General features: G+C 41.1%; 1 protein-coding gene and 1 long non-coding RNA gene across 3 annotated transcripts; one reads left to right on the top strand and one right to left on the bottom strand.

The window, feature by feature from the left end:
- Positions 1–41,399: 41,399 nt before the first annotated feature.
- LOC117704944 (uncharacterized) lies at positions 41,400–59,295 on the top strand. Of its 2 annotated transcripts, XR_004606400.2 has the most exons (4): positions 41,400–41,530; positions 48,775–48,873; positions 52,487–52,568; positions 58,496–59,295. It is a non-coding gene; the product is annotated as an uncharacterized LOC117704944 (long non-coding RNA). The 2 variants fall into 2 exon arrangements; XR_004606401.2 differs by lacking the exon at positions 48,775–48,873.
- On the bottom strand, positions 42,683–49,319 carry Fam216b (family with sequence similarity 216 member B). The gene is made up of 4 exons (XM_034497058.2): positions 49,055–49,319; positions 46,831–46,946; positions 45,069–45,189; positions 42,683–42,993 (listed from the first exon to the last, which is right to left on the bottom strand). Exons 2-4 carry the CDS (start codon positions 46,927–46,929, stop codon positions 42,842–42,844), a joined length of 372 nt encoding a protein of 123 aa, XP_034352949.1. The 5' UTR covers positions 46,930–46,946; positions 49,055–49,319; the 3' UTR covers positions 42,683–42,841.
- Positions 59,296–72,089: the final 12,794 nt, after the last annotated feature.

Raw genomic sequence — 72,089 nt, 5'->3', positions numbered from 1 at the left:
TTTTCTCCTGTCCCACCTCACCTTACCTGATCCTGGTTCCCCTTTCCCTCCCCTCACCCACCCAAATTCCTCCCTCTCACTGCCTCCTGTGATTATTTTCTTCCTCCTACTAAGTGGAAAAAAGGCATCCTCAATTGGCCTTTCTGCTTGCTAAAGTTCTTAGATTCTGTGGGTTATATCCTAGGTATTCTGCACTTTTTGGCTAATATTCACTTTTTATTGAGTATACACCATGTATGTCCTTTTGGTCTGGGTTATGTTACTCAGGATGATATTTTCTAGCTCCATCCATTTGCCTGCAACATTTGTGAAGTCATTGTTTTTAATAGCTGAATGGTATTTCATTGTGTAAATGTACTATTACAGGTATTTAGCAAATTTTGCTTTGCACTTTTTGTTATTCTATTTTTTAAATGTGATCTCACCTTTGATCTATGAATTATTTACAAGTGCTATTTTAATTTTCCAAATGGCCTAAACAAAACTATCACTGGGACTGGAAAGATGCCTCAGTGGTTACAAGTACTGGTGTTCTTCCAGAGGATCCAGGTTCAATTCCTAGCACAGTTACAGATGGCTTATAACCACCTGTAACTCTAGTCCCTGGGGATCCATGGGTATCAGGTATGCATGTTGTGCACAGACATACATGCATAAAAGACATCTATACTCTAAAATAAATAAGTTATTAATTAAGTAAATAAATAAATGTTTTACAATAATGACCACTGATACCTACTTTAATCAAATCAGGCAATTCAGTTGATGATGGAATTCTTCAAAAATTTATTGAGACACTTCTGTAGAATCAGTTTTTATAATAGTCTGTATGTGCTTGAGTGCTGTATTTATTCCATGCTGTGTTTTACACATACACACTACTATGCAGGGATCATTTGTTTTGTTCTTCAAATATTCTATATACACATTGGTTGGCTGTTAGCTTAGTCTCCAACAAACCACAAGAGATAGATTAAAACCTGTACTATTTGTCAGATATATAAATTTGTTCCTTCATTCAATATCTCCTGTTCTGTGGTCTTTTCAAAAAAAGTGTTTTATGCGCATTTTACTGTGTATTTTATGATTTACATAAGTGTTTAAAGTTTTCATATCTTACTGGAAAACTGATTGTTTATCAATATGCAGAAACCTCCATGAATACAACTTTCTCCTAAAGCCTATTTTTTGCCTGATATTAATTCAGAGGCATCACATGTCTTCTGTTTGGGGCATGCTTGGTGAATGTTTTTCTGTCCATTTGCCTTTAAGTCTTCTGTGTAATTTAAAAACTATGCTGTCCATAAATTCTGTTTCAGATGTGATTTAAAAAAAAAAACTATATTGTTCTCTTTTCTTCATCCTCCAATCTGATTCGCTTATACTCATCACACTGCTGACACACATTTGATTATATACTTTTACAAACATTCATCTGTATTGATTGTATTGCTGATACATTTCATTCCCTTCACCTTTTTTAGTGATATTTGTTTCAACAAACACCTTCCATGTCATGGAACCTCAACTTCTTAATGTGTACATAGACAGTTGGACTTTAGTTTACTGTCTTTTCAAGGTGGCATGCTATAGAAGAGTAAAGGCAGCTTATTGGTATTGACGAATGCCTTTCTGATCCCACTAATATGTTCCTCTGAGATACTAGGTCGCCTCATAAAGTAACACCCACTCATTGTTCCCCTTCTGCCATCAAGTGCTTTCTCTCTATCTATCTATCTCTCTATCTCTCTATCTCTCTCCCTCTCTCTCTCTTATCCTTCCTTTGTTTTTGAGACAAAATCTTTCTGACTATCCCAGGCTGTCCTTGAACCTGCTACGCAGTTTAGCTTTCCACAAACTCTCATTCCCTCTGCCTCAGGCTCCTGTGTACTCATCCAGTGCTTTCTGGGTAATAAAGTCTATGAAGAAATAAAGTCCTCTGGGGGCTGGACCTGCAGATAAACACACTAAGAAGCCTATCCAGCATCCTGAAAACCACAGAGTTGTCTGGAACAAATGATCTGACAGAGTTCTCTCTGGAGCATCTTCCTCTACTATCTCGGCCATAGACTCCTGGCACTGTGGGATTCTGTACTGGTGTTTTCCCACGGCCCTGTAACATAGCTCATTTTCTTTGTTTCTGCTTCGGTTAATGTCTGCTTTTCTGCCCCATGGCTGGTGTTCACAGCCTTCCATACTGCCTCCCTCACCACTCTGACATATACAGGCATCTATCTCTCTTGGTCCCCTGCCAATCATCTGGTTCCCAAGCCGTCCAAGCAGACTCAGGTGGCCTTCCCAGATAGCCCTGTGGGGACGATTATCTGAAAGCAACTGAGTCATCCCCTCTGGGGTGTAGAACCTTGTGATTTGCACTTCAATAGGTTTTCTAGTTCATTCTCATGTGGCCAGTGTTTTGCCAGTATCCCTAAGCATTCCTATCCTTTATGTTCTTGCCTGCAATGGCTGCCCTCTGCTGGGTGACTCACTGGCCTGACCCAAATATAACATTGCTCTGTCCCATTAATGTGCTTGTTTCTATTGTTTGGGCACTTTAGAAAATCCTAGGCAAGAGTGCCTGCCTGCCCTTTGTAATCACAAATGGAATTTGCCTTTTATTTCACAAATAACCCATTTCCCCAGGCCTCATCTCTTTGTAGGTACAAATAAAGGCACTTAATGTTTATTGCCTACGTTTTACTGACTCATGCCCACACCTACATAATACAAGACCTCAATTCCCTGCAAAAACCTCCTCCCTGAGTTTCTGAGGGGGTCTCAGACAGGGCTTTGATTTGCTCTCTATTGCTCCTAACTGGTGGGAGTTTATTGGGAATCTTGGAGGCTGTGCTTTTCCATGTGAAGACCGTCAGTGGTTTTCCTGAAGATGCAGATGTCCATCTTCCCACCAGATAGGGACTGTCTTTTCATCTCTCTGTCTCACACACATGAACTCCTAGGGAGCTAGGGTTATGTTGCCAGGCATCCTAACCTGTGTGTGGCCATCGACCATTGCCCATGTGACACAGGAGTGGGGATGTGGAGTGAGGATTGCCCTGATGTTGTGATTTCCTTTTCTCCATCTCAGCAAAGCTCCCTTCTCTGGCTTCTCAAAGTTCCTGGCGAAACCATTTCATTCAGTTTCTGCAGGCAGCATCTCTCTCCAACACTGCAGAGAAGTGCTGGGTTTCCAACTCAGTCATATCCCTGAATACCCACAGATAAACCATTGGCTCTAACCAAGCCACTGTGAAAAGTCTTAGTCTTGTGGACTGTGTCTGTCACAGCTCATCACACATGATCAACTAAGACTGAAGTTCATTTTTACCTTAGGTTGATCTCTCTCTCTCTCTCTCTCTCTCTCTCTCTCTCTCTCTCTCTCTCTCTCTCTCGTTGAGTAGATTAAGAGTCACTAATGAAAATCCCTTAGATAAGCTTTAGACAAACTTTAGAAATTGGGAGATGCTGTCAGAGTGAAAGAATATGCTATAGTTTGAGTCTTAAGTAACTTCTAAGGCTGTGGTTCTCAACCCGTGAGTCCCAATCCCCACAGGGATCATGTATCAGACATTATCCTGCATTATCAGGTATTTACATGATGTTTCATAACAGTAGCAAAATTACAGTTATGAAGTAGCAAATAATTTTATGGTTAGAGCTCCCCACAACGTGAGGAGCTATATTAAAGGGTCATAGCATTAGGAAGGCTGAGAACCACTGTGAAGGGTCATGAGGTAAAGGCTTGGTCACCGTTATGGAGCTGTGGGGAAATGGGGGTGGCCTATTTTTTCCTTCTATTGTTGTGATTAAACACTGACCAAACCTACCTTGAAGATGAAAGGGTTTACAGGTCCATTATCAAGAGAAGGTAGGATAAGAACCTGGAGGCAGGTACTGAGACAAGAGCCAGGCAATACTACTGAGGCAGTAAGCAGGGGTGCTGTTTACAGGCTTGCTTCTAAGCTTTTATACTCTTTTATTTATAAATCCCAAGCCCACCTGTCTAGAGATAGAACTGTCCACAGTGGGCAGGGTCCTCCCATAACCCTCCTGTATTGAATAGTAAGTATATAAGAAGATACCCAGATAAACATACCTACAGGCCAATCTGATGGATATTGACAATCAAGATTAGCTAGCACAGTGGAGACTAGAAGGGGTGGGGCCCAGTGGGAAGTTTGTAGGGAGAAACCCTTATAGGGAACTATGGAGCCCCAGCCCTTTCTCTTTCTCTAGCTCCAAGGTCATAAGTGAGTGGGTTTGATCCACCATGCACTCTCACCAAGATCTCACAGGCCTAAAAGCAAAGAATCTGCTTTCATGAGGCATCGTTTGAAGCCACAAGCCTGAATCAGCCTCTTTATAAGTTGACTGCCTCAGATATTTGTTATGGTTACAGAAAGCTTACTCCCACCAACCCGAATGATCCTGGTGCTTATTAAAAACGAAACAAAAGAAACGCAGAGACATGCTCTTCATTGGAAACAGCATCTGACATCTGAGTTACAGAATACAAAAGGACGGGAGGAAGGAAACAGGAAAGTGAACTCTATGCATGGTTGTACATTATAAGTGGAACCCATTCTCTCCTTCCTTCCTCTTCATTTACCATGAAAGGCCAGCTGTCATGGGGAGCTGTTCCTATACCCATTATCATTCTTTTATCAGAAAGGAATATAAAACCTTAACAAAGGAACAGATGATCTGAGGCTGCTGGTTTCCCCCAACTCCAGATCTGCTTTTGAGAGGAAGTTGCATCCTTGCAGAATTATTATTATCAATCAGCCTTTATTGCTTCGGCTTTCTTTATTGCATTCTAACACACAATGTAATGAAAACATATAATAAAGAGAATAAAACATGCAATGCATCACTGTGCAGATATCGCAATCATAGCAAATCCAATGTAAATGCCCTACAGGGAATACTGGAGTCTTCCAATACATTGCTAACAGTTTGCATGATACTACATTCCGTTATTTATCTACTAAAGCTGTCATGCTTTGCTAAATATCATTGCAGCATCAACCCCAAGTAACACTCCTCCTTCCCAACCTCCAAAGGGGAAGCATATTTCTTTGCTGTCACTGGTTTTAATGTTTGCAAAGAGGAGCTTGGGCTCCTGAATAATTAATGCATAACGATTACTAAGCTATGGGTAGTTTACTATTCCAGCCCCTCTGGTCTTCGCAATGTTGCCTGCTTTAATATGCACTTGGAATTGGAACCAAGAGGTAGTAAAAGCCATTAAGACAGTATGGAGCTCAGTCAATAATGATTTAGAGTGTGAATGTATCCTGGGTTTTTCCATCTTGGCTCTCAAGCCCCATCTGCTGCTCATGCTCTGACTTGGTCGGCCTTCTGCAAGTGCTTCTACAAGGGCTGCTCTGTTTACACTTACTTGAAAGAGTCACCACTCAAAAATTCAAGTCAAGTGTACACTTCCTCTGCAGCATTTCCAGCGGTGGGGAGAACATGGGTGATGGCTAAGGGCTCTTAAGATGTTTCTGTCAGTTACACACACATTGAGCAAATTTCATGATTTCCCACAGTATAGGGATTCAGCAAATGTTAATACTACTAATTTAGAGAGAAATCCATCCTAGGGACACTAGAAGGGACTCCCAATCTGGGCAAGAGGACTTCAAAGGACAGAGTAGCAATGTCCTCCCAGAAGACAACAGAGAGATGTTATGAAGACTGTCTCAGTTATGGGCAGAGATTTCTGTTCAAAGTCTCCCCCAAGATAAACTCAGATGATAATGATTCTCTTGTGTCAGAGGCTGTGGCATCCTGAAAGGCAGAGATGAATCGTTTTGTGGCCTTGCCTGTGAGCTGCAACGATCTAATGTCCCACAAACATCCACAGAGAGGCACAGCAGTGTGTGGCAGACTCCTTTTGAGCAGGCATCCAAACGAGCACTAGTTATTTCTTAAGGTCAGACACCCAAATTTAGTCATTTTGGTACTTGATTTGGGTATGATACCATAATGTGCATGATTCAGGCATGAAAGCATAATTCCAAAAAGAATGTATTGTGTTATTCTGACTAAAAGGCCACTTAGGGCTTGCTCCTCAATAATTTTAGCATCTCTCATTCCCACCTCCCCCCCCCATTTCTGAAGTTCCCTAGATATCCTCATTAAGTGAAACCAAAATTAGTATTTTAGAAATAAATATATAAATCTCTTGAGTCTGATTCCCTAGAAAGATCTGTTTGCTTATAGTAGGAGATACTGCTCCTTTTGTGAGGGGGTTCAGAGGAAGGTCTTTGGCTAAGTGGATCCTGGCGACCTACACATTAGCATAAGTCTAAAAGGTCAACCTTGCTAGTTCCTCCTCACCCTGCAGATCAAGCCTTATGTGTGGTAATTGGCGCTTTGCCCTTTCTAGCACTTAAGCTTTTGCTGGGCCTGGCACTGGGTTAAATAGACAAGACCCTGTGTAGCTGGGAGGACAAATGGAAGTGAGGCTAGCTCCTGCACACAGCTCCATGGTTGCGATCGGCTTGCTAATGAGTCATTTGTGAGAAAAGGATGAGGTGAGATAGAAATACCAGCAGGATGACCCCAAGCCCCTCATGGGAAGGTGCCTGCTAGAACCACACCATAACAGCAATGTCTCTGAGTATTGTGGGGACCTGGAAGTTACTAACTGCAAGTGGGTGTCACTTGTCTAATCAGATTGCTGTTGTAGGTAAGGCAGTGTACTATAGAATATCTGGCTAATCCTTCTCTGACAAGTTGATAGCTGGTTTCCATGATGGTAGGGGTGGAGATAGAGCCCCTAAAGCCCAAAGGATGCAAGTTCATTCTTAGAAGCACTTTCAATACCTTTGTCCTATTTTTCCCATTGTCAGGGCCCCACCGTCCTTTTCATTCATTTAGATTCTTTACATGAGTGACAGATCATTTGAAAGGGCGGGAGGTGACTGGCTTTGTCAGGTGTGTGAGGTGGAATTTCACTCCTGATTACCATTAGTCACAGAGTGACATGAGATTGCTCTTACCAGAGTGCTGGGTGTTACAACGTGAAGCTTAAAGGCCTCTCAATGGTCCTCCAATCCAGTCTGCAGTCCTTCTCTTTCACTCAGCTCTAAAATCAATTTCTGAACTCAGAGGCATAGGAGGAACACAAATTCTAATTTTTTTCTTTAACTTTGTATGAGCTTGACCTTCCACTTAGCTTGTCAAGCATGAGTAAATAATTTCACTCTATTATCTCTCCCATCTGCTTTAATATTGCTAGGGCCCTGGGTAACTTATGCCTTGCTTGTATTGGACAAGATACTTTATGAGATGCATGAAGAAAATCTAAGCTGAGCAGCTAAAATGGGAGGAGGATTGAGTACAGTTATAGTTAAAAAATAATTAGCTTGCACAATTTGTCATATGTGCCACAAATTCAAGTATGTTGGGCCTTGAATGGATAACTTAACCTTTCTCTACCTTTATGTGTTTCATATGTAATGGGAATAGTAATTGCATCTATTTCCTGAAGCTGAGAGCACTGGACGATGTAACACACGTACAATATTTTTTGCACTGCAGGGACTGTCACATGGTCATGTGTTCATGTTAAGGGGGGATGTGACAGTCAGTACTGTATTCACTGTCAATGGAGAAAAGCTAATGAGGTTTCCAAACACTCATGGCCAGAAACTAGGCCATATTCAGAATATCCCTCACTGTTTGAAAAGGGAAATGTGTAGGCTTTAAAACCAGGGCACCTGACTTTGAATCGTGATCGACAAGCTTATATTCCAGCCAGTTACCTACTTTGTTAGTTTCCTGTGGTTTCCATAGCAAATTATCATGAACATCATAGCTTAAAATAACAAAAATTTATTCTTCTACAGTCCTGGAGGCTGGAAGTCCAGAGTCAGTATCCTGAGACTGAAATCAGTGTCTTCTGTTCCCATGTCTAGTGGCTGACAGTGTTCTTTGGCTTGTAGAAGCATCCGTCCCTCCTGTTCCTCTCTGTGCTTCCTCTTCTGTCTTTGTCTATCTGTAAGTTTCTCCATGTCACTGTATATGTGTAGATTCCAGCCTACATCTTGTGAAAACGAGTCATGAGGTTTTTTCTTCACCTTAAATACTACAGGCCTCCTCTTTGCTGGATAGTCTTTTAAGAACTGAGATTATTGGGATAAAAGGTCTCTTGTCTTGAGAAAATTATATTCCATTTGCTGCAGACAGATGAATAAGGTGGTAGACAGCACAATAGAATGTCAGCAGTGGACCTGGAGAGATGAATTGGAGGTTATGCATTTGCCCTGAGGATCTGAATTTCTATCCCTAGAACCAATGTAAATGCCAGTGGGTATGCTGGCCTACCTGTAATTCCAGCCTCAGAAGGCAGAGACCAGGTTTTCCCCAATCAAGCTGGCTGGTGAAGGACAGCCGTATTGGTTAGTTCTGGCTTTGACTGAGAGACTCTGCTTCACTGAATAAGGTAGAAGAGCTCTCAGAGTTCAGTCCCAACATCAACCTCAGGCCACCATATGCCTGTGTACACATGTGCACATGTAATCACATGCACTCTGTACAAACATGCATATGCAGAGAGCACCCCTCTACAGTGTGCCCACACAAACATGCACACACATGCAAGCATACACATATACACAGCCCACCCCCCACAAGAAAATGGAAAAGAGAATATTAACAAAGGTGCTATGGCATGGAATAGGGATGAGGGAAGCTTCATCTGGCATGCAAAGGCTAATGGGGCTTTTTATGGTGTTTTCTATGGGTGAAGGCACAGGGGTAAACTTACCTTTTCTGGATAGGTGATGCCCTTAGTTGTTTTAAGTCCTGAGTTAAGCATATTCTTTCTACTCCCCTTGGCCTTTGTAGAATAGAATACAGTAGAATGTAGAATAGAGTGCATGGCTATACTGTGGGAGGAGATGATGGCATTCTCTTTGACTTTTCTCTCATTGTTGATGGTCACAAAGGGGTCCACCAGGAGAACACTTTTTAGTTTATCACAAAGAAACCAGGAAGACCTCCGAATCCATTTCCCCCTACTTCCCAATTTAAACATGCCAGAATCATTAATAATAAAGACAAATAAGTTATGGAAACCTCTGTGGTAGCCAGTGAGCTCTATGGAGCTGGTCCCACAAATGAATGACATGTTGATGGGAAAGAAGATGTCAATCTACATGTTGTTGATTCATTATCACGCTAGCCAGGGCCTCTGCCTCCTGACTTCCTGTCAGATTCCTTGTTCAGTGAGCAGTGGAGATGGAAATAGGAATGTGCCATTCATACCTACTGGGAACAAATGTTGTTTTTGCTTTCAAATGCATTGTCTCAGCACTCTACGTAATTATTGTATGACAGCTAACAACTGTAGTTCCAGTTTCACGGGAGCTGATAAATTATGGGTATCCTACTTGGAAAGACAAAGCATATTAATCAAAAGATAACAATTTCCAGTAACACACTCCAAAGTAGCAGATAAATGGCTTAGGCAAAGAGTTTCAAAGTCGTTTAGAAGAAGTCTTGTTTGGGGAAAATTCCTGTAGGAAATGGGCCCAGAATTGAGCTTCAGTGTAGACAGTTGTCAGAAAAGTAGGAAGGCTTCACAGAGATGTGAGGGGTAGCACCAGGGAGAGACAGGCAAGAATGTGCTCACGTGCTGTGGGACAGAATTTAAGGCTTTGTTGTTGTTATTTTATGTTTCATTTTGAGACGGGACCTTCCTATGCTGTGACCAGGCTAACCTTGAACTTTTGATCCCTTTTCTTCTGCCTCATGATTCATTATTGTGTGCCGACACGTTTACGTGGATATTTATTCAACCTGGAGGAAGTAGTGTGACTATAACAAAGACTAGCCTTTTGCTAGTATCGCTGACTCCATTCTTGAGTCTGAGATGCCGGATGAATAACTGAAAACAATCTAAAGCTTCCCATCTCTGCTTCAATAAGATGTCTGACTCCTTTGCAACCTTAAACTTTGGTTGAGACATGCCATCATTTAGTCCTAAATTTACCCCATCTCTCTTCATTTCTTCCCACTCCAAGGCTGAAGGCACTAACGTAAGTGTACCTGGGAACTGGGGCTGACCCTCAAGCAGAGGCCATTATCTTACGATGGGAACTAAAATCCTTCTTCCATCCAATCAATAATGGTTTTCTTGGTGTCAGAAGGGCACAGCAGGGTTGTGTCTGAGAGCATGACTAACCAGGCAGTGGTTTAACTAACATCGCTTGACCACACATGTGCCATGCTGTCCACTTTCCCTCTTCCTCTGTATGGTCCATATAATCCTAATGCTGCCGTCGGTATTGAAAGGATGTAGACAGAAATCCTCATGATCTTTCCCAATGTGAATAATTCTCTTTTCTAGTTCAATACCGTCTACCTCTGTACCACTGAGATGTCAGGTGACCCAATCTCGTGTGTTGGGATGCTCAAAGTCCTCTGTCCTAGGACCCCATTAACACAGCAAGAGGCACATAATTATAAAATCTAATTTTCAGTAGGGGAGCTTGATCTAGATCCATCCATTCATTCACCAGCTACTTCCTAAGAATATATTATATTCTTTCCTTAACTTTGAGGTTCTGTGTTCTGTATTCTATATTTGTGTTCTATAGTGTTGGCAATGAGAAACTAAAAATTTTAGGGACTGAGGTGAAACATAGAACACCTTTCCCAGTGTAGTCATACAGTCATACTGAATAATTCTCCTTCCTAGTTCAATACCACTTATCTCTGTACTGTTGATATCAGGTGACAAAACTTGTAAATACTTTGTTTAATAAAATTTGTCAATTTATTGCTGTATAGCATCTGGGTCCATGGTGATCTTCCACCCTTTACTGTTATATAGTTAGAAAAGTCACCTTCTAGAGTTTTTATACATTGTTTTGTTTCAATGTATCAGTCTTCAGTCTTCTGAGATTTAATTTTATATCTATAAAGAAAATATAACTAAGTATTTCTTAGTATGTGGCAAACTACTCACATTTTATATTTGGGTGATATTTAAAATCTAAAATTTACTTATCATTCACTGTAGAACTAAGCATGTGGGCTTCATTTCATATTAATATTCTACTGTATCACTATGATACTGAATCTGATGATACTTTTCATAGTATACTTGATATCAGCAACTTTTGGGGGCTACATTTACAGTTTTCCCCCAAGTAAATATTCATATACTCAATTTAAATTTCATTTGAAGTATTACTTGGGATTTTGATTGGATTTGCATTGAGATTCATCTGGGAGAACAGATAACATCATTAATAGTGAATTGTCACATCGTTGAACATCGTGATGAAGGCAAACAAAAGAGAAGCTGAAGAAAAAAAATCGAGCAATGTATAAAGTACCAAAAGTTCAATATCTAGAGCTGTATAACGAAATATGGAAAACAAGGGAAAAGCCAGAAACCCCAACAGGAAAATGGACAAAAGGAATTGGCTCTTTACCCAAGACGCTAGAAAATATATGAAAAGATGTTCAAATTTACGAGTAATCAGAGAACTAGAGTTTGGAAGAGATAGTTATTATTTTTCACATGAAACAAAAGTTGTGAAAGCTGTGGGCTGTGAAGAGGAGAAATGCCAGAGAGTTGCTGGTGGGCGGGTGATGGATGTCGCTGCCCTGAAGGGCAATACACTGCGGCCCACTCAGCTTGTAGATTCAGCCCGGACACACGTGACTTCCAGCCCAGCATTTCCCTTGAAGAACATGCCCAGGAGACCCCATCGTGCAGGCTAATATGGTGATAGATTTCTATCACAGAGTTTTGATGAAAACGTGGGGGAAACCTGTTTGTTTGTCACTACGGGGTGATAGATACACACTGTAGATTGCGGTTTGGACATTAGGAACGCGAGACTGGGTGCTAACACAGCAGCTGGTTTCGAAAAGGGAAGTTTAAGAAATGTAACAAAGCAGAAGTAGAATAAAGTCTACAGCATGAGGTCATTTCTGGATCTTAGGATGCTGTCATATAAATCACCTATTATGCCGTCCTAGAACACAGAGAGGCTAATGGAGAGTTTAAAATGAATTGATGCACAGAGAGGGAGAGAATGAAGGCAGGGGGGAGACAAATGAACCTGAAAGAGAATTAATAAACAAGTGGGGGACTTAGAAAACTCTTCTTTTAAATATTATTTTGTTTTATTTGTGATTGTGTGTGTATCTGTGTGAGTGTGTGTATGCAGTGTTGTGTAGGCGCTGGCAGAATCCAGATCAGGACGTCAGGTCCTTCATAGCTGGAATTATAGGCATTTGTCAGCTGCCTGACATGGGTACTGGGATTAGAACTCTTGTCCTAGTGATTGGGCAGCAAGTGCTCTTAATTATTGAGCCCTTTCTCCAGCCCCTGGAAAACAGTGTTTAAGACTATCAAAGCAAACGTCTCAGAATGCATCTCATCACCATGCAGCTTTTGGGCATGATTTGCTTAACATGGCTCGTTAAACCCCCAGGTGGGTTAAAGGATTGTAAATGTCTCCTTCTTAGCAATTGCAGAGATTATAGAGCCGCTGTTTTGTAGGTCTCATAGTTTCCTCAAGCAACAAGAGTGAAGTCTTTTAGCTCCCACACCATTTGCTTCAGGAGAGCTGCCTTCGCTCTTCAGTTGCTATGGTGACAACATTTTGACTGACAGGTGTCCAACAATTTCTTTCTGTTGCACAGGAGCCGGGATGAGTGTCTCTCTTGAGAAGGATGATGCACTTCTGGAAAAACCTTTCTGAAATAGGAGATTCTTTTCCAGGTAGGAGCTTACATTTAAATGGTAATGGAGGCAGGGGTTTTGTTAGATGGTCATCATGAGAAAGTCAAGATTTTGATCCCTCATTTATGTGCTTCTCTAAACAGCCCAGACGGCTTTATCCATCATTCGTCATAGTGCTCTGGGCAGGTATAACGGCCACGGAGGAAGAGATGAACCCAGCTGGGTGCACTATGAAGGAACTTTATGCTCTCTCCTGTGGCCCTTTCACATCAACCCAGTGTGCTTCTTAAGCCAAAATAGAGTTTCCAGTAACTTCTAGATTATGAAAAGTTCTTCCTCCAACACTTCAAGTCACAAGAACGGGTCTCAGTTCATCAATTTAAAGGTGTGAAGAGTTTAATAATAAAAACTCTGAACTTACTTAAAGTTTGAGATTCCCAGTGCCCTAACAAGCAATGCTCTGGACAGGGACTCTGAAGACGGGAGGGTACGGGTAACATCAACTTCTATATTTTCTGCCGGCTTTATGGTCTTATTACACCTCCTTTATATCATCCTACTTAGCTGGCTCCGCACTTTCCAGGCTTGGAGCTGGAAGCAAGAAAAATAAATAAGAAAGAGAAAGTTCTTCCTTTGTAGACAAAGGCGTAGAGCAGAAAGCAAACGGACCTGGATGTTTTAGGTGGTTTTGGGGCAAAGGGCAGGTCCCTGTCCCCTAATTTTAAGTTGATCCCCTTAGATGAAGAAAGGTGAACTTACAGACTCAAAGTTTCAAGAATTTGCCTTGAACACGTCAGACCAGCCTGGTCAAGCGAGGAAGAAAACATTTTAGGGAGAGGGGGGCCAATGAGCCAGGACCTGCTGGTAAGAGGAAAAGTCCACCGGCCTCTGTCTCAGGTCAGGAGGGCAAAGATGAAGCTAGACGTTTGCCGTCTCTATTATCTGTCTGCAACCCCTTCCCTACCTGTCTGTCTATCGAGGATCTATCTAGCTCCTGCACTCCCACTACAATCTTCCAATTAGAGGGCATAGTAGAACATGAGTGCAGGCAGCATGAAAGGAATGTGATGGGGTGTGTGTGTGTGTGTGTATACTTGTGTGAATGTTTCTGGACATGTACATGCACATGCCTGCAGAGGCCAGAGGAAAGTGTCAGAGTCTCTGGAGCTAGAGTTACAAGTGGTTGTGAGCTGCTGGATGGGGGTGCTGGGAACCGAGTTCTGGTCCTCTGGCGTGCTCTTAACTGCTGAGCCACCTCCCGAGACCCCCAGCAATCCCCCTCTAAGCTACGTCTAATCTTCTGTTGAACTGGTATGTTGGGTGAACTTCCTTTATTGTGATTTTTGTTTTTTTTTAGATGTGGGATTTATTTTCCTAGCTTCAGTTTTCTAATGAATCCTCAGTTTCCTTGAATATGATAAGTTAACTAGGAAAAATGCCTGATAACTGTTTTATTATCTACTATTAATATGTTTTTATTAATTAATTAATTTATTCACATTACATCCCAACACAATTCTTCACAGACCTTGAGGAGCAATTTCTAGTGTCTACTTTTGTTCTCTGGCATCTCTCGTGACTTTCATTCACACTGGTGTGGCTTAGTGTGCCAGGTTCTTTCTATTGACTGCTACTCTTCACTTACAAGAAGAATGGAGAAATGACTTAGAACCTAGTACAGTGTTACTTTTCTCAAGACAAGACCAAAGCATGCTTCTGGCACAGACTAGCTTTAGGTATCCTGAGCCCTTCCAATCAACAGAAGGGAGTAAAACAACTCCACCCTGGTGCCTAGCGCCCATGAGATCCAGCTTGCTCATAGTCACCCTTATTCCTGCATTACATTTCTTTTGTGTGTGTATAGATCTCCCTCCTCTGGCAATCCACTTCAGTGTTTGTCTTTCTATCTCATAGGGCTGTAGGAAACTCTGCTCCTACCCTCAGCTTCCCAGGTACATTTTTAAATGGCAGTCAACACCTCCTGGAGCAAAAGAAAGCAGATTTCCCCATCAAAGCTTTCAGGTTCCCCCATAATTTGCTATTTACTTCCCCATCGCCAGTTATTTGAGTAAGTCAAACATGTATTTGTTCTTATGATTCCAATCTTTATGTCTTAGTGGTGTATGAAGATCCTTGGACTTGGTACCTTTCTGAGGAGATGATGACCTGGTGGCGGTGATGATCATGGTGATGACAATAGCTAAGACCATTATTTAACATTTATCGAATGCCATCCTTTAGGTTACATACCTATGCGCAGTACCTAGGCTACCCTCAAGAAACAACTGTTTTACTGTTACCATAGTTACTTAGAAAGATGAGTAACTGGTCTTTGCTTCATGTAGTTATTAGGTTGTAGTGTTTTAAACCTGTAAGAGATTATCTTTTAATTATTTCCAGATAGAAGTTGTATATATCTGCTATAGTTTAATGTATACTTGTTAAATACTCACCATGAGTAGCATGTCAAAGGTGCTAGAAAACACATCATATTAAAAAATTGAAGACTCGAAGTTCAAAGTGCAAAGATAACCTTGAAATTAGCATTTATCACTTCAAGGCTTTCAGTTTTGATTTGCTACTATTTGGCTATAAATAATTGAAAAAAATAGGTAACATTTCTATGGTTCTCAGTTTATTAATCTTATACTAAAGGAATTGATTTAGATCATTCTTATGACTCTCTGTGACATGAAAAAAAACAAAACAAAATAAAAAACCAGAAAACACCAAGAGATACTGCAGATAGGACATGGTGACACATGCCTTTAATCCCAGAACCCAAGAGTTAAAGGAAGGCAGAATTCTCTCAGTTTGAGGCAGCCTGGTCTATAAAGCAAGTTCTATAACAGTTAGAGCTGCATAGAGAGACACATTCTGAGAGAGAGTGAGTGAGAGAAAGAGAGAGAGAGAGAGAGAGAGAGAGAGAGAGAGAGAGAGAGAGAGAGAGAGAGACTTTCAGTCATATGCTTACTATAGAACTATTTACAATAGCCAAACTTGGAAATAATTGAAGAGGCTATCAATAGACAAATAGATAATGAGAATATACCCCCACTGTCTGCCTCTCTCTCCCCCCTCTCTTGTGTGAGTGTGTGTGTGTTAAGAAGAATGAAATTTTTACCTTGGTGGGAACAGAATATATCTGGGGGTATCATATTAAGCAGAATAAACCACTCATAAAGAAAAAACTCTGTCTTCATTCTCTACTCATATATAGGAGCCTAAAAGCTGCTTTCATAGAAGAACAGGAGAACAGTGGTCACTGAAGGGTGAAGAGTAGGGTTAGACTGTGAGTTGAAAGCAGGTACCAAAGGAGATTTACACAGGAGAAACAAGTTCTAATAGTTCATAGCACAATGGGGTAATTATAAACATATATATATAGTGTATATATATAGTGTATATATATGTATATATACATATACACAATATATACACATATATACTATAATTATATATGGAGAGAGCACAGAGGTATATATCACACAAAAAAACTGAAAGTGAAGAATTGGAAGGTTTACAACCAAGGAACTGTGGTGTGTTTAAGAATGTGGATGTGCTGATGACCCTGATCTGATCATTACATATGTGTACACACACAAAATTGTCTCACAACTTACCACATATATGTGTAATTATTTTGATATTACTATCAAAAGCAAAAGAACTAAAAATTAAAAAAAAAACAGTAGTTTTTTTGAGATGGAAATATTTGCATTCTTAAAATATACAAATTAAACTATTTTTAGAAATGCAACTTAAGAGATTTATTTATAAACTCTTTGATCAAGAAGACCTGTCTTCCATATTTTAAGATTAAGATTTTATAGGTATTTATATGGTTTACCTTAAACCAGATGTGTATTTTCTTACACAGATACACATCCAATGCAGATGTTGGAGAAAGCAGGTGTGGCAGGCACTGCTGGCCGATTTCCTTCAATCCCTCCTTTCTTCTTTCCAGCTAATTAATGCATGCACTGAGCTCAGAATGGCAATATTCCCAGCTAGAGATGCTAGATTCACCAGCACGTACCAGAGGCATGATCACATGACAGAGTGCTGGCCAATGAAATACGAAGCGACAAGTTCTAGAAATGGCCCCACCTTTTTTTTTTTTTTTTCTACATCACCCTTCTTCCTTGACTGTCTTCTTTCTTCCAACCTGGAGTGTCAATAAAGGCTTATAAGACCTTACAAGCAAGATATAAACATCTTATAACCCAGTGACAAAGGGTGTCGAGAAGAAAGATCGTGGTGGCATTGTTGATAACCTCAATAGCTTGAGTTCTCTGCGAACAAGTGGACACATTCAAAGTCATCATCAGTAGGAGGGTTTTGCTGCCAAATATGTACATAATAGTTTTGGTGAGAATTAGTTGTAATTCACCGTAGTAGGAAGTGATATAGGCTTTATTCTTGACCTGTTCTCAATTATATTTAATCTGCTCTGAGTATGCACAAACCTACTTGTTAGGAAATCCATCCTAAATCAATTATGTGGGTTCATCTTAAGGATTCTAGATTTATCTCACACACACACACACACACACACTTCTTGGTATGGTCGTACATACCTTTTTTTTTTTTGATGCTCAAAAAAAGTTTGTTTTTATTCAATTTTATTTTTTTTTTACTTGTTCACTTTACATCCCACTCACTGCCCCCCTTCAGGTTACCCCCTTGTCGCGCCTCACTCGTCCAGCAAGGAAGACATGAACAACCGGATCCTTCTCAACAGCCTTTATTGCAGAAGCGCTCTTTTAGTTTTCAGGAGGAGACCCCGAATGCCCAGGGCGAGCTGCTTATATACCCTCAGCCCTGGGCGGGGGGGGGGGGGGGGGGGGGGGGGGGGGGGGGGGGGGGGGGGGTGTGGAGGTGCACGATTGGTCAGAATTGCAGTGCCTCATTAGCGAATACCCCGCCCGGGAGGGGGTGATTGGTCAGGATCCTGGTACCTCATTAGGATACCTCGTTCGGGAGAGGTTGGCGCCAAACTGAGTTGACGCATGCGCAGTGCACTATTTACTGGTAGCCGATACCAGAGGCCGAGGCTGGCACCATCTTGACCAGCTGAGTTGGGTCGTCGGCCTACACCCCCTTCTATAATCTCTCCCCACCTTCTCCTCTGAACGGGTGTTGGCACTTCAAGTCTCTTCTGGCTAGGGTGTACACCTTTAATCCTTGAACTCAGAAGGCAAAGGCAGGTAGATCTCAGAGTTCTGAGTTCAAGGCCAGCCTGGTCTACAGAGTGAGTTCCAGAACAGCCAGAGCCACACAGAGAAACTCTATCTCGAGAAACAAAACAAAACCCAAACCCCAGGAAGTTGGTAGATTCCGGATCCACAGTGGCTGTACTTGCCCAATCTGTAGGGCCGTGAAAAGGGTCTTGGTTTTGGTCAAAGTGCTGGCTGGAAAGCCCGGAGACCCACCAGGTGTTTATTGCCTGTAAGGGATGGGCATCTATTCTGCCGTGCTCCCAGAATCCAGGCTCCTAACACTTGGTGTGGAACTCCATTGACCTGCACTGTTCAGTCACATTCAAGGTAATGCAGCCCCACCCAAAGAGCACAGGTATACAGGCCTCAGGCCCTAGAGAGATTTACATACTAATGAGATGCCTGAAGGCCAGAGGGTGGAGCCAATTAAGCATTCTTCCCCAGCCCCTCTCCCCTTTCTCCCTCCCTATTTTACTCAGGTCTGCCCTGAGTTTCACTGGTTGGGGGGGGTGCACATCCAGATCCAACCACCATCTGCCATGACATTAAAACCTGTAAAATCCCATGGACTTTCTTGTGTCATTGGGGCCATGCCCTGAGGAACCATGGAGATGGCCTTTAATGAGCTGCTATAGCCACAGCCACCATGCCTAACTTCCCCCTGGAGGAACTTTCAGCCTTCCCAGCCACCCTACCCACACCAATTGGTATTTTCTTATTTCCATGTCACCATATGAAGAATCTTTATACACAATGGAAAGGTTGCTTTTTCACGACCCCCCCCCCCACACACACACACTAAAACAGTTGTCTAGGCATTGGTTTGGCTACAGGCAAACGCAGAAACACTGGTACAACCCTCCACCCTCCACCAAGTGCGAAGTTCTAGCATCAGGTATCGGTCTGTCGGTCTGTCAACTAAGCACACCCGGAGTCCCCCAAACCCCATCCCGAGAGCTAGTCTCAGGACTCTTCACTCTCCTCTAGGATCTAGAGTGTCCATTGAGTCTACTTTATGCAGTCTCAGCACTCCCTCTTCTAATGGAGAATCAAACTTAGTTCTCAAGCCAAGGGCAAATGCTCTTACATGAGGAGAAAGCTGAGGCACAAAGGTCAAGGCTGAAGCTACCACCTGCCAAGCAACTGGGACAGACTGGATGGGGTGAGGACGATCTGATTCCCCTCCTAACCATTCCCCCATTGTCTCTGCTACTCCTGCGCTTTCAACCCAGAAACCACTCAGCTTCCTAGTGAGCATAGGTTAACCCATCACATTTCTTATCGGTACAGTGAGGGTGGGTAGGGGGTGGTAACTCTTAGTCCCCCACCCTCCCTATTCCCCTCCCCTTACCCTTTCCCTCTTTTCCCTCTCCCTCTCTCTCTCCTCCCCCCTTCTCTCTCTTTCCCTCTTCCTCTCCCTGTCTCCCTCCCTGTTTCCCTCCCTCCTTCTCTCTCTCCTCTGGCCTTAAACTCAGTATTTAGCTCAGGTTGATGTTTTGAAATCAGGATCCTCCCAGAGTGCCACAAATACTGGCATTTGCCAGCCTCATGACCTTTTTTTTTTTTATTCTTGATAGTTCATTCTGTTACACCCAATCAAGCCCAATGAAGAAAAACTGTAGCTTTTTAAAAGAAAGTAAACTACCTTAAGCTTCTTTCACCTTACTTTTCTCATATTAAATTAAGGGTTGTCATTTCTGCTATGACTTTGCATCTACGATTTGCCTCGTCAAGATTCGGTAACAAAAAAAAAATGAGATAGTAAGTAAGGAAAAAAAATTAAAACCATTAGGGAACAATGTGATATTCTAACAAGAAAATTGTAACAATAGCACATAGCATGGCTGGCAGATGAATTTTAACTTTGGGATCCCTAGATGCTGCTTGGTGAAATATATTTCAATCTAGAAAGAAATAGGGACCCTGCCAACCATTATTAATGCTTACTTGCCTTTTAATTGATGCCCACTCTTGGAAAATGCCATGTGCATCTGGGGAAATATAATGCACACAGCATAACAATAAATCTTTTTTGAGATCCCGGATATTTTACTCTTTTCAGTCACCCCACCGTCTTTCTGGTTTACTGGCTCCCTTTTCTTTGCTAAACATTGATGGTAATGCACACATTTTCTTTTTCCAGTAAATCACCCTTTTATAATTTGGCTTCCTCTCCTTCTCGGATTCCCATCAGAAAGGCTTTACCTCAGGCATATTGCAACCAATTTCCCCGTAATTAATGCCATATCTGCCTCCGAGTCCATTTCAACTCCCAAATGAAAATTGATGAGGCAGCCAGCCACAGATGAAGCTCACATATCACGGCTGAAAGTATCAGGCCGGGTTCCGGGCTTTGACGTTACAGGGCTGGATCATAACGGGGGTGGGGGGGGGGGACTGGAGAGGAGGGAGGTTTGCTGGTCTTTTCAGTGCACATTGCTCATAGTAGATGTCTGTAAATTGCCATTAGCAGACGAAGAAAAAGATTTTATATGACCCCTATCAAATTCTGCCAGAAAGACTAATGTTTAAAGGGGGCTGCGTTACAGGAACTGAGACTCCACAGCACATGAAATAATGTGTCTAGACTTGATCAAATGAGCCACACAGTGCAACAAAAGTCACAGGCAAAGAGTAACTGCCCACTTAGGTCATTTCTCCCTACCCAAGTGGGATGCAAATGGTTCAGCCATATAGTTGCATGCTGTTTAGGGAACAAGGGAATCAAATCCTTCACCCCCAAGCCTCAACTTCAGACTTCAGGGTGGGGGGTTGCAGGGAAGATAAAGGTATGGGGTGACCATGTACCTAAGGACAAGATCAAGAAAGGACTCATTCTGTTTGTTCACCCACCTGGTTTTATTTACCTGTTTTCCAGGCTCTATTTGATGAATGGGAACAAACTGGGAAAAAAAAAAAAAAAAAAAAAAAAAAAAAAAAAAAAAAGGAAGGAAGGAAGGAAGGAAGGAAGGAAGGAAGGAAGGGACCATTTCTTTCCCAGTCAGGCTGCTCTCAGGGCAGAGTGGGAGGGAACAGGTGTGTAGATGATCATTGTGTAAGCATCTAATAGAATGAATGCATCCAGTGCTGTCATCAAAGAGGAAAGGTGAAGCATAGTCAAGCATGCATTTGGGGGTTTATGCATGAGGCATTTGGCAATTATTCAGTGTGTGTGTGTGTGTGTGTCTGTCTGTCTGTATACATGCATTCATGCATGCATACATGTATGTATGTGTGTGTATGCATGTATGTATGTGCATGAAATCGACCTTGAAAAGAGCACTGGAGCTTTTAGATGGAGCTAGTGATCCATGTTCAGAACGAGGGACTGAAGACAGGGCGGAGCTTTTGAGGCATACTATAGCATGGCCAATGCCTTGTGTACTGTCTTTGGAAAGTTAACCAAGGCTATAACAAAGGTGTGAGGGGCATGAACACAAAGGCTAGAGGGAAGCTTCCAGATGCTAATCCCCCAGGTATTTGGTCGTCAGTGTGAATAAGGCAGATGTGAATCTGTGAAGATGTGCATGTATGTGCACATGTATGAATCTACGTATGTATGTTTCTGGGCATTTCATCAGCAATGTGTGCCTTTTGTTTGGGCATTCCTTTGTCACGTTTCTTAACATGTCCCAAAAGTCAAATGTAGACATAAGCTCTTTTTTGTGCTCCTAAGACACCACCTTCGAGCCTCTCAAGAAAAGGACTTAATATCCTAGCCTGAATTCCCTGGCTTTAGCTTGTCTCACTAATACCCACAGCTACCCTCCAAGAAGTGGCAGAGTGTTGAGACATGGAATTCCAGAGCCTGTGTCTGTTTTAGAACAGTGTGCCCTCAGTGGAAACATAAATCACACAGACTTACAGAATTCACAAAGTCGGCCTCACTAAGCCTCTGGCCCCCTGTAGCATTTCCAGGCTGCCTGTGAGCAGTGAGTAGCACGGGGTCAGGAGTGTGATAAGAGGGGTACAGGAGAAGCCTCACGGGATCTATTGTCAAGTACATGCCAGAAAATCAATGCAGATCCAAAAGAAGAGCCTGTGTCAAAAAGGGATGGTGATGATGATGATGGTGGTGGTGGTGGTGATGATGATGATGGTGGTGGTGGTGGTGGTGACAATGATGATGGTGATTCTGATAATGTACACATCAGGCAGATGGTTTAGATACTACTAGTTTTGTTATACTCTCTGATAAGCTGATTTGTTTTCATAATTTATTTTAGGAAATAAAACTATTAGTCTGAAAAGTGAAAAGCCAATTTTATGATTATCGAAAATCTTTACATTGATTGGTTGATTGATTGATGATGATGATGATGATGACATCAGTTCTTTGTATTTGGTGATACTTTACATAAGTTCCTCTGAATTAAAAATCCCTAAAGATGTTTTAGGTGGAATGCTAGATATATTACATGCAGTTTTCAGCATTTTAACCTCAAGGACATCAAATGGTTGGACAGGATTCAAAGAAGGGTAATAAACTCTGATGGGGCTGGCTGAGCTGGCTAGCCACCCGAGAAGATAGCGCTGTCAGCTTCGCTGAGAAAGCACCTTCCTAGGGCTGCTCTGGCTCCCCTGCCATCCCACTCACACACGAGCGCTGAGGGCATTATTCACGGACCACTGGCCCTGAGGCAGCTGTTGCATCTTCAAAGAAGCATAGAGAGAGCTTGTTCAGAGGTCAGAGCCATGAGGAGTGAACCCCACTGCTCCTGCCTTCTATTGTAGCCCTCGAAGGCGATCTAATTATATAAAGAGGGGAGGCTCACATGTAGGCAGGTCAGTCTTTATCATGTGCTATAATTCATGTTTATTAATAGAAAAACAAAACCTCATTTAGTTACAAAGTTGTCATATCAGAAGTCGGCAATGAAAACGAGTTTCAGATAATCACTTAATCTTGCTTTCACAAAACTGTGAAACTGTTGTTTATTGGTCTTTCAGAGTCTGGATCTATGAAAGGCATTAAAGGCTTTGGGGGAATAACCTGAGTGTGGCTGCTGAGCCTGGGGGCCAGTCAGGTCAGTTGGAGGAAAGCTGGGGCCTAGGAAATGGTAATGCTGGGACCTGGGAGATAGCCCACCTTCACTGGCTTTTACATCTCATCCCAGAAGAACCGAGAAGTGGAAAGCAGTAGAAACCCTTTGCCAAGCTTACCCCAGTTACTGGCTTATAGATGGTGACCCAGAGCACTGGACGGCTACAAAATCCTCCAGTTTAGTTGTTTTCTCTCTGTTTTTATATGGGAATTGCTCTTTGTGTACGTCTTCTTCTACTTGAACCCAGCTGTACGGGTCTGTTTTGCTTTGGACTTTCAGGAACATGCTAGATCAGGCTTGGTAACAGATTCCCTTACTGACCCATAGGAGGATGAGAGACTGCCTTGTGTGAGACTCTATGCTCACCATGTCACCAACAAGGATGGCTCCCCTTCAGCTATCAAAAGCTAACAACCCTTCCTTCAGCCTGTTGGGTCTCTGCTGTATGTCCCACTCACCATACCAATCCAATCTCTTCAGTGTATTTATTAAGTTGTGGTCACGTTGGGGGTGTGAATGAAGAAGCTTGCATGCCAATACTTCTTGTTACTTTTCCATCCCACCCCACGCAAAACTTTAGACTTGGTGCTTTCTAATGAGCACAGGGATAAAGGGTGGGGATTAAGTTCAGGCCTCAGATGCCCTGGGTTAGAACTCTCTGGTAACTCTACCCACAATCTCCCCCATGGCTAAGAACCATAGCAGACACAACTAGAAAGACATCACACGAATCACATGGACATAATGAGATATCTGCTCAGTGCCTTCAAATTAACCAGAGCAGTGCCAAGCTAAGCAGTTAAAGGTGGGAAGACAGAAATATAAAGCCTGGCTGATAAGACAGATAAACAACTTAGAAGAGCAGAGACAGTAGTCAGCACCTTGCTAAGGTAGAAGTCGGTGAGCACTCTCAGCACCCACGAAGGTGTCAGGACACCAGGATGAGTAGAGACAGCAGAGTTGGGGTAGAGAGTCATGGACAAGGAACTAGAAGGAGACCGAGCCATTAGGGCTGAATAGCCACAGAACCAGAGACAGCAGAGCAGAGCTAACAGGTGAGAGGACTACAACACAGCGAGGAAAAGAATGCTATGTGTGGTAATTGACTTCTATTCTAGTACAAAGTCCAGCAGCCATAAAAATAACAGACAGGTTATGAATAACAGAAACATGTCACCCTGAGAGCTACAGGGTAGCATGTATAAGAAGAAGACAACAGCAGACTTGAGGGCTGGTGAAGTCCTGACTTCTAGTTCATGGATGACTGTTTTCATGTCCTTCTGTGGTAGAAGGAAATGAATACATTCCCCCAGGCCTATATCATGAGAATATCGATCCCATTTATGTGAGCAGAGCCCTTGTAATTTAGTGCCCTCTTTCACTTTCCCACTCCCTAAAATCATTTGGGGATGTGATTTTCACCATATACTTTTTTGGGGGGGGGGGCAATTCTAGCATCACCTTACAAATCTCAGTGGCTCCCAAGGATGACATCACTGGCTCCTGGCCAAGCTGTAACCAGTGCTTAGAATGATGAAGCTGAGCCATCCAGAACGTTTTCAGTTATGAATGTATTATATGGAAGACTACAGAGATGGGCAATAAATTCTGGGGTATTTTAATAAAATCTAGTGGAAATTTAAGTTTTATCAGTGAAAGCATAAACATGCCACTATTTGCAAGTATAACCAGTTTCCAATCATCCCAGGTTACTGAAGGATAGCCAGAAATTACTGGTCATGTTTGCAAAGGCCTAGGTGTGCAAGTGAGCTCATTTCAGAGACTTGACTCTGTTGCTGGAGGAAACTGTGTGTTGGGGTGGATAAGAGTACTGGGAATATTGCAGAGCTTGGGGAGCCACAGAGGCATGTAGGTCATGATGAGATTTATTTGTATTAAATTAAATGTAATGTAATGTAGTTATGACAGGCTACCATAGGAAATAGCATTGGGACAAGACTTGATAACAAGTTGAGAACTAGGGTAAGGGAATGAGGTATTAATCTCAGCCACAAAACATAAGGGAGGGTGACAAAATAAACCATTAGAGCTAAGCAGTGGTAGCGCACGCCTTTAATCCTAGAACTCGGGAGACAGAAGCAGGTGAATCTCTGAGTTCAAGGCCAGCCTGGTCTACAGACCAAGTTCCAAGACAGCCAGGGCTACACAGAGAAACCATGTCTCAAAAAACAAACCCCAAAACCCAAACCAAACCAACAACAAAAACAACACAAAATTAATACCCCAAATCCAAAATAAACAAAACAGCTAATTTTTCAAAAAGTCAGAACCAGCAGTGACTTTGAAGACCTCTCAGAGAAGAAGGGTGGAGTGACAGAGTCAATTGCAGACTGAGGTTACAAGGTTATGGGGGTAAAAGAAAAAGGTCATGTTCATGACTCAACTGCCCCTATCCATCTCTGATGCAGCAGACACAGAGGGGAAATAGTTTTCAGGTAGATGCATATGAGTTCATCATGACTCTGCCACATCTGAGATGTATCTGGGCTCTCCAAAAGGATATCCAAACAGGAACTAGACATATAGACCTATGGGCAGAAAAATCTGGGATGGCATTAACAAGTGGTAGATTGTCACATGTAGGTGCTTCTGGGAGCTGTGTACAGGTGAGTCTGTCCCAAGAGTACACACACCAAGAGACATGTCAAGGGCATGTTAAGTAGCAATGAGAAACATTGGTGACATTTATGTTAGCCACTCTGCTAAGAAGCCTGCCGGTGTTATGAAATGAACCTTTAAAAGAAGACTAAAAGGCCTGTTTGACTGTCATCTTTCTTTTATAGATAAGAAAATGGACATCTACACTGGTTAAGTAAGCTGGGATTTACATGCATCAAGTCCAGTGCCAAACCTAGACACAAAGCCAAGACGTCTGGAAGCAAAGGAGACAGTATGGCTCTGGGGAGCATAGAGTAAGCTAAGAATAAGATTTTAGTGTCGTGATTCACACACTGCGATCTTGGCTAGCACTCAGGGGTTGGCAGTGTTAGATTAGCTTGCTAACCACTGTGTTCTCCAAAGAGCATGGTAGCTTTATGGAGAGTGAAGATAGATAGAAAAGAGGATTAGCTTCCCAAAATCTGAGCTCTGAAAAGAAGGGAAGGAATACTCCCTGAAGAAGGCATAGCGCTCAGTCAGAAGCCTCCTCCCACATGCCCCATTACAGGAGAAGGCAGAGGAGCTCTCCTTCCTAGGAGGGAAAGGCCCTTAAGACAGAAGAAAATTCCAGCTCTAAAAATAACGGTGATTTGCCATTTGAAATGATTGAACACATTTGAAAGAGCTTTTATAGGCAATGTGGTGGGTAGTTTGCTAGAACAATCCTGTGGAGTAAACAGGTGGCATCTACCATTTATAGATACCAAAATGAAGATTCAGGAGAAGATTAAAAATAGATTGAGGAAAGTCAGTGCAGAAAGACCGAGAGAGTCCTTCCTCACTCCAGCTGGAATGGAGAGTAGAATTAATGGGTGGATTCTAGAAGAGACAGAGGGAGTGTTTCCAAGTAAGACGGTTGCTAGTGGAAGGCATAGGCTGAGTTTGGGTGAGAATTTGTGGGAGGGAGAAAAGGGGAGTCAGGTCTTTAGCTACTCATCAAGGCATGTCTAACCTCTGACATGCATGCCACATGAGACTGCATGTGATTGAAGATAACTCTTCATGAAACATAACAGAACATTATCTCACTTAAAGCATGATCTCTTTGTGTGTGTATTATTTTTTTTTTGTAAATTGATTGTGTGTTTTTTTGAGTGAGAACATTGTAGATAACAGCTTTGTACTAGTGCCAATGGCTGGGTAAGCTTGAGAGTGAGATTTGAAAATAACTCAAATAACTAAAATAAGTTAGCTTTGCATCCATAATCCACAGAGACATTTGGATGCTCTTAGACATTGACAGAAGTCTGAGGTTGTTTACAATATTTGAGCTTTTTTTCCCTAGACCCTTTGGCACCCAGATTATGGTGATACCTGAACTACATGTGGCTGGAACATACAGCTCAAGAAGTCATTCAGTGTATATGGTCTGTGCCTTCTGCCCTGAATCCTGTGGTTTTGTTCACAAGTGGGACTCTTTGCTGTTCAGAAATGAAGTCAAAATTCCTTTTTGTTTGATTCCGGAGGATCCCAATCTCAGTTCCACAGAGGATCACAGACAGAGAGACAAAAGAAGGATGCCCTGCATCGTGCTAGTTAGATGGAGAGAGGGTTCAGCTTCCTTGGAGTGGTTTAATAACCACTGAGGCTGGAAGCCATATAGAGCTTGGATGGAGACTGCAGAGAAAGTAAAAGAGGTTCAAGTTTACCAAGCTAAAATGCTCATTGAAGTGACCCCAGTCTGAAGCTATTCATGTTAGGAGAGGATTAGATCCATCAGCATGCTCCTGACGTGCCCTTTGGAAAGTACGTTAACCATTTTATTTAAGAAGTGGCATTTCATCCAGGTTCCCTCATTTGCATACTTGTGATTTCATTTGCATATGTTTTACTGTGCTGTGCTCTGGAAATAATTCACTTACTTTATACCCTTCTTTAAATTCTGTGCATCCTCTACAATAACCAAGGAACGCAGAGAACCAAATATGGAGGAAAATATTCTTGGTAGGAAGGGAGAAAATTCCAGAGCCTTGTAGTCAATCTGCCATGAGTTTCTTCCCTCCTTTATCTGGTAACTAATCCTCCCCTACTCTCTCACAGGAGACCAGGGTTTCCCCAGTTCCTAACCAATTTTCTGATCTCCAGCCCAAACTGCCCAATTTAATCTATTTTCTGCCTCCTAAATATTTTCTTATACATCTAGGGCCCAGGGCCTTTAAACGTAGCAATCAAATCAACAGTCATATACTCTGTTCATCAGACTCCAGATTCTCTTTAGAATTAAAAAGTATTTTATGTGTATTAGTGTTTGCTTTGCCTGTAAGTCTGTGCACCACATATGTGCCTGGTACCTGTGGACACCAGAAGACAATGTCAAATCTCCTCGAGCTGGAATTACTAAGTGTTATTTGCTGTCATATGTGTGTTGGGAATCCAATCTAGATCCTCTGCAAGGACAAGTGTTCTTAACCACTGAGCCATTTCTCTAGCTCCGTATTCCAGAGTCTCAGTTTGTTTCATCCTATCATGAAATTGCCAAAATTAATATTTGTATTTGTAGCCAGAACTCACTTATGCCAACTCTGTTTCCATTTTCATATCTCCTGTGAAGTATTGTGTCCTTATCTGCTCAGTTCCCTCTTAGAAAATAGGGAAATAATTTTACAAGTGAGAGTAATGGCAGCATTAGAAGGGAGTGATTACTTAATTATCATTTTTCTTTTTTTAATAGACAGGAAAGGCCAGAGATAGAAAATAAGTAAAGATTTTAAAGAAGAATGCTATTTTAGAGAAAGAGTTAAGATAACATTGTTGAAAGTAAAGCTATGAAGCTTTTGGATCATTTGCTAACTCAAGTCAGCTGAAGTCTAGTTCTGGGGGTAGAAACCTGAATGCTAGCAGAAAAGGAAGCCAGAGAGGGGGCAGGAATACAACAGTTAGGTTGCTGAGTTGTTGCTTCAACAATGTCCAAAATGCTACAGACAAATAGAATAGTGGGTTGAAGGGAGTCCTGCAGGATAGCCATGCTCCTTAATGTTAACAAAGCTGCCCATGATTCTTCATTCTCATTGGCATTGGTAAGGGCTGTGTAGGCAGAGTTGGCCAAAGTCCTCCATAGTCCAACCCAAAGAAGAAGGGAAGAGAAAGCAAGAGCACAGAGGCTTCCTGTAAGAGGAGAAACTGAAATGTGCACATCACAGTTCACATCCATGTCCATCATCGTATGGCTGCACCTAGCTGCAAGAGAAGCTGGTCAGGGATATGTTAAAAATAAAAAAGAATAGTATAAACCAAAGGGCAACTAATAGTCTCTGTGCATAATCATTGCCAAAATTTCAATAGGTATATATAGACTGTCTAGAGTTTAAAGGCTGACCTACAATAAGGAATGAGAGGTGGGGTGTGATGGTTTTGAGAGAGGAGCAACAAATGAGAAAAGAAAAACCTTAGAAGACAAATCTTGGTACCATGGATACTGTGCTAGAGCCATGACTATGGGCTATGGTTGTATCTATGCAGGATAGATAATTAATATTTTAGGTTGTGTAAGTTTTATATTTTCTGTCACACTTAACTAAACAACATGTAAGCTAACAGATATGATTGGAAAATGATACTTCTCAAAACAGACTGAAAGCCAGATTTAGCCAATAGGCCACCCTATATTGGCATCTGCTTTAGCTTTTAGCTTAAAAATGCAGTCCTCTACAGCAGATACCTGGCCCACCAAATAAAATCTTTCCATCTACCATTTTTTTAGGGATTTATTTAACTGAATTAATTCTATGCCAGGACATAAGACACATAGAGCTTGAAGTAAGGGAGGTTAGTATCTATGTAGATCTGTAAGGAAGTAATTTCAAGAGACCACTGTGATTTCCCCAATGGGCACGATGGAGAAAAAGCCTAACTTTTCTTGGATATCAAGAAACACATGAGTCAAGACCTGTGCTGGGTCTTGAGAACAGGTGAAAGTATCCCTAAGTGACCAAACTACAGAGGAGTCAACATGTGCATAAATGGGAAATAAGATAGTTTGTCATAGTTGGGGTGCCACAGATGTGCAAGAAGAAGAGAGATGAAGGCCTTGATGTTCAGTTATAAAAGATTTATGAGTCATCCTGAATAATTTTGTTTTTCTTGTAGGCAATGAGGATCCATTGATTAGAATTTTTCAGCCAAGCAGTGACAGTATCAGCTATGAAAGTTAGAGATCCCAACAATGGCATTGCTGTGCCATGAGCATGGTTAGACAAAAGTCTTAGATGTCAGGAGCATCACATGTTTGGCAGAATGTTGTCGGTAGTGAGTGACAAGCTTGGAAGAATACCATGGGATGGCATCAAGAGATTCTTGAGAGATCAACATGATATGAACTGTTGGCAACTGGAAAGATCTTTCAAGAGAGAAAGTAGAATCAGTGACAGCCTCTGAGGTTTGACATGTGTAACCTTGTTGACAATGAATCAAGACAGAGAAGGGGATAGATAAAACCTAAGTTTGTGGAGATTGATATGCTCTTCATAGGCTCCTTGTAAATCTTACTGGCTCTGCTAAGCTACTGGCGGTATAGCATGCAGGTTGCTTAAGAAACTCTGAGGTAGAGTTAGAGACCTAGTTAACTAGGGTGATTCAATTTGGAGGCTGGGTAGTTACTTTTCAGAGTTCCAGGAAATGTAAATTACAAAATCAAAACAGACAAATACTGAAGTCCATGGAAACATTACAAGATGAATCTGAGAGGCAAAGTCAAGTTGAGGCTTGTCTAGAATAACAGCAGACTTCACCTTTTGCCCAGAAGTTCATTTTAACTACTGCACAGAATGTGGCAATTGCCTGGATCACATGTAAGTTGTCTTATAACATGTTTTGTTATAACACAAAACATCTGTGATTTAGAAAATTTACTGGGTCTTGGTCCTGGGATCTGAGAGTATCCAGTGACAGGCTACAGACAACTTTTCTAATAATCTCATGATAAAAATAAAGTTAATTTCATTGGACTGCTATGTCTTTGGCTTTTCTGAAGGTTAGGATGGAAGTTTGTGCAATTGCAACTTTACCCGAGCTTGGAAGAGCCTGATCTATCCCAAGGTTCCCAGGATGATTGCTTTTTCTGGCTGCCATGGAGGAGAGACTGGATCAGGTAGAGTTCATAAAAAGGATAGTTTTCTTCTCTTATTTTATGAACTTTGTTTAACTTTCTTTTTTTATATTTATACACTTACGTGATTTCTTAAAGAGGTCAACCTTAAGAGGGCAGGATTTTCCACATCATTAGGTGCAGGCAAGGAAAAGCTTTTCATATTGTAAATCTTACAAATAGATTAATGGAACGGTGTTTCTATAAGCCATTATCTGGAACATGGGAATGGACTTTCACTGGGCTATTATTATCTGGGACTCTTACCTATCTCTGCTAAAAGCTTAGCTGAGTAGTACTAGAGCCAGAAATAGACGAATGGCGTACTTTAAATCAGGATGCCTGTCTCCTCACAAAGAGCATCTCTTGAGAGTTTCTCTCTCTGGGTTTCAGGCCCTACTTCTAAGCAACACTCAATCCTTATGGGCTCTGTGAAAATGTCTTTAGTGCAGTGACCTGCATTTGTTCCTAATTATTCATCAACCTTTGTTGACTGGGAGATATTGGGAGCTGAGATGTGAAAGGATTGGAGGATACATGTGGACAACAGCTGCAGGGTGGGATGCACAGCCTTGCAGAGGTCCTAAGAGCGACACTCATAAAATTGTTCTTTTCCTTTGTTGAAACTTTCCGAATTTCTACCTGCCATGAGTTTAAAACCTTTTTGGCAGACTATAATATACAAAAATGAAAATGACATAAATATATTGCATCGCAAAATATCATGAATCTGAATAAACACTTAAAAATATCCACTGTGTTGACCAAGACATGATTGGCAGGTTTGTAGAACTATTCCCTATTCATATGCACACTCCTTCCTGGCTGTAGCTCTTCATGCCACAGAAGACATAATCTTCACTTTTATGACAGTCAAAGGCATCTATAAATGTTGGCATTTTGAATTTTCTGTAAGTGGAATGTATATGTAAGCATACACACACACACACACACACACACACACACACACACACACACACACTTCAGGACATTAGGTTCTAATGTCCTGAAGAAGTCCCCATGCTACATCCCCAAAGCATTAGTTGTATTTTACATTTTAATCTATACTCCATTTTAACTTCATAAATATGAGGTATAAAAGTTAATAACTCAATGGAAAATATAGAGTCAATTTAAATATTTCATCAGTAAAATAATTTATAAAAAAATTTATATGTTATTAAATGAAAAATATTACTTATTCCAACATATAAAAAAATGCATAGGATCAGAAAACATGAAAGTAAAATCAAAATAATTTGAGAACCTACCTGTTGACTCGGAACATGAACAACATTTGTGACAGTGGCATAGATGACTGGATTCTTGGAATTCAGATTACTATCCACAGTTTCTGGACTTAGCATGTGGTTACAGGAGACAAGTCATCTCTAAGTAAAAGAATCATTTTGTTCATTGTTTCTAGGGCCACCAGATTCACTTTGCTATTAGAATCTTGAAGTCAAGCCTTAAAAGCATGAAAGATCAGAAAATAAATTGGTAAGCTATTTCAAGTAAAACAGTGTTTATAACTATCATCTTATCCTTTCTTATGACTTGCTATGCTCAATCTTATACCTTTATCTTTCCTCTGTGGCACTCTATGCTATGGCTGTCATCTTCATGGCATTACACATGTTACTGTTGCACAAGACCCAATTTCTTATCATTTTATCATTGGTATGAAGAGTTCCCCATTGCATTCTTCAATTACTCACATTGCTCTTCTTTGATAATGAACCTTATTAAATATAATAAGGATTGAAAGATGTCAATAGCCTCAAAAAAGCTTTTTTCTGGAGTTATTATCTATAAGCCAAACTTACATTCTTTAAGTAATTAACTCCCATTAAATATTTTTTCACCCAATATTGCATGTGTACAAGTCCTGTTGAATCTGCATGAGCTGTTCCCTTGGTGTCATCCACTTCTGTCTCTTCTCCTGCTAAGATCTCCGAGCCTCAGGAGGAAAGTACCTTGATGAAGACATCCCACATATGGTTGAGTGAGCCAAAGTCTTTGACTCTTCACATCATCCAGTTGTGGGTCTCTGTGTTAGTTCCCATCTGCTGCAAGAGGAAGCTCTCTGATGTGAGCTAAGTGAGGCTTTGACCTGTGGTTATAACAGTATGTCGTTGAGGGGCATGTTATCGTTTGTGTTCCTTTAGTAGTCTGGTTTTCCCCTAGACCCATGGCATATCTAGTCTCGGGTTTTTTCCCACTTTAGCAGTGTACATGTGTGTTTCAAACCAAATAAGCACAGATGCTATATAGCTAGTAAGGGATCACCAGGGAGGAGCAATTCTTACAAGGAAAGGGAAATAGGATATAGAATATAACAAACTTACCTATTGATCATATGTGAGACTTATGACAGTGCCATGTAAATGGTAAAACACTAAAAATATTGGACATGAGTTGTTCTGATGCCACAATTTTTACACTATCAAAATAAGATGAACTAGATGACACTCAGGAATGAATACAGTGCCAGGCATTGAGTGCTAGTCTTTTCAATGGTCTATGAAGTAGGAGCTAGTATAGTCCCTGCTTTCAGATGAGAAACTGAGGCACAGCTCTGGTTTCTCTTACATGTAATCATGTACCTTTTTTAGTATCACAGATAGAATTTGACCTAGATAACCAGATTCCATGCTTATTTGTGCTCCCATGGTTACACCAATTCCTCAAACTATGAGTGAGATTGAAAACACACACACACACACACACACACACAAAGATATTTCTATCTTTTATCTAATTATTCCATAATTAGCTTCGCAAACACTGCACGAAGCTTAGTTTTGACCAAATCTCGCATATTGATACAACTGTTAAAACCTGTGTCAGGGCACAGGATTTATACTTGATTCTCCTGCAGCTTCCTGGAACTGTTTTAGACTTCCATTGCTGAGATGAAGCAAAAGGACCTCAGAGGGCAGCCTCAGCACCTGGCAGCCAGAACCCTCCAAGCAAATAAGGCAAAGAAGAGCAATAAATCACATGGGGGCGTCTCTTTCCATATAAAAACTTCAGTGCCAACCACAAGAGCTACTTGCTTGCCAGCACAAATAAAAATCCAGTAGATGAGTAGAAGAAAATACATGATCTTGGTGAGTTTATGCAGCTCTCTCCTTTTGCAGTTGGTGAGAACCATCAGAATTGACTCTGAACCGAGCTCAGGTTTCCCATCTCCACCCATCCTTCCTGGGAGCATGCTTGGGGATGTGCTCCTAAGCATGCCATCCTAAGATGCTTCCTGGCAGAGCGTTTTCAGCTTTGCAGGCACAGCTGTGAGGTGTGGCATTATCTTCCTGCATCAAGAAGCAAAGGCAGTCAATTAGGATCCTGATTTATTTATGCGTCCTTCATGTTTTCAATTGAATCCCTTGTTAAGTAGGGTTCTAATAATATGATTTATCACAATAAACAGCAGGGCCCCTGCCTTAATTGACTTTATCTTTTTCTCTGAAAAAAAAAAATCCTGTTTCTGTGTATTTGGTATCAGCCTTTTCTGTTCTTTCCAACCCTCATGATCCTTGTTGAGTGATAAATTCTACAGGGACTAGATTTTCTTAAGTGTGTGTGTGTGTGTGTGTGTGTGTGTGTGTGTGATATGTATATGTATATTTTAAGTCTTAAATCATTCATTTTCTCATGTGCTAAGTGCTGACTATATTCATCCTTATCATTTTTGCATTTACTGAATTAACATAGCTTCAAACCATTAGCTAAAAAGAAGAGGTCTGAGGGAAAGGCTCCTGCTGTTCTCTGAATGAAACAGTTGACATTGTGTTAAAAGGTTTTGATCTGACTTTAATTTCCCAGCTTTAATGTACTCTTAACAGTTATGCACCTAGTGGTCTGTCTTAAGAGACAGTGTATTTGTGACAGCACCATGACATCCAGTCTCTCGTTTCTCTTCACACATAGAATCTGGAATTTCTGCTTTTCTCATCTCAGTTTCTTCACTTATAGTTGTTCACTTCGTTGTTCCAAATTCCTCTATCAGGATTGGCTATGTGAGTCTGTAGCAGCAGTTGTTCATAAGGTCGTAGTTTGTAATATGTGCTAATAGAGTAAGGGAATACATCGTGGTAATAATATGCTCTACCAGACACGATTTCCTCATGAAAGTCCATCACTGTGTTTGGCAGACATCAGCTTTTCTGTAGTGTGCACATGAAATGCTCAGTACAATGGAATGGAGAAAGTGGGACCAAATGGGAGTTTCTAGAAAGTAGGAAGTAGAGCACCTGGTGACTACACACTTTAACATTCACTGTGCTGTTACCCGCATTTCTGTCCTACCACTATGGTGGTTTGAATAAAAATGGCCCCCATGGGCTCATATGTTTGAATGCATGAGAGGGATTAAGGGGTGTGGCCTTGGTGGTTATGTGTCACTGCTGGTGGGCTTGTCAGGCCAGTAGCAGCTCTCTCTCCTCATTCTCTCATTCTCTCTCTTTCTCCCTCTCCCTCCCTCCCTCCCTCCATCCCTCCCTCCCTCTCTCTTTACCTCCTCTCTCTCCCCGCCCCCCATCTGTCTCTGTCTCCCTGTGTCCTGTGGGTCCAGATATAGAACTCACAGCCCCTTCTCCAGCATTGTGTCTTCCTGTGTGTCACCATTCTCCCTGCCAAGATAATAATGGACTAAGCCTCTCAAACTGTAAGCCAACCCCAATCAAATGCTTTCCTCTATAAGGGCTGTCGTGGTCATGCTGTTTCTTCACAGCAATAGAGCATTCACTAAGACATACAAGACATACTCCTAGAGTTCAAGCTGCTGTCCTCCCTGAATGGGACAATTTTTCTATACCCAGCAGCAGGATCCTGATTGGCAGCCCTGACCAGCAGCAGGATCCTGATTGGCAGCCCTAAAGGCTTTGCCTGGCTCTTCATCCTTCCTTCTGCCATAGCTGTTCCCTTGCGGACCTCTTCCGGATCCTCCAGAGTTCCACACTGCACACCCTGCCTCCTGGCTTTGTTTTCGTCCCTCTGCTCTGGGATACGCTCTTCCTTTCACCATCTCTCCTGTTCCCTCTTTCGCTGCCTCCAACAGACCCTCTGACATACCAGACTTTGCCTTCAGATCTTTGCTTCTCTTACATAAACTCAATGCCACACAAATCACAGCTTATCGATTTTAAAACATATATTTATGGAGGTATTTTTTATGTAGAAAGCTAGACATTTGAAACATCTTTAACTTTTATTTTATTTTTCAATTGGCATACAAAGTAGCAGCTTTCCTAATGGCGTCTTGTTACATACTAAGTTTTAGTAGCCCTGCTCCTGTCTCCCTTTCCCCCTCCCTGTTTATACCCTTTCTACCTCCAGTAAATACCTTACACCCTCTCCTTTCTAGTGCCTTCCCAAACTGTTCTCTTAAGACCTCCCCTCACCCATATTTATGGCTCACTCTCTGGCTTCCTAACCTCTATATACGCCCACCCACATAAATACACAGGAGAAAAATTTAGAATTTGCAGATGGGAAAACAGGTGTTCCCTCACTTAATATTTCCCATTTCGATCCATTTTTCTTTATGGCTGAATAAAATTGCATTGTGTGTATGTATCACATTGTTTTTATCCATCCACCTGCTAACCATCCTTAACATTTAATGATCACAGTTGGGTCGTTCTTACTGTCTTCATGGGCTGTTTTTAAAGACGTTTGAGCCGTTGTGATGGTTCACTGGGAAAAGGCATTTCTACCAACCCTGAGAACCAGAGCCTAAATCTCTGTACTCATATGAAAGAGAACCAGCTTCTACAAGCTGTCCTTTGTGCTCCACAGTCACACACACACACACACACACACACACACACACACACACACACAAATATGTAATTTTAAAAGTTAAAGGAAGACATTTGTCTCTTTAGAACTTTTATTTTTAGACAGGTCTTAGATGCCGTCGTATCTACTGAGCTTCATGAACCAGGAAGTTGTTGAAGAGGCCATGCATGTTCCAGTGTTCAGCCCTATACAGTTAGTGTGGTAATTGCCCTGACCTATCTGAACTGTGGTTTTCAGTACCCACAAACGTTTCCTCTTCTGGCCGGACTGAGTCCATCGTTTAATTAGCACACACAGCTCTAATGTGGAGAAGAACACACGTGCATCCTCCAGAGGTAGATAGAGATTGATTTCCAAAGAAGGAATTGATTACACTTCAGGCAATGGACTGCTTTAGGGAGGAAAGCCAAGTCAATGAGGCAGATAAAAGGGTTTCTTCTATAAGCACTGATGCAATTAGGAACTCATTTTAATTGCAAAGGTGAAGAACTCCTGCACGTTTTTCTTGGGCCTTCATCACAAATCGGGACAAATACTGAAAGTGGGACAGGGGTTCACTTTGGTGGAACTGTATTGCACAGTTAGTAATGCCAGCTCTGGGGAAAAGAAAGTGTTTTAGTAGTTCCTGTCCCGTACTGTAACACACCCTGGCTTTAAGTCACAGTAATAAGCAATTTATTCATATGGGATATTGAAGGTTATCAGGAAGGTATTTCTATTGCTTGTCCCTCGAAGTCTCCACCACCTGCAGTTCTTACCCCTCAATTTTAAAAGTCAAATTTATCAGGGAGAAATGTATCTCTTCTGGGCCAAGACCTGTGACTATTTGAATGGCTCCTTTAAATGCAAACAGTTGTTTTACTTTACCCTGCTTAGGAATCAAATACCAGGAATGCTATCTCTTATATGCTTGATTCATTGAGTCAAGGAGGGACATAAGAATCTGTGTTTTACACATCGTCACAGAGTCTAGTGTATGAATGATATTCTGAACAATAGTATTCCAACTGTATATATCACACAGCAATAACGATGTGCTTATTAAGTGTCTTCAGTTTACTTGGTGACTCTGTCCCACCCACAGTGTGTTGAGAGTTTAAAAACAAACCCCAAGAGGAATGAGTGCAGGAACAGAGCCTGCAGTGTAGAATGGTTGCCTGCAAAAAGCTAACTCTCTGACTACACTGAGTGATCAGAGGTTAGCCTAAGTGCTCTGGGTGTATATGGCCAAGCAGTGGGGTGATGGGATATGGATGGAGAGACAAGTTGGAGTCCTTTTCTGGGCTGTGTAGGAACAAGTGTTTTCTTTCCTTTTACACCATTATACATGACAGCCATTCCCCATACCCCACAAAATGGCTCCCTATGAGCTTCACCTTCTAGTAGCCATGTCTTTGAATAATACCCTACCCTTGTAGAATTTAGACCTGGTGACTTATTTCTGATGCAAAAAAAAAAAAAAAAAAAAAAAAAAAAAAAAAAAAAAAAAAAAAAAAACAGGAAATGTTGTGGACTAGGTTATAAATGACTCTGACATCTCTCTCTCTCTCTCTCTCTCTCTCTCTCTCTCTCTCTCTCTCTCTCTCTCACACACACACACACACACACACACACACACATTCTATCCCTGAGGAAGTAAGTCACAATTCACAATTCTGAGCTGCCTTGTTGAGATGTCTGTGACTGGAAAGAGAGAGATGTTTCTAGCTCCTAAGAACCCAGGCTCTGAGTGTACTAAATTCCAAGGCACACAGTTCTGTCACAACCACACGAGTGAGCTTGGTAGTGGGTCCTTCCCTGAAAGAATGTTTAGAAATCATGGCTTCATCCCACCCCTTGGTTGCAGGCTTGTGGGAGACCCTTAGCCAGAAGCCCCTGTTAAGCTATGTCCAAATCTGTGCCTGCTCCCAATCAAAATGTGAGACAGAGACAGTAAATAAGGCAGTTTTAAGTCACTGACTTTTGGAACAACCTATTATGTAACAGATTTAGTGGATGGTGAACCTGAAAAACAATGTGAACAAGGAATGGTGAAGAACTAATGAGCTCACACTGAAGCTGCACCGTGGCTTTATTCAGGGACAGTCCCTCCTGCAGGGACTGCTTCTGTCCCCAGTTCCTCTGCTAATATTGATGGGTTACTTTTCAGGGTGAACTGCTAAGCTTTGCTGTCTGTTCCCTCAAATCTCCAAGAATATCAGCATCATTATCTCCAGGCCGCTCGTGATTGTCTTCCCTAAAACTTGTCACACAGAGAGTAGCCATCACTAATGGGCACAGTGTCTCCTACAGACCCAAGCTTCTGGACAGTGGCTGTCATTAGAATACAAAAACCCTATAACATTTCTAGGACTCAACATTGCACAGGTACTCTGGGAAACACCATGCAGTCTCAAATATAGTTCAGTGCAATGCAGATACAATCTATGAGCCAATCATACTCCTAGGTATCTTTCCAAGACAAACATTTAAAATTGACATTCAAAATTCATAGTGATTATGTTCAGAATTCAAAACAAGAAACAACCCAAATATCATTAACAGGCGGCCGAATGCTTAGATTGTGGCACAAATATGTGACAGACTCTATGTGATTATTCCTCTGCAATGAAAAGGAATAATGTACAGACGTATACGACATGTTGAATCCTAACAGAAGAGTGACACTAGGCAAGAGAAGATGCATGTAAAACTCACATAAAAAAAAAAAAAAAACTCACGTATGTAAAAGTCTAGAAAAGACCAGACTACAGTGATAAAGGCTGTGGTGTCCACTGGTCATAGTTTGCCAGAGGAAACTAACTACAGAGAGACAGAGGGAGATTGGGGAAGGTAAATGCCTTCTGTCAGTGTGATGCTGGGAGTGTGAAGATTCACTGAGCTCAAGCTGAATGCATACGTAGCACATAATTTTATAAAACTGAAGTGATTCAAAGTTCTGCCTTTGGTCATTTTAGTAGTTGCTCAAGTCTGGTATGTAAATACAAGAGCATATGGTATTGGAACTAGAGATGCTTCAGCAGCTAAGAACCTATACTGCTTTTCCGGAGGACTGGGATTCAGTTCCCAGCACCCACGGGCAGCTCTCAACCATCTGTAACTGAAGTTTTAGGAGGATCTGGAGCCTTGCTCTGGCCCCCTTGGGTACCACGCATATATGCATTATACATTATACATGCAGGCAAAACACTCAAACATAGCAAGTGAAAATAAATAATCTATTTCTAAAGAGATATGCCATACAGTGGTTAGAGACACATCAGTTGGTACTAATGTATATTGTGAGCTGGCCAAGTAAAAGGCTGTGTTAGCCTGTTTTCTGTTGCTATAATAAAATACCAGAGGCTGGGAACATCATACAAATATATTATTTCTAAAGGTCACAGTTTGGGAGACTGATTGTAAACAGCAAGTGTGCACTCTGGCTCTAGAGAGGATCCCCTAGCTATATCACCTCATAGTAGCTGGCATCATGGAGAGAAACGCACGCAAGAAGCCATTGAGCAATTTGGAGATTGGCACTTTTATTTAGAAACAATTAGTAAGTAAACAATAAGTAAACAATTTGGTTTGGTGGGCACAAAGTTTTATTTGCAAAGTCATCCATTAAAGAATACACAATTGTCTAAGAATACTTGAATATTTCCAAAATGGCCACTCACCACAAGGTACAAGAAAGAATTAAAATTACTACCTTAAGACTGCTCTATTTTATTTTATTCTATTTTATTTTTGTAACCACCTTTTCAGAAGAACTACCTGGGGTCTCCTAGGGGACACATCAAGTCCCCTGAAGGTGATGGCTCTCATAACTCCCACGAGGTTCCACGTCACAATCTGTTGCCTGCCCCTAGGATGAACTGATGATCCCCTGCCCCTTCTAACCACTGCCAAGCCCTTGAAATATATCACAAAGCTAGAAACCATACTGACTGCAGACTCTTTGAAAATTTGTATATTGTTCAACAAGCATTATTGATTGACTGACTCCACAGTCAGGTGCTAGCAATTTTAGGTAAAAAGTTCCCTTAATCTACTTGTGTTGTTGGCGGTCATCGTGAACCACAGCAACATGGCCTCCGAAAAGTCAAAGTGGTAGTTACCTAAAACCTTCAGGTGTCCCTTCTTCCTCCTCTACCTCCTCTGTAGTCTTTCTCAGAGTCCTTTTCAGTTAGCATTTTTTTTTTTTTTAAAGCTGGCTAACCTACAACATCCTCCCAAGCTTCGAGTGTGGGACTCCAGCTATGGGAGAGCATTATCTCATTATCTTCTCAGAAGGGGAAACCTGAAAGAAGGACTCCACATAGATTTACATCTATTAAATCCATTTGTCCTTCTTATGTGCCTATGACAGTCACCTGCCCAGAGGACTATAAAAGCTTGTGCCAAAACAAATGTGTCTGAGAATTTTTTGGTTTGTTGTTGTTTTTTGGGTTTTTTGTTTTTGTTTTGTTTTTTTTGTTTTTTTTTTTTTTTTTTTTTTGGTTTTTTTTTTTTTTTGTGGTTTTTTTTGGTTTTTTTTTGTTTTGTTTTGTTTTGTTTTGTTTTGTTTTGTTTTTGATGCAAGATTGCAGCACAGACCCTACCTGCTTGTTATTCTTGTTATTCTGTACCAGGAGCTAGTGCTCACTCAGCAGGGACCTAGGCCAATCAAATTACAAAAGCAGTCCATGATAAAGTACATGTCAGCAGTTCACAGAGATAAAAGGCTCGTGTGGAAACAAGAGGGTGAGTGTAGACTGTTAGGGCTGCCCCGATCCTCTATCACTCACAAGAGCCACCTCACAATTCACCTCCATTGTATTTGATTTTTTTTTAAAGCTTACCTAACAACCCCTTAAGTTTAACAGTGTGGTCTACTTAGAGTGCTTGAGTCAGTGCAGGCTTTGCTGTTGTCAAGAGGATTCTTCATGATTAGTCTCCCCTGTTGATGATGGACAGGATGAGCCACAACAGGATGATCTCCGTCTGGTCAAAGGTGAGTACTGCTTTCCTAAGACTTCCTGATGGACTGGTGGGACAACCATACCTCTTGCTCCACCCCCACCCCCTCCAAGAATCGTAAACTCTACAATGAGGGTCTTAAGAACCTTTTGACAGATTTTTATAACTTCTATGTTAATGGATATAGAAAGAAGACAACCATCACCAATGAGGGTTTAAGGGATTTTGGTTCTTTCTGGGTTTGTCCAGAAAGAGGTCTGGTAATGTTATGACATCTTCCTTTCAGATGAATGTTCCATCTCTTTTGTCAACTAAGTTTTATCCCAATCAATTTATTCATGTGGTGACAGTCACTGGTTGATATGAATGACATTTAAAAAAAAAAAAAAACAAAGATAAGGAAGTGGCTGTTTTTTTTTTTTTTAACTTGACTTAGTATGGAATCACTAATTTTTGGCACACACAAGAGACTTGCTGGTGAAGAAAGTCACTAGTAAACATAACTAATATGACTCTGTGCCATTTGCAGAGAGGGCCTGCCTGGCAGTTATCTCATTATTTGCTCATTTGCATGGTCTTGTATTCGTTCTTAAAATCCTCAGAGATAAGACATGAGATCAATTCTTTGGGGCTATTTTCTGTTCTGCTGAGAGTGTTTGTGACTGCCAGGGGCAGGTGTGCGCATGAATTATCTTATCCATGTCAAGGCCAATTACAGCTGTATAGGATTCTCCTGGCAGTAATGGGCTGGTAAGCACAAATTTCAAAATGACACAAAATGATTGAGTCAGTCTAGAACTAGAAACTGTAGGACCAAGGTAAATATTATTGCTTGGTTGGATGGGAATAGTAAGAGGCACATGCCACTCATCACCAACACTGTGACTCCAGAAACCTCTATAATCTGTATTGACTGTGTTGGTTCCTGTATTTTCAGATGTGCAATGGGCAGTGGTCACCCAGAGCTGGAGGTGCTGTCCCTTGTCCCCTTTGACTATTCTGCAGATTTCTCTGGGAGACTGGAACTCATAAGAAGCTTTTACTTTGAAAGCTTTGAAAGTCCATTTATTTTTACAGATTATTTGAGCTAAAGCTTGCTTTTTCTCTGCTCAATAGCTTTAAAACCTTCCAACCTGTTCTTATTGGCAGCATTTATGTGAAGGAGGAATTATTTGTACTTCTAGAGTTTATGTTAGTATTCTTTTATTCATTGTCATTCAGCAAACACATACCAAGCACCCACTAAAATGCCAAGAATACACAGATGAGCTGCCTATTTCAGAGGCTATGCACTGTCTAAGGTCTTGATCCTCACCACACTGTACTGGGGGCCCAGGATCCAACTCTAAGCTCTGGTTTTGCTGATTGACACTTTCTTTGCATGGTTGAAGACTTTGGGGAGAATACTCCTTTGAGGAGCAACAGTGGCTGAGGCTCGAATGGTTGAATGTTTCAGTACAGCAGCACAAGACAAGGCCTCCTGCTGAGTGATATAACCTGGAGGGGGCGGGGGAAGAGGTGGATGAGAGGGATTTCAGTGTCAACATTTATCTTTGAAAATTTTATTTAGTTCTGTTTTATGCGTATGAGAGTTTTTCCTGAATGTGTGGATGTGCACCACATGTGTACCTACTGTTCCTAGAGGCCAGAAGAGGTGAAAGAACCCCTAGAGGTGCCATTCCAGGTGTTATGAGCCAATTGAGTGCTAGGAACCGAACTCAGGTCCTTCACAAGGACAGCAAGTGCTCTTAATCATAGAACCATCTCTTCAACCCAACAATTTTTATAGGGGAAAAAAAAACATTCACGGAGGTGCACAAAGGCTCTACTTCTGTGGTTAGCATGCCTGGTTATACTATCTTTGAGGACAGGAAGTGTTTATCTCTTGGTTTCCTTTATTGTTCCTTCAACAAACATGATGGTTAATCCTCGCTGTCGATCTGAATGACTTTAGAAATAATCTAAAGATTGCTTGTGGGTATCGGTGTGCAGGTATTTCTAGAGAAGATTATCTGGGGGAGACTCATCCTGAGTGTGCTTGGCACCATGCCAGGGGCTGAAGAGCTAGAGGAAAAGAAAAAGGAAACAAGAGAAAGCCAGCTGAGTACCCACGCTCCCAGTTCTCTTCCTCCTGGCTGCCAGGATGTCAAAAGCCGTCTTCTATCACCCCTTCCCTGCCATGAGCGACTGACACCTCTGGATACTGTGAGCCAAAATAAGTCCTTCCTAACCAAAGCCATTTCTGGTAGATTTTCTGTCACATGGGTGAGAAGAACTAACTGACAAAAAATGACTACAGCCATCAACTTGCACGTTGAAGACGTTTGGAAAGAAACTTGAACTTTGAGTAGACCTCCCATGTAACTTGTCTTAGATAGCAAAATTTCTTTAATGCAGAGAATTTTAATGCTTAAAAAGATATATTTGATTTCTTTCAGTGTTTCCCAAAGTACAGTCTTCACAGTAACCACTGGATTCTCTGGATCCATATGTTTTAAAAAATACCCATTATAATTTAGAATTCTAATCTCTTCAAAGACCTTCTGAATTAAAAACCCAGAGAGCAAGGCCTAGGAATCTGCATTTCAGTAAGAAGGCACTTAGCCTTTATGAACACTAGTAAATGCATCTGCATTTATGCTTACTGGCTTCTTTGGTACTGGGCTCTGAAAACAGAGCCATGAGGTGGTGCTTCCATCACACTTCAGATAATCTTCAGTAATCACCAAATCCCAGGTCCTTGCTTACTAGTTGTATGACCCTGGTCAAGTTATTTAACTCTTCTAGGTTTCAGTTTTTCTACCTGAGTTGGGAGAATTGTGTGGTAGAAGGGGTGAGCGACTAGAGACGTTACTGTAAGATAAAGGACTTAGCTATGAGGTCTTCCAGCAAGATGATGCTCAGGATCTCTTCATGTCTTTTGAAACCATGGTATCATCTGTGCTACACAAAACACAGGTGGATTTAGTAGAAAAGGAGAAAGAGCAAAGCATGAGCAGATAGAAACTATGATCTTTGGAGAAGCCACCTCTTGCCTGAAGTCCTCATTGACAATGACTGGCTGAATGGTCTTCACCAAATTACAGGATTTGCCTGTGATTCTGGTTCCATAACTATAAAGTGGGATGAGAGTGAGATATTGTATATAATATTCTTGGCTGGATGTATGTGCTATGCCAAATGCTCAAAGAATGTAGTTATTATTGTTGGGAGTAAACTATCTTTGATCTTATACAAACAATAAGGAGGGAAACCATTGTTTGAGCTTATGTTGGTTTTCCAAGTCCAGGGATATTGATCTAATAGATCAAGTTCATATAAATCTCAGAGAGTTGTTAACATTTTATAAGAATCAATACTCTAATTTCTTTAAACCCTCTTAATTCACCTATAAAACTTCACTGTCTATTGTCAGGGATAATCATTTTTAAACTTGGTTAGCCAACCATGTTGATAAAATAGGTCAGCAGAGGCCATTCTTCTAGAATTATTTATCTGGAGATGTGACTTCTGGCTGTAATGAATAACTCACTTACTGATATTCCTGGTTCTAGGAAGGTAGTTAAACTCACCCAGATGCTGTTGGTACCCAAGGCTGTGAATGTAGCGGGTCTGCAGGGCCTTCCACTGGGGCCTGGAGTCATAAATCCTCATGATGCTGTACAAGTAGCGCCGCTGTCCTTGATTTAGGTCCTGTCAGAACCAAGAGGTGACTTTGATAAATCCCTACGTAATTAAAAGTGTGTGATACATTCAAAATGAGTGTCCACAGGAATAAGATGCTTCTTTTAAGGTGACACCTATTTTTAAAGCACGTGGGACATGAATAAGCAGGAAATTTCTTCTCACCATTTTTGTAAACAATATTCTTCTTGTATGATGATTCTGGAAACAGTGAAGGAAATGGTACTGGGTTATGCAGGTCATGATTTTATGCTACGGGAGATGTAAAGGCTGCTAGGATATGAAGATTGTATTGGTTCCTAACTGAGAAAAATAGGTTGTGGGAATGTGTACAGAGCCTGCAGTATGGAAGCCTCCAGACAGCTGAGCTGTCCAGTGGGAAGTTTCAGTAAGGAGTAGAGATACAGGCTCAAGTGGGCAATGAGATCCCCCTTGGCAGTGGAATGTGCTATGGAGACAGGAATCAGGAGTGATGCCACTTAGGAGGCAGAGGTCAAAGGGACACTTCAAGTTCAAGGCCTGCCTGGTCTGCCAGTGAGTTCCATGCCAGCAGGGCTACACTGTGAGATCTTCCTTCAAAGAGAGGTCTGGGGATGGGGAGGTAGAAAGATCAGAAGTTCAAAGCCATCCTCAACTACATTGTAAGACAAAAGCCTGCCTGGGTTTCGTGAAACCCTGTCTAAAAGATAAATGGGGAGAGACTATAATAAAGACATGAACATCCTAGAAAAATCAAGTTAAAATAACTTTGTCTTGGATACGAAGTACCAAAACAACAGAAATTTCAAAGCCAACTGAAAACCATGTGGGACAACTGCACTTAAACTATTATATATAAATGTAGATTAAGGTGACATTTACTTGTTAGGTATTTTGTGGGGGGCTAAAATCATAAGTCTGTGAGACAGTCTTTTTTTTGTCTAGAGCCCTTAAATTTTATTTTAAGAGTAAACACAGAGTAAGCCAAGAGCCTCACAATTCAAGATATCAATTCACTCTAAGTTTCTGTAGTAGAGTATATTTAAGGAAGAGAATGGCATTCATTCTGGAGTAACTAATAAGCCTTTCACATGATTGCAGAGACAAGACAATGCAAAACTTGCTAGCCTACCTCAAGAGCAAAGCTCTCTAGTACCATGAGAATTTCTCTTGCATCAGATAAAAAATTTTGAAAGTTACAGTTTTTATTTTATCAAGAAAAATTCTGCCTACCTCCTTACCTGTATAAAACTTTAAATATCCCGAGAAGTATCCAGTTACATTCCTCATGTTCTCTTATTGTCCTCTATCTTTCTCAAGAGAGATGCAGGACAAATGATTTTTTTTTTTCAGAGAAGTTTTATGTGAAAGGCTATAATTAGCTTGGTGGGAAAGAAGCTGACAGGAAGCTTCAAGCAGGAAGCCACGCTGTTGATATTGCGAATTAGTGAGTCCCCATGGAGACGCTTCTCCATGTAAGGAGAATACGGTTTCTCAGACTCTGACCATCGAGGGTGCGTAAGTGAGGCTGTGCCAGCGCTCATTCACTGACTCCTTCAGCAGTCATGTATGCCGGTCAAACAATCTACGTCTCACACAGACAGTACACAAAGTTCCCAACCCTCCGAAGAAAGAAGAGAAGCCCTTCCCTCTATGAACAAGATATCACACCTTCAGTAATGAATTGTCAGCAGCCACTGTGGGGACTTGAATGCGGGGTATTCGTGGAACATTCTGGTGTTCGTACTGCTTTTTCAAGTCTCTCCGCATTTCTCTTTATCTTGTACCTCCAAGGGATAACAAACACAGCATCAGTTTTTATTTTATTTTTTTAACCAGCTTTGGAGATGGACCTAAGACATTTAATAAGCAGATTTGTAAAATTTTTTTTCAAAGAAAAATGTTTTTTTATTTCCAAGTAAGTAATCTCTGCAATCTCCTACTTCCCCATCTTTTCCTGTCCTCCCTCCCTGTGGCAAAAGGAACCATTCAGAGGCCTTGCCTTCCTGCTTCGATGAGTCCAGTGTGAGTAGCTTGTAGAGACATTCCAGTCTACAGAAGTTAGTTTTTTATAGTTTTAAATAGTGCTGTTATCTGAGTCTTAAAGAAATGCCTATGTCTTTAGGAGTTTAAAAATTTCAAATTAGAGAAGAAAATAAGATTATCCAGGGTCTTGAGTTCAATTCCCCACAACTTCATAGTTGTTCACAACCATCTGTAATGAGATCTGATGTCCTTTCTTGTTATGCAGGCAGACATGCAAATAGAACACTCATATACATAAATAAATAACTCCTAAAAGATTATTCATCCTTAAATTTTGTTGGCATTTGATTAGATTCCATTTATTGATTTAGCTGGTATTTCGCTTGATTTTAGGAAAAAGTAATCACAATAGAGGTATCTCATGAACCTTCCTAGACCATTAGATACTTCTTTAAATCCAACTGCCAGAAGACACAAGTGTATCCATTTCTTGTACATTGAGATCTTTGGTTTTAACACACCACTCTGTGCTACAAAATAAACCTTTGGGCTCAGTCATGTTTTAGTCCCTGCCTGACAATGGTAGGAACAATAGGCTTCCCTGCAGTGATGGCATCTTCTTTCTCAGTGCCTTAGGACCTAGAATCTAAGGTTTATCCAATGAGGAAAACCTAACACACTGAGAGGACTGGGTGCATTAGTAAGGCTTGCAGAGGCAAATAGAAACCAGTTATTTCCCTCTCTGCCTTCTCCTCTGCCTGTCCCAACAGTACAAACTACCAATGACAGAAAGAAAGAAAGAATACAACCAATCAAGTGTAGCACCAAACTCTCTAAATATAGCAGACTATTGCCAATGCCTAGGTTACAGGCTAACTAGAGAAGAGAACCTAGAATAATGGCCACATGGCTTTAGGACCAAGAGACCTGGCTTTCTTCCCTTGTTAGCCTCCCTCCTGTCATCTTCATGATGGTAGGCATAATGCCTGATTCATTCTTTGTTTAATTCACTGAGATCATGAGTATAGGGCTCTCAGTTTGTGCCTGCTTCTTCTCATTCTATATTCCTCTAGTAAATACTCATGCATGCATGCACACACACACACACACACACACACACACACACACACACACACACACACAGATGCATCACATATAGATTCTTAAAAATATTTCAATAGCTGGGCATGGTGACACAGGCTTTTAATCCCAGCCCTTGGAGAGACAGAGGCAGGAAGATCTCTGTGAATTCGAGGACAGCCTGGTTTACATAGAGTGTTCCAGGACTACATAAAGAGAGCCCGTCTAAAAAAGAAACAAAAACAAACAAACAAAACAACAACAAAACATTTGAGGATTCTGATTGGTTCAGATATGAGCCCTAACCCTGGGGATCTTCTGCAGCTGAAATTTACTGTAGAAACATCTGTCAACATCTCTTTGTGTTCTGTTTCCATAATATAAGCTCATAAATGAAGCTATGAATATTTTATTTAATACTGCTTTTCTTTAGTGGGTACCCAGGGATCCATACCAATCAAGACATACTCTCTGCATGTTCTCTCTGATTGAAACATATACTCTTTCCTTCACTCAAATCATTTCAATATCCCTCCTCCCATTTTTCAGGTCTGTGGAGCAAAGAATAACTAGTCTTCAATGCTAGAAGGATTCCTTCTGTCTTCAAAGAGTGGGAGAGAAAATGACTGATGATGTTTCTTGTGGCATGTGAGCACGCAGCTCATGCATACTTTTTCTTGGGCTGTTGCTGAAGAAATCCATCTTACCCATCCAAAGCGTCTACACAGGATGCAGTTTGATTTAAATGTCTGAGAATGCATGACGAAAACAACCTACAAGTTAACTGAGATCTAAAACCAAAGGACCAATTTACTTAAACACAACTTACCTTGTAATGTGGTTCCTTGTTTTAAAAGTGTCTACATCCAAGGCAGGGCTGCTGCAGTGCTCTCTAGTCATACAGTAGTGGCAGAATCTCGGTTTGTTGATGAACTATATCCAAGCAACACCAGGAGATGGGACAAAGAGCTGGGAAAACTTGGCTGCATGCCTTTCTGTTTCTGGGTGGCATTCAAGAGCACAGTTGAAGGTTTTGTTGTTGTTGTTCCAAGTTTCATGTCTAATGAAGGGTTGACTTCTAAGCCTATCATATCTGTATGATATGGAGACATTGCAGAAAAGTTCTTGTAGATAGATGCTAAGGATTAAAGGTAAAAAAAAATCTATTAGTGCAACAGGCCACTCCATGTGTATTATCCAAATGAGTCAGAAATATTCATCCCCTTGCTCAGAATAGTGAAACAATGGTTCCTACATACATAAATTTAGCTACGGTTCCTACATACAGGAATTTAACTGTGGTAACATATAGAACTACTTCATAGTTCAATGTAGTGCCCTTCTTCAAATTTCTTGCAGAGAATAGGCATTATCTATACCTATGTTGGTTAGAAGCTACATAAGTGCCAAAAGATATTGCTTACACTGACCTGCCTTACTGTGATGAAATTTTTCAAGATACCTTCTCTGGGACTGTGTGAACTGTATACCCAGATGGAATATCAAAAGCAGTCTCTACGTAATGCTAGGATTGTGAAAAGTCAGATGTAAAAGGGACCTTATACAAAGAGAAAAAACTGAGAGGGGCATGAGAAAGTGCAAAAGAATCCAGAGACAGCTGAAAATCCTGGAGAAACACAAAGGCTGAGCAGCAAAAAGTGAGGAGCCAGTCTACCAGGCTCCCCAGTGAGAGAAAGCAAGCCAAAGACTCTTCCACAGTGCAAGCCAGCCAACCAAAGGGCTGTGAGATAGCTCCCTAGGTAAAGACGCTTGCTGCCAAGCCTGACAACCTGTATTTCATACTTAAGTCCCACACTGAAGAGAGCCAACTCTCCTCTTTTCTTTTGATCTTCACACACACACTGTATGGCATGAGTGAGACACATGCACACACACACACACACACACACACACACACACACACGTATGTGTCTCTTCACCTATGCATGAAGAGAGTCAGTTCTACACAGAGAGGAAGTTTTCAGTTCTCACAAGTTCCACATCCTTCCAGGGATTTGGCATGACATAGTTGGATGTGCCACAACTCAGCTCTGCAAAAGTCCACTGTGGCACTCTCTACACTCAGGGCTATTCCCAAATCATGACGGGGAGCATATTGCTTAGGACTGAGCTGGTAAGGAGGCCTGCAAACATTGGGGTGACTTCATGAAACAATTCCATCTGATGACAACTTTATATCGAAATGATTACAAAGCTCAGGCAGTAGGAGGTTCAGACTACAAAAGCTGGTGGCCCTATTTTTTTTTCTTTTTTCTTTGTCAGAAATAGGTAATTCCATGGAGATTGATATCCCCAAGCCAGAAGTCAGCAAGGCTCTGGAGCTGCATAGCTTTCTCTTTATTGTGAACTTCTCAGGCCCAGTGGACACCACTGCATACTCCTTTATCCTGTAGCACGATTAATACTGAGCGAGACTGTGAAGCACTGATATAGGTCCTTCAGCAACAGACCTCAGTGCTCTGTCAGCTCAATATCTTCAGGAGATGCCCTTCGACTTAATTGTTATCAATCCAAAGATGTACAAGCTAAGAAATCTGAGTGGGAACCTGCCTGTCCCACAGGCTGCAACGCTAACTGTGCTCAGAAGCAGCACCAGGTACACAAAGAAATGATGAAACCTTTGAGCAGCTGATTCTTGACCACACTAGGCACAGTACGAGTTCAACAGAATAAAGCTCTTGATTGGTTTTGTCATTCGATTTTCTGTTGGTGCATTAACAATTGGCTATAGTTGGTTTTAAATATATTTCTACATCCAATTTTTGTCTAGGGTTATTGCTTCTATGACAACTTATTATTAATATCCAGTGGTGCTGGATATTAGGCCCCCAAGTAAAGACTGCTCATTAAGAGACTCACAAAACCAGAAAAGATATCCATCCCAGCAGATGCATAAACCATAACACAGAAAGGACCCAAACCATGAAAAATCAAGAAAATTTTATTCTTCTAAAAATTCGTAACTAGAAAAGGCAAAGACACTGGAATGGATGACACCGTAGATAACAGACTCAGAATTTATAAATGCTATCAGTGACTGCAAAGTGGATGCAAACAATCAGATTAATGAAGCAAGAAAATCAATTCAGAACCCAGAGAGGAGAGGACAAACGTAGACAGGAACCACCACTATGGATTGGAAACTTGATACCATGAATAAGAAACTCAATAAGGAAAGGGATATTTAGCCAAAAAGTGAATAGAGAACTTGAAAATGCATCTCACCCACGTTGGAATAGCTAAGTTTAAGAAAACAAATAACAGATGCTATTGAGAATTTAAGGAAAGGGAGCCTCATGCATTGTTGATGGAATCCACCAGTGATACAACCTCTGTGAAAAGCAGTGTGTTGGCTTCGAAACATCTAGATAGAGATATACTATGTAAGCCAGCCTCACCACCCCTGGGAAAATACCTGGACCCTACTTGCTACTACAGAGCTAGGTGCTCATCCATGTTCATCAGTGCTCTACTGGAAATAGCAAAGATGTGGAGGCAGCGTAGATGTTCATCAACTGATGGTTGGTAATGAAAACTTTGAACCAGTATCAGTTAAGTCCCTGTTGCTGAGATAGAACACTCTGACATAGACACCTTAAGGGAGGAAGGGTCCCAAAAGGATAGAACCCATCAAGGCAAAGAAGCCATGGCAACAGGCCAGGAAGGCATACCCACGGGAGAAAATGACTGGATAATCACATTTTTTCACACAGGAATCAGAGAGAGAGAGAGAGAGAGAGAGAGAGAGAGAGAGAGAGAGAGAGAGAGAATGAGAATGAAGAAGAGCAAGACTATAAACTCAAAGATGCCAGTGCCATACTTCCTCCAGCAAGGTTCCACTCTCTAAAAGTTCCATAGAGCACCACCAACTGGGGATCAAGTGTTCAAATAATGAGACTATGGGGGACATTTCCCATTCAAATCACCACAGTATCTATACATGATTAAATTTTACTCAGTTTTAAAGAAAATGAAATGAGAAATTTGCAAGAGAGAAGTCAAAAAGAATAGACTGAGTGAGGTAACCCAATCGCAGAAAGAAAAGCCCTGGATCTTCTAACTCCTATGTGAATCCTATCACTGAATCCTTAGATTTGAGTGCCTTTAGAGGCTAGGAATAGCCTCCTCAAGTTATGAAGCCTATGAGCTACAATAGTGACTGGTAGCAAGATAGTCACATGGGTACAGTATCAGTATGAATGCTATGGAAGTAACCAACTACTTTCTAATTGGATTTAAGGCCACTCCACAGGAGGAAATCTATGTCTGATACTGTACATCGAGCCAAAGACGCCTGGCTAGGGAACTCACATACCCCAGAGGTGAGTCCACCTTTATTTTCTTAATGGACACAGTATCAAACCACCTTCCAAATTCCTTTCTCTGTAACCGTAGACTAGGGCTGTTCTCATAATTCATTAGAGAAGCTTCTTTGTGCAGTAGATGGTGGTTAATATGGAAACTCACAACTTATGGAAATGCAGAGGGTAAGTCTATGGCATCCTCAGACATAAGTGGGGAATCCTTTAAGGCTCAGGGCCATCATGGAACAGGAGGCAGGAACACTGCAAGAGCCAGAAGTCAAAACCCAGAGAGGACAAGTGGAAAGCAGTGCCTTGTGGATAGGACAGGACAGGACAGGACAGGACAGGACAGGACAGGACAGGACAGGACAGGACAACATACTCATGAACTCACAGTGTCTGTTTGCCTGACAAATACCTGCATAATATAAACCTAGGGAGAATTTCAGCACGAAGCAGAGAGGGGTGCACCAGCCCTCACACCTACCTGAGGATCTCTTGACAGTAGATGGTGTCTGGAGTAGAAAGAATCTGTTTTTGTTAAGGTATGCCCACTGGCAAGTCAACTATGCCGCATATGCTCCAACAGATGTCCTCACATGCAGGGGTATTTGAACAACACAAAGACCTGGGGTTATTAAAAAACAAGACATGAAATTGGGAGGAAGCCAGGGGTTAGAGAATATATCTGGGAGTAGTTGGAAGGAGTCCGGTAAATGTGACCAAAATGCATTGTATGCATGTATGAAAATCTCAGAGTTAATAAAAATGCTATATATTTTAAAAGAAATGCTTGAAATGAAAACTTCAATGGCTCAAATATAGAAATCACAGTGGGGATAATCGTCAAGTGAAATGAAGAACGACAGAAACAGGAAAAAGCCAAAGTACTGTATGCATTTATTTTTGTCTTTTTTATTTTTTAATTTATAACTTTCAGTAGTTCAGGAATACAATCCAGAGACAAAACTAAGGATCCATAGGGTTGATAAGGTATCTCAGGTGAAAACTAAAAGCATAAGAAACAAAAAATAATTATCCCCAACTGGGGATGAAAATGGACATTTGAATAAAAAAATCATTGATAACTCCAACTGTTCCTATCTAAAAAACCAAATCTCTGTAATACATTATAGTCAAAAGCTACAAAGCAAATAGGCGGCATTAAATCCTGTGAGGGGAAAATACCAGCTTATCTCCAAAAGAAAGAGCTCAAGAATAAATGAGATCACAACCCAAACCCCCAAGCCAGAGGCTCATAGCCCTGAATAGTATGGACTGTTCAAGTACTGTAAGGAAATAACTGCCAACCAAGACTTATGTATCCAGTAAAGCTATTTAAGATTAAGACAGAAATAAATACATTCCTCTGTAAGACTGTAGCCCCTCATCTAGGGTTGGGGCCCCATGAGATTCTACCATTTGCACTGACATGTCAACTGTTGTGGTCAATTTAAAGTTTGATTCAACATCTCAGAAGTGCAGCTTCCCTGTCATATTTAGAGCACACAATCTTGCAGCAGTCTTCCTGGTCCTCTGGCTCTAGTCTTTTTGAGGCCCTCTTTTTTGACATCACCTGAGCCTTGGTAATAGGGGCTGTGTTGTAGATGTAGCAGCTGGTGCTGGGCACCCCATGGCTAGTTGTTTTCTTCATTTGAACCAATTGTAGATTTCTGTAAAGGTCTCCATCTGCTGGGGAAAAAAAAGCTTTTTAAAGATGAATCATGAGAACTACACATATCTGAGATTAAAAGGGTAAATATTTAGGATACTTACCAAGTATCAGATTTTTAAAATGTCTTTCTCATACATCAGTTTTTGACCGACTCCCATTCGGTCCTCCATTCCCTGCAGCAGTATTTACATAGGCAAGGCACAGAACCAACACACATATAGATGAACAGATGAATGGATTTTTAAAATGTACATATAGTCAGTGAATTATTTTCAGCCAAAAAGAAGACTAAAACTATTTCATTTTGCAGGAAAATAGCAAAACAAGACTGATTCAGAAATATGAGCATTATGTTTTTTATACGTAGAATATGTGTGTGTGCACATATATGATAAAGGATTAGAAGATGTGGGGAGGAGGAGAGGACACTGGAAAAGAATAAAGAAAAGCAAACACCCATGCTCTTTCTCATGTGTGAAACATATGTATATGAAAGACAAAAATATAAAGAGGACCATTTGTAGGGAGAGACAGCATTGGCGAGAAGGGTAAGGGTGACAAGAGAAGGCAAGGGAAGCAAATGAATGAATTACAATAATACACATGTATGAAATGTGTGAAACTTATTATATACACCTACTAAAAATTAATTAAAAATTGTTACCTATGAAGGGAAGGATTGAAAAAACTCCCCCTGAATACAGTTTATCTGCAAAGAGAAAGGGCTTGAGAGAAAATGAAAGCAGAGATGCCAAAAGAAAACATGGATTGAAAATTCTTTGGCTGAAGGGAAGAAAAGGCTCAGGTAGATAAGAGTGTTGAATCACTCTCCTCAAAGAAGAAAGCGCTCTACAGAAATAAAGGGTTGCAACTCTTGTCAATAATTTGAATACATTCCTTCTGGAAATAAGCCATGCCCCAGACAAGATCAGTAAACGCCAGTGGGGAACACGAAGCCTCACACAGGATCTGAGGGTCTGCTTATCCTCTCCTGGGAGACAAAGAACTGTGTGTGCAGAGCTGAGATTGCCCGCTGAGTTTTCTTTGGATGTTTTTACAGAATATGATGCTTCTCAGAACACATGGCATCAGCTGGTGTTGCACACCCACGTTCGTTCATCACAATGTGCTGCGGCATCTGCCCAGTCAGGGACATATCAACAGATGCAGATGTTTGACAAGGAAGGTGTTTATCTTAGGCAGTGAGTTTCAGAAGTACTACTAGTAGCTGGGATAAAAAGGCAAGATTGGGTCGTCTTAGCTATTACATAGTCATTACTAAGCTATTATACTCAACTACCTTGAATACAAAGAGAACATAACTTTGCGCAGACTCCATTCTTTTATAGTCACCCCATATGCTTGCTTCAATGTTCCTGCCCTAATTGCCAATATGACTGTTGCCACCAGTGTTGTTGTCCCTACTGCTGGTGCTGCTACTAACATACATAAAGCAGAAGTCAGAGAGGGTGGGACAATGAGAACTAGCTGTTTCCCCTAAACCTCCATCTCATGTCTCCCCTGGATGCTACCTTGCGAGAAATTCTGAGAAATGCATTTGCAGTTTTCCTATTGCTATGGACAAAGTACGATAATAATGAACCTGGAAGAGAATGGACCCCGTGTAACATACATCAGCAATAATGGAAGAAGGCATTGTGGTCTGGGATCCAAGAGGTCAGGCAAAAGGCTTAAGAACTTTAAAAAGTGTCCAATGTTTGCCCACGCCATTAAAGACTGAAACTTTGAAAGAGAAAATGGAAGATGACTGACTGGCAGATGGTTTCCAATAATGAGCTTTAAACTTTTAGAAAGTATCTTAAGATTTAAGAGTAATGAGATGCTTTATAGCTTCAATTTAGGACAGAACAAAAAACAAAATCAATCAATCCAAAAAAAAAAAAAAAAAAAAAAAAAAAAACCCTAGTAGTTTCTAACAAAACTTTTCAAATAGAATAAAACTAATTGCAAGCAGAATTTTTATAGAGAAGACGATATTGACTACCATTTGTAAGGTTATGCTCACCCCAAACTCCTAAGCTTAAATGAAAAGTTTTATTGAGCTGGCTCAGAGGTTAAAAGAAGATTTGATCCCACGAGTTCCCCTGCAGCGCCCCTGGAGCAGGATGTGGTAGCAGTCAGCAAAATGTCTGCTGGATCTAGAAAGTCAAAGGATGTTCTCATGTAAATTTGAAGGGGTCAGCAGAAACTGTTCATAAGGAAGCTACACTGGCTATAGAAGATTGTTGACTATGGGAAGCAGGGACAGCTCTACCCTAAGAGTGCAGTTTCTACAGAGGAACGCTGTTGCCTCTGGATTGACTGGGAGCTGTGTACAGTGAGAGTCTTCTGAGATCTCAAGATAGGATTTGGGTTGAGGTATGGCAGTTAGTTTTCATAAACTTGATACAAAGTAGGGTTACCTGAGAAGAGGAAACTTCAACTGAGGAATTATCTTTATCAGATTAGGCGGGGGAGCATTTCTTTTTTTTTTTTTTTTGGTTTTTCGAGACAGGGTTTCTCTGTATAGCCTTGGCTGTCCTGGAACTCACTCTGTAGACCAGGCTGGCCTCGAACTCAGAAATCCGCCTGCCTCTGCCTCCCAAGTGCTGGGATTAAAGGCGTGTGCCACCACCACCCGGCGGGGGAGCATTTCTTGATTAAAGATCATGTGAGAGGCCCAGCCCACTGCCGACAGCATTACTCCTAGGCAAGATGTCCTTCGTTATACAAGAAAGCAAGCTGGGCAAGCCATGTGGGGCAAGACAATAGCAGTATTCCTCCATGTCCTCTGCTTCAATTCTTGCCTTGACTTCCCTTCATGGAGGCCTGTAACTTATATATCAAGTAGACTCTGTCTTCTGCAATTTGCTTTGGGTTGGTGTTTTATCACAAGATAAAAACAAACCATGACATACATTTAACATACATTTTTTAATATACATTTTTTAATATACAGGTTTTAACATACATTTAAGAATGTGAAGTGAACTTGTCTTCTCCACTTCCTCCTGTTTTTGTTTAGTTTTTGTTTGGTTGCCTTGGTTTGGCTTCTTCTGGTTTTATTCTGGAGACAGGATCTCCTTTGTGGTAATTAATTTTTCTACTAATACCCCCTGCCTTCAGAAACTGATTGTTTTTGCTAGACCTTGTAACTAAATTAATAACTTAGACTTTGGGATCATCTAAATCTTTGTATTCAATCTGTTTGCCTACTTTGTACTCAGCTTCTTTAAGTTTAACTTGTCTTTAAGAAAACAATGTAACAATTTGGATTCCCCATTCCCATCCACTTTAATAAGCTAAACTGAACACATAGCTTTAATCTTAAAATGTGTTCCTTATCTATGTCCCTGTCGTGTGTGTGTGTGTGTGTGTGTGTGTGTGTATGTGTGTGTGTGTGGTGTTCATGCTTGTAATAATTAAGTTTTACTTAATCCACTGCAAACAGCAGCAACATTGAAAGCAGTGTTTTAAATATCCACAATACATTTTGGAAATAACTTGTGAGTGTAGGTTAATAACACCTGTTTGCAGTTTTGAGTTCTGATTTGAGTCAGTATGGGTCAACAAAGCAACTTTTTCTCCTGTAAAACTCCAGTTCAAATGTCTGTAGACAGAGCTCCCTTCTTGTCTCACACTATGTTTTATGTGCTCTTCCATAAACATAACATCCTTTGTTGGACAGTAAACAAGGACAGATGGAAAACACAGAAGAAAGTTCATGGGGCATGATTGGGCTCACCCTTGCTCTAATGAATCTGGAGGAAGTTTCTTTTCCTGAATGTTACATATCCTACATCCCTCAAATGATGCAACTCATGATGATGGTCCTGCCTCAGACTCTGGGGTGCTGGGATTATAAGAGGGTGTGTAGTCTGACCTCCTGCTTGTTACTACTTAGCCACATTCATCTCGCCTTCCTTCCATCCTCTGGTCCCTTATAAGTAAGTTCAGGTCATTTCAGACTTTTTGCTTTATCAGATTATCTATTTCCATGCTTAAAGCATTGGTAAAGCAATAGCTCACAGGATTAAAGTATTGGTAGTACTGTGGACAGGGAGGGTAAATGAAGCCTCATAGAAAATATTAATTAAGGAAGAATTGGGATCCAAAATAAAGTTAAATTTTAATTGATATAGTTACCAGCTGCAACAAGACAGAGTGTGGTGGCATATAATAGACATAATTGCTATCTGGACCAACAATGAAGATACTTCTTATCAGGAAATTATCTGCTTATATCTGTCTCTCCTTTTTTCTTTTCCAGGATGTCTTCAGTTACAGACATCTCCATGAAGATGGCAAGCAGATACAAACATCCTCTCTTGGCCATGCATGCACTCAGTACCACAGCACACCATAACAGAGATAAGAAAGGAGGCCCACCTAATGCTGTTCCCCACCTTTGGGTATCCTCTCTGCTGTTACTTTTTCAGATATGTGTCCTTCACAGCACCTTATTCCTCTGCTGTTTTCCCTTTGGTCTTCTTTATAGACCTCCTAGCTTTCCAAGACCCAAGACCAAAGCTCATATATACTGATACCACAGGCCTTCCAAGTAAGGAGATTAAATGGGCTTTAGTAATCTCTCTCTCTCTCTCTCTCTCTCTCTCTCTCTCTCTCTCTCTCTCTCTCTCTCGCTGCAACAGTGATTTTTAGTAAGAGAAACAATGATTATCAGCCAAAAAAAAAAAAAAAAAAAAAAAAAGACCACATAGGGTCAGATACACACTAAAGAGTTTGGGGAAATAGATTCCAATGTTCAGGGACAAATGATTTATAGAAGAGTAAAACTGAAAAAAAATGAGAAAGTTTAACTTTGTGTCTATACTCAAAGTAAGAGATAAAAAAAATCAGAAAAAGTCAGAGAACATCTAGCCCTCAGCCAACCCTAAATTTAAGACCAGGCTACCTTTTAAAGCACGAAGGAAAGGCAAGTGTGGCGGTACTCACCCGTAATCCCAGAACTTGGAAAGCTGGGGTAGAAGGATCTAGAATTTGACACCAAACTGAGGTACATAGTAAGACTCTGTCCTCAAAACTAATTAATTAACTGATTACATTAAATAAAAATAGAATGTATTTGTGTGTGTATGCATGTTCATATGTGCAAGTGTGTGCATGTGTTGGGAGCCGACTCCTAGCAGAAAGCGGCTATCATCTTTGTAGCCATCTTGAGCCATATACCCTGACAAGAGACTTGTTTTCAACAGCCTACAACAGCTGAGCACACTCTGATAAACATCTTCTTTATCCTACATATCTTGTTTTGCTGTTTAGTGCCCCCAGCTGCAAGGCGCACGTAGTAAAGTGTCTTTAGCTGTGTTCCTCTGCTTGTCCACGGAGGCAAGGCACATGGTAAAGTGTATATATATCCATGATTTCCTTTTAGTAAAGGAGACTTGAGACCTGATCACACCCTGCCTTGTCTCCATTCTTCACATCTCTTGCCCCTCCATCCCCACTCTCTCTTTTGCTAGACCCTGTTGTCTGATTCCCTCCGACCACAGCACTTAGCCCCAAAGCATGGGGCAGTGTGGTCCTCAACATGCATGTACATGTGAATAAGTATGTGTGAGAGAAAGAGAGACAGAGACAGAGGGGAGCTGGGCAAAAGGAGACAGCATCAGACATTTTTTCCTTCAAGGAATCCATCTTATTTTTGCTTTTTGTTTGGTTTTGGTTTTAAATATTCGGTCACTGGCCCAGACCTAGCCAAGCAGATTAGGCTATCTGGTCAGTAAGCCCCAGGGATCTTGTCTCTGATTCCTCAGCTTTTATTTAATGTGGATTTGAAAACCTAACTGAATTTCTCATACTCTCATGGCAAGCACTTTGCCCACTAAGTTATTTACCCAGTCCACATGACATTTTTTTCTGTTTTCATTTTTCATTTGTGGGGAATGTGCGCATGTTGGTGTGTATATATGTTTTCCGTGTGTGTGGATGTGGGAGGAGTGTACATGCAGAGGTCCAAGGTTGATCAACGATCATCTCTCCATTGCTCTTCTACCCTATGCATGTCCCAGTCAAGCCCAGACCTCACAGTGAAGGTTAATCTTGCTAATTATCTTAATTCTTGGATACTCTACCTCCTTTCTTAGACTGGTATCACAGGCTGGCCACCACACCTACCTAGTACTCCAGTGGGTTTCTAGGAGTCTAAACTCCAGTCTGAAGTCTTACATGTCAAGCATTTTTACCACTGAACCAGGTCCCTAGCTCCCCCATCACCTCATAAGATTTTCTTAAAGCGTTTTTTTTCATCATGGACTTGTAATGCTTCTCTGCAAACAAACTCAGTGATACCGGTCTACAATTGCAGTGTCAGAACTAAAATCCACCGTTGCCTGAAGTCTGTAATTTCTCCCCTTGATCTCTGAAGCTAAAATGGAGCTCTAGTAATACAAATTTTGCTATAATAGAAAATGACCCCTCCTGTCCAGCCATTGTCCACTGACAGGTTTCATGCATCTTGAATCTCTGTGTCCTTGAGATATGTTCTATTCGTGCCTGCAATGGAGCTTCATTGAATAAAGAAAAATATCAGTTCCAAAATAACTCTCAGCTATAATTTTGAAGGAAGATGCCTGCCCCAAACCCACTCAGGCATATACAAATTCACAGTGTTTTGTGGAGTGGAGTCTGGAGCCATGGAAAAACACTACAGGCATATCCTGATTTTCAAAGAAGCAAATTGGATTAAAATACTATCTTGTATAAGACAATGGATTATCAACACAACCTGAAAAACCTTTATAAGAAAATGCTCAGTCTAAATAATGTTACATGTCTGGATAGTTTCAGAGCTGACCCCTTGGTTTTGGATAACCAATTGTTGTGCTCTTCTCTGGGGAAGACTATTTCTTCTTTTCCTAGTATTCCTCAGTTCTTTGCCTGTAGTTCTTTGTCTTGGGTTTAGGCCTCTTGATACCTTTGCCTTCCAGGTCAGCATGTCTTTTGGTGTTATCTTTGCTTATGTCATACCTAGGCTGCTGTGTTGATGAGACTTCATGAGTGTAGCTTCTCTGACATATCTGACATACCTCATCAAACTTCCTGTTTCTCTAGCTTTTTTTTCCTTTTTTAAAAATTGCATATTATATTTACTTCTCTAGCTTTTATAATGTTTCATCCTCCCTTCTGTAACTATCCCTGAACTTTGTTTAAATTTTATACCAAAGGTTCCTGAATAACTAACAGATCAATGTGAATAGGTTTTGGTAACATGCCCTGGTCTTTTCCAGTTTTTCCAAGGACCCAAACATCACAGACACATTTATTATCCTTTTTATATGACAGCTATCTAGATGGTGTGGAAAATATAGTAGGTGACAGAATTAAGACAAGAAAGAAACCTTGACTGGTTCTACCAATGACTGTATGTAATGGAGAATTTAATGAATGAATGGATAACTATAAGAGGGCAGCACAGTATTTCAGTGTTTAGACACACAGGAAGGAAATTCAGAATGAGCTGGTGAGGCTGCTACAGGAATTTTGGTGCACATAGATTGTACCAGAAGTGTAGTCTGTAAAAGAAGGGAGAGACCAGGATTACTGTGATATGTTTTATTCTGAAGTGTTGTGCTCACTCACAGAACATATTACAGTGCACTGTGGGGCTAAAATAGAACTGTCAGTCATAGAGTGAGCAGTCAAATGTGGGAGAACTATCAATTTAGTAAAAGACCAAAAATCTAAAAGGTTCTATATGAGGAAAATGCTGAAAAATATTTAAAAGGTTTAATACATTGAAGAGGCACTAGACTTACTCTATATATACCTAAAAATTAATATTAATAAGTAGAAGCTATAGAGCTATAATTTACTGAAGGAATAAAAAAATTCAGGAAGGAACACTCCCCCATTTTAAGAAGTCTTAAGAAAAAGAGAATTACTCAATATGAATATTATACAGAATATTTAAGACCTACATTGGGACACTGACCCTATAAATCTATTATTCTCAGATTTATAGAGATCATAATGTATGAATCATATGTATCAGGCATTATGCCCCTGCTGTTCTACAGACCTCTTCAGACATTGTTCACCCATCTCTCCATGCACTTCAGCTTACTAAATGTTGATTCCCACTATGAATCTGATCAGTCATTCATGACTGTGGTTCACTATGCATCATTCTGGGCACTTCTTCAGCATCCTAAGTATTGGTACCCACTATGAATCTGGTCACTTCATTCATGACTATGATTCACTATGCATCATTCTGGGCACTTTATATGAATGAGCTCATTGAAGCCTCCTGTCGATAGAATGAGGTATATAATAGCAATATCTTCATTTGCCAGTAACAAATAAAGGCATTAAAACACACTACATCTTATAGAATGTTTATGCTCTCCTCAAAGTCATGAATTGAAACCCCAACTCTCAACATAATGACAGATTTAGATCAAGTCATATGGGCAGGGCCATTTTGGGATCAATGAATGCCCTTACAAGAAAACAAAGAAGGACCAACCTGCACCCCCAATAAATGAGGACTTAGTAAGAAGTGAGCTTCCCTTAGTACAGTGGAAAAGCCTTTACCTGGAATTTGGTTTGCTAATAACTTTTTTTGGCTTCTAGAACTATGAGAAATAAATGTTGTTGAGGCTGCCTAGCCTGTGGTATTCTGATGTATACCCTGATCTACAGTTTCACAGTGGTAGAACAGAGACTCAGGCTACCTTACTCCAGCATCTGTGATCCTTCCTAATGACACAGGTTTAGTTCTAAAACGAGCATTCTAAAATGGTACTTGTCTCTTTGCCTGTGTTATAGGAATGTCACTTTTATATTTCCCTGGCCCCGATGTAACAACAGAGGGATAGATACTCTTGAAAGTGGAGACGCATCCTTGAAGAGAAGGAAGCTTTGTGTCCATCAACATGGTCACAGGGAAGACCCCTGAAGGAATATACTAACCGTTTAGGTCTTTTTCTAGATTCACAGCAAATGCTGAGTCAGCAGTATGAAATCACATTGCTCACAGACCAAACGTGCCTCTGGAAATGGCGAATGCATTAGTTATGTGTTATGTTCCCACCACCACAACCAAGCTAACTTCACAAGAGGGAAAAGTGTATTTTGGTTCACAGCCTCAGAGGTTTGTTTTTGGCTCTGTTGCTTTGGACCTGTTATTAGACAGTCCATATGCTAGGAATATGTCACAGAGGAAGTTCATTGTTCATTTTATGCCTGCTAGAAATCAAATAGGGAGACAGGAAGTGGTCACAATCTCAACAAATCCCTTTAAGACCATGCCTGTAATGGCCTTGCTTCAAGCCATCAGGCCATACCTACTAAAACAGTAGTTCTCAACCTGTGGATTGTGGCCCTTTTGGACATCATATATCAGATACCCTGCAGGTTAGATAGCTACACTATTATTTACAACAGTAGCAAAATTACAGTTATGAAGTAGCAACAAAATAATTTCATAGGGGTGGGAGATGTCACCACAACATGAGGAACTTTATTAAAGTTAGGAAATGTTAGGAAAGTTGAGAGCCTCTCTACTAAGAATTCCCAATAGTGGCATTGGTCACTAACTGAGCCTTCATCATATGACACTTCAAAAAGCCAAGTCTATAGCCCTTAAAAAGACAACCAAGATCCAAAATGTAGTGGCTTGTGTCATGAAAACACAACTATCTCAAGCTTAAATGAGTTTTAATCCTGACATGTCTCGGTTATCAGTTAGCTTCAGGGGAAAAACAAGGCCAACAAACATAGAAATCATTTATTCTTGTCACTTTGGAACAAATGAAGGAGGATGATTGTTGGAGTTGGCTCACTGGCCTGTGGCTGCTCCCTGTGGTTCCTTTTGGTATTAAGAGGGTACCATTAAAACTCAGGATGTGGCACCAAGCAGAGAGTTATCTCCATATGCCTAATTCTTATCTAAGGTAAGAAGAAAAATATATTTCAGAGGCTTCCTAATTTTTTACTATCTCATTGGCACATCAGCCATCGTTGTCACCTTGGAAACATGACATGTAATGATGGTCCTGCTATTAAGGATTTATCCAGGATGGCTACATTCTAGATTGCAAGGAAACATAGCCAGAAATATGTTCCCGCTGTAACTCAGTCTCAGAGACCTGGGCTTTAGGATTGTGTCAGTACCAGTGGTTATGACAGAGGTCAGTGATTCTTGGAAGAACAGCCTCCACATACACTTGGCACACTCTTCTGGTACCATGGCAACTTCAAAATCAGTAGGGCAGAAAAGGACACTCTTTTGTGGAGGCCATAAGGAGGTATGTATATTTTATGAAAGGTAACTAAATACTCCACTAATGGCGTGGATTTAGACCAGAGGACAGGTTGACCTTTGTGGAAGCTGAAAGGTGTTTACCCAGCCTTAAGCAAATATGGAGGGCTGCTAGCAGGGAAGAGGCGGTAAGTGACTTTCAGACCAGAGCACTAACAGACAACTGCTACAGATGGCGATCTATATAAACACCTCAAAAATAAAATGGTACTAGAATGTCGTGGGGTTTAGGAGATAATTGTCTCTTTTTTTATTTCTTTTTTGTTTGTTTGTTTCTGTTTTGCACCTCAAGGAAGAAGGAAGAAAATGAGAAAGGAACCGTCATTTATTATGTGTCTAGTATATGCCAGAAACTGTACTGGGAGCCGAAGATAAACTATTTTATTTATTCATAATCCTTTGAGATAAATATTATTATTATAGTTCTATGAGAGAAAAAAATGAAGACTTTGGGAAGTAAGTTGACAATTTATATATATCATGTGCACTGGAACTAGGATTTATGCCCAAGTTTGTATGGCACCAAGGCACTTATTCTTTACGTGGTACCGTGTTGGCTTTATCACATTGTATTCAATTTGTTTAACAGTTATTTCTAGAATATTCTATATAGAGTCTCATAGAAGTTGCTTAATTCCCTTCAAACAGGAAAGTTCTTTATATGAGTAAGCTCAATCATTTTGTCTCTGTAAAATTGTTGCCTCAACTGGTTAGAAATAGATAACTCAAAAGCTCCTGTACCAGCCGGGCAGTGGTGGCGCACTCCTTTAATCCCAGCACTTGGGAGGCAGAGACAGGCGGATTTCTGAGTTCCAGGCCAGCCTGGTCTACAGAGTGAGTTCCAGGACAGCCCGGGCTACACAGAGAAACCCTGTCTCGAAAAACCAAAACCAAAACAAAAGCTCCTGTGCCATGTGGGTAACCCTGAGAAGATTTCTATTTCTCTGAAAGTCCCCAGACACTCAACCAAAATAACCTGGACAGGTAGTTTGCTGGTGAATCACAAAAGGCAAACAAAGCAGAAACATACATTTTATATTGAAAATGATGTCTGTGTCCTACACATATAGGCATTATTTATATGTTTTACCACATAAGTGCTATTTCATTTAAAATATGTAACTAGAAACTTACTTTCTAATCTTTTGGTGTAGGACCAAGGCCCTGAATTTGAATATAAGCAATTAATTTCTGTAGTGGGTAGTGAAGGATCGCATTTATTACAAGGAAAATCTGGTAGTCATTAAAAAGCCTTTTGACTGAAGGCCACTGTAGAATTATCTAGTCTATCCCAGAGAGACTAAATGCCTTAATTCTGGGCAGTCCTGCTGAATGAATCATCACACCCAAGATGTCACTAGGACTCCACTGAGAAAATGGATCATTAACTGATGGGATTTCATATTAACAAAGATGGAATACGCCCTCCAAATGCACTGCTTAAGAATTACAGCTTCGTTGCTTTCAATTAGAGGCAGATCATGGAGCGTGTGCTTGTGAGACAAACGGAGCTCAAGGTCTTCCTTGTTTTAATTGTTTCCCCCTCTTCTGCAATTATCCTAGGCACGTGGAACTGAGTAGCACATTTTTAAAATTACTCATAATTATTAATTACGCCTAGTGATTCAGTTTAGTCTGTGTAGAAACAGTATTTGTAATCAGTCTATACAGTGCTTGATAAAAGGGTGCATGTCTGATAACAAACACAATGACATCAACAAGTTGAGGAGCACACCACCCTGGGGGGAGCACACCACCCTTGGGGAGCACACCAGCCTTAGGGAGCACACCAGCCTTAGGGAGCACACCACTCTTGGGAAGCACACAGTAAAACTAGAACTATCACAGTTTGGAGAGCCTATGAAGATAAGGTTTGTTCAGCAAATGTACACTAAAATATGCCTCCTGGAATCTCCACTGGTGAACTACAGAAGCCTCCTGTAGCCAAATTACAATGCAGTTTTCTGAAACCCATTCTGTGGTTCAATTTCCCATCAGGTATTGTCTTGGTGAGTTTTCTGTTGCTAATAATAGAACAGCTTAAATTTTGATTTTTAATTATGTGTATGTATGTGAACATGAGTACATGTACCCACTGAGGCCAGAAGAGGGTTTCAGATCCTCCCTAGAGCTGTATTTAAAGCCTGTTGTAAGCCAATTGATATGGGTGCTCAAAACTAAACTTGGACTCTCTGCAATGGCAGAACCCTGCTCTTAACTGCTGAGCCATCTCTCCACCCCAAGCAGGCAAGTTTATAGACTAAAATTATGCTTTAATTAGCAGTCTGGTGGTGTGAGACTGATGAGTTACATCTAGTGAAAGCCTCCTTGCTTTATTTTTTCTGGTCGCACTCTTTGAGGGAAAAATTAAGCTATGATTCATTCAGCCACTCTCACATTGCACACTAAATAGGATTCCTATGGCCCAAAGAAGACTTTGAAACAACAAGAAAGAAGCAACTGCCCACTATAGTTTAGATGTAGTTTGAATGTGCCCTATGACGGTCATGTGTTGAAATTTAATTTATATTGTGAAATATTAGAGAAAATGCAAACTTATTTATGCCGACTATGGTGTGTTAAGGTCACTAAGCATCCATAATGAAATCCTGAAAGATTTGCTGGGACTTGCCAGCAAGAAGTCTATCACTGGATGTGACCCCTCAACTTTCCTTTGTGTTAATGCATTGGATGTAGCAGTCATTTCCCAAGAACTCAGCTCTTCCCATTTTGAAGTCTTGCCTTTTATGGAGGAACAGCTGTTCCTCCATCTTTGTCCAATGTTTGGAAACTTAACTGGCATTGCTACTCCAGTCTCTCATTCCTTCTAACATGGAAGATCAGTCCTTGTGCTCATCACTGCCAACTGTTCCACTCAGGTAATACTGCTCTGGGCTGACACTCTGAGCATAGTGGTGAGGTGAGCTCTCTGGTACCTTTGCATCAATGTGAAGATGGTAAATCCTATAGGCTAAGATCTCAGATACTTGAATCAGAACACGTAAATAGATTGGGGGTTCCATATTATTTTACCAAAGCTACTTTGACCAGACTTCTTAACTACTCAATATTTAGCAATTTCATTTGTAAAATGATTTCAATTACTGCTATGTACACTAAGGTCGTTCTTAACATTACAAAAGATAATGTAAGGATACAGTATACTATTACTCTATGGTAAACATGCATGCCACAAACATAAATCTAAGACGTTTTTCCAGTGCTAAGAATTGATCCAAGATCCTACATTGTGCGAGCAAGTGCTCTGCCCCTAAGATCTACTCCCAATTTTCTGTATAATCCTGTTTAACCTTCATACCAAGTGTGTGAGTCAAATATCATTAGTCCCATTTGATAGATAGAAAAATCTGAGGCCCAAGAGGTTTAACAGCACAGGTATTAAGTGGTAGTCTTGGGGCATACATGTAGACAGACAGGCTCTAGAGTTTGACCCAGTGTCTGCTATTGCTCCCTTTGTTGTTGGTGGTATAACCTGGATAAGGGAAATGACAAGGTCTAAGGCTCTCCCATTTACACTTTTCCCAGCTTTCTTGTATCGCCACCAACTTATGCTCACCCCTTGCCTAGGAAGAAGAGAAGTTTGTCTTCACTCCCTCCCTGAGTCTGACTTCTCTCAAATGTCTGCTTCATCCCTGCCTCCCCAAGAGCTGGCAGCATCACTCCTGGTCTCCAATTTAGCTTTAGCAGCTGTCAAGGCAGAAACTGATGGATTTCTCAATTAAGGCTAATTAGAGCCAAACTCCCTGTCATTTCTGCTCCTTCTTGTGATTGTGTGGACTGCCTCAGATGTCGAACGGTTTCACCCTACACTGCAGGCCACGTGACCAATCACAGATGGCTCCTACGAGTCTGGTCACTTTCCATGAGCTGGATACTGTCATTTTGCTGCTGCCTTCTGAGGCTTTGGTTCTCTTAGAAGATACATTTAGTAAAGCTATGTTGATTTATATTAAGTTTGCTATCAACTAACCATCACAGGGAAGTTATCTAAAAATAATTCCCACCATCTGGTAATGGTAAAACCGATATTTGGTTGCTATTACTCCTGATAAATTTTAATCGTACTAATTTTGTTTAAAAAGGCAATTTTACAAATGTAAATCCTGTTGTCGTGGTTACTTTTTTATTGCTATGAAGTGACATCATGGCCAAGGCAACTTACAAAAGGAAGCATTGAATTGGGGGCTTGCTTACAGTTTCAGAGGGTTAATCCACGACGGTTATGGTAGAAAGTGCAGCAGCAGACATGCAGGCATGGCTAGAACAGTAACTGTCAGATGGCATCTGATCAGTAGGTTTTAGGCAGGAGAAAGAGAGAGAGAGAGAGAGAGAGAGAGAGAGAGAGAGAGAGAGAGAGAGAGAGAGAATCTGAAAGACTGAGCCTGGCTTGAGCTTTTTGAATCCTCAAAGGCTACCCCCAGTAATATACCTCCTCCAACAAGGCCAGATCTCCTAATATTTCATAAGCAGTCCACTAACTGAGCACCAAACATTCAAATATATGAGCCTATGGGGGCTAATCGCATGCAAACCATCACATCTGTCAAGGAAATCTTGATTATGAATTACGCCATCTTCTGTGTAGTTACTTCCCAAAGTTTGCATGATCAGAGAACTCATACTTTGTGGTTTGAATGTGTAATGTTCCCCATAGGCTCATGTATTTGAACACTTGTTCTCCAGCTGGGGGTGTTGTTTGTGGAACCTTTAAGAGGTGGTCCCTTGCAGAGGAAGCACACAGAGCAGGCTTTAATGTTTTATAGTCCATCTCTACTTCCTGACTGCTCTCTGCTTCCTGACTGAGGAGGTAATAGGATCAGCAGCTTCCAGATCCGTTGTCATCGTTTTCCCCATCATGATGGGTCAAATCACCTGGGATTGCAAGCCAAAGTAAATCCTTCCTCACTCAACTCGCTTCTTGTTGGGCATTTTGTCAGAGCAAATGAGAGAAGTATACATCTTGTGTGTGTGTGATATTGATTCGTAGCAGAAATACAGCTTTCAGGACAGTTTATGAGATTTTAGGAGAAGAGAAAGATTGTGAACATTCGCTGCCAGCAGGAACTTGTCCAGACTGGGCTGGGTTGTGCAGACTTCATTTCCTTTAGTTGAGTCATTTACTCAGAGGAATACCAAATATCCATTGTACAAAACAAAACTCACGTTATGTTGCTGTGGATAAGAGGGTGAACTGTGCCAGGTGGTGGTGGCACATGTCTTTAATCCCAGTGCTTAGGAGGCAGAGGCAGGAGGTTCTCTATGAGTTTGAGGCCAGCCTGGTCTACAGAGTGAGTTCCAGGACAGCCAGGGCTACAAAGGGAAACACTGTCTCAAAAAAAAAGAGAGAGAGAGAGAGAGAGAGAGAGAGAGAGAGAGAGAGAGAAAGGAAGGAAGGAAGGAAGGAAGAAAAAAAGACAGAAAGAAAAGGAAAGAGAAGGGAAAAGAGAAAGAGAAAGAGAGAGAGAAAGAGAGAGAGAGAGAGAGTATGCACTGTGATCTTTAGGGTGGAACGTGCTAGGGAGCTGTTTTATTTACTGTCGTTTTTTGTCTCTCTATTCCCCAAACACCAATGAGTAACTTTCATTCAACCTAACAGATATACCTGCACATAACAGCTTACCAACAGACATGGTGGTTTTTAGTGTCAGTGTCAAATATTGTAAATAAATTGCAAAAACATAATAAATTACCTACATATTTACACATAGACACATACATAGCATGAAAAATTATGATCCATTTTTGGGAACCTCTCCCATATTTGTTATTATTCAAGATGTTGATTAGAAGTCTCCTCAGTAGCTGAGCTGCCAGTCACCGGGCCTCAGAGCTGTGGCTACTTTGAAGTGCGTGCCCGTGCTCTGAATTGCAATTCCTCCCTTACATTGCTGCATCTCTCCTACCCTTTCAAGTTTTCATTTTGTTTTTCTTATTGGAGAAAGTAGTGGCAAAATGGGAGTTGAATAATTCGGCTGTCACCTGGTAATCTGGGCTCACCACTGCCCAGTCCTCTGTGCATTTCTCTTAGGCTTCCTGCATTTTAAATGTCTCTTCCTGTCAGCCTGACATTATTTGCAAATTTTAGTTCATTCTGGAATTTGGCCCGTTTGAGATAGTCTGGTAGGTCCAGGCCATCTAGTCAACAAATTTATGGGGTACACATCCTAATGGAGGAAGAAAGTCAACCAACAGTATAGACAGGTGAGTTATGTACGTGTAGTGGGGGAAATGCAACCACAGGGAGATTTATCCTTCCGAGTTAGGAGGTGAGAGTTTGGGTCTTTTTGCTTTTTATTACTGGTTTTTGTTGCTGTTACTGTTGACTTTATTTTCATCTTAGGGAGACAAGGGTTTGCTATGTAGCTTCCCTGGAACTTTTGCTATGTAGACCAGGCTAGCCTTAAACTCACAGAGACCTGTCTGCCTCTGCTTCCTGAGTACTTGGATAAGAGACGAGAGTTTGAATCTTAAATGTCCCCCATAGGCCCGATGCTCGAGGTCTGTCACAGCCTTTGGCATTCCTGAGGATGATGGAGCATTCAGGAGATGAGGCCTCATGGCAGGAAGTTAGGAAGACGGCAAGGAGCCCTTGAAGGGATTGGGAGTTCCAAGTCTTTGCTTTCTAATTCCCCTGCAGTGGGTGATTTTGCTTCCCTGCTTTATATTTCCTACCACGGTGCTCTGTCCTCACTGGAGGCCCCAGAACAATGGCACCAGTGGACTAAGACAGAACCCTCTGAAATGGTGAACCAAAGAAACAATTTCCTCCTTTGCACAGACTTTGCAAATAATCCTCTCTTTCCAATGCCCCCAGACACTTCCCCCCTCCTCCAATCAGTTATTTTACCTTTCTACTACCCGGAAGTCCCTCATGCTCTTCTTCACAAGGACCATTCTCATGAGATACTGGTAAGAAACGTGTCCTTCCAGGCAATGTCATTGACTCTCCTCCCTACCTCTGTACTGCTCAGGGCCCAGGGAATTTGTGGGCTTATGGCACTCCAGACCTTGACAGGACACTCAGTACACTGTTGTAGTGATGGAAGGCTGGCTCACAGGAAGGGCAGGCTGACATGTAATTTAAGTGGGATAGCCAAGGTAATCTCAGTGATCCCATATCCTTCAGGGATGAGCAGAGCCTTGAGCACAGAAGCAGTGAACTAACCTGTAAATGATTCAAATTACACGTGTCTTTTCTGTTCTTCATACATAGGCCCTTATGTTTAGATCAATCACAGGTTTTTAAAAATGGAAGTCGCATCTATTGTGCTCCACTTTCTCATTAACAACCCTCTCTGTCTCTTTGCTTCTTTCAGTTAGGAACTAAGAGCTATAGAATAAATCTAAATTCAGTCTTTAACTTCAGCCAATTGGTTATGTGCTTTCTTGGCACATAACAGACCCTTAGAAATTATGTATTAAATGGGTAGATAAGCAAATAAACTCTACCAACTTAATACTAGAAGGCGAAAGTTAATGATAGACTTCGGAGTCTCTGAGGATGTATTCCTTTGATGAAGAGACATTAAAGAGGTACTCAGATCAACAGGACATA

This window comes from Arvicanthis niloticus, chromosome 3 (genome assembly GCF_011762505.2).
Source record: "Arvicanthis niloticus isolate mArvNil1 chromosome 3, mArvNil1.pat.X, whole genome shotgun sequence".
In the NCBI taxonomy this organism is placed as follows: Eukaryota; Metazoa; Chordata; class Mammalia; order Rodentia; family Muridae; genus Arvicanthis; species Arvicanthis niloticus.
Note: the sequence above shows the minus strand (reverse complement) of the source record. Positions and strands in the feature narration are given on the sequence as shown.

Excerpts from the sequence above, each read along its gene's own strand:
- Fam216b (XM_034497058.2), bottom strand. The coding sequence starts at position 46,929 with ATGCGGAGAGACTTGAAAAAGCAGTACGAACACCAGAATGTTCCACGA. Across the intron at positions 45,190-46,830 it reads CTGACAATTCATTACTGAAG|GACCTAAATCAAGGACAGCG; the intron begins GTGTGATATCTT and ends TGGTTCTGACAG. Across the intron at positions 42,994-45,068 it reads TGGGTACCAACAGCATCTGG|GTTATATCACTCAGCAGGAG; the intron begins GTGAGTTTAACT and ends CGCCCCCTCCAG.